Here is a 70,307-nt window from a genome sequence, read left to right on the forward strand (position 1 = left end):
AAACAAAAGGAAAAAGATATAACTAACCACCAGAAAAGAGAATTCATCTTATCCAAAACACTTACTCATCCTCACTACTTTTCTAGTCCTCGGTCTCAATTATCACTTCCTACATTCGGGCATGCCACACTTGTTATCTCTCAAGTTCTTCTTGTATTTTTCTCTCAGTTTCCTCTGCCCTCTCAAGTTATGTAAATTTGACTTGAAGCTCTGGATAGCACATAACTTGTTGGGGATGTGAAATGTGTGCAGCCATACAGAGATAGTTGAGTTTAGCTATTGTTTTCAGCTAGTGTCGTTAGGTGTTCAGCTGGAACTATTGGAATTTCTTATAGAATTGTTGCAAGTCAATCACTTGAGCTTGAGATTGACTAGTCCTTGCTTGAAATTCTAGTGCAGGAGGAGGAGGAGACTCTGGTGCGTGAGGAGAAGGAGGACGAGAATGTTGTTGTGGTTCTTCCATTTGGTCCGCACAGATGTTCCTTCTTGCGTCAATGGATACTCCGGTCGCTTGGCAGAGCCAGTGAATGATGTCCGAAAATCCAAGTTTTATCCTTGATGTCTTGTTTTTCGCGATGACACTTATGTAGTAGAGGATGAGCTCCTCTACCCTCACTTCTTCTCCCCTCATAATGGAAAAGATGAGGACAATCATCTCCACTGTTACTTCTGAATGGTTGAAAGTTAGGGTTATATTATGTTGGATAAACCCAACCATCCTTTAGCAACATGAATGAGTTGAGTTCTTTTGAGTTGGATTGCCTCTCCACTTACTCTAAACTTTCACTACATCTCCGAGACACATATATCTTAGAGAATTTTTCCCAACCTTTTTTTACCAATCATCTTTATCCCACAGTCATAATAGTCATCCCCCAAGTTGTGAAATTAAAGAGGAATGTGGAGGACTCTTCGGACGTTTTTAGAGCCAAAATCAATACTTTTACCTCTTACATAGCACTTGAACGGAGGTTTTTGAGCTACGTCCTCTGTTGTCCTCCATGCATTTCCATAGAACTCTCGTACTAATGTAGCTCCCATTTGTTCTTGAGGGTACGCCAAAATCTTCCACTTTCTCTTTGTTGGTTTGGTTGGAATCTTCGGATATTCTCTGGTTTTCAAATCAAAATTTACTTTTGGATTGATTGACTTGTTTATCAACTATTGATTGTATTTTTCTTAATAAAGTTAAGAACAAAATCGGTGAGTGTCATATGAAAGGGTGGCCGGTTCCTTACCCTTTCTCTTTTTGAACAATAACATCTTTGGAATGATATTTCACACTACACAGAATGCTATCCAACACCAAATTTAAAATTTAAATGCGGGTTGAGAATGAAGTATGAACTAAATGGAAGAAGAGGAGTGTGTAATTTGGTGTGTGGTGTGAGTGATGATTTATGTGTGCATTTATAGTGAAACAAGAAGTGGAGTATGTGGCTATAGATACATGAATTAGTGTGTGGTATGCATGTTTTATAGAGAGAATCAACGAAAAATAAGAGCTATAGGTCAAGGTTCCAATTGTTGAGAGTTGAAATTATGAAGCAAAAGATAGTGTGTTCATGCATGTGAAAATATGACAAGGGCAGAGTTTAGGGAAGATAAATGTGCATGCATGCTAGATATGTAGTTAAAGTGATATGTCGTGAATGCATGGTGCTAACTCTTATTCATGGTGATAACTCTTAAAAGAAATCAGAAGCTTTAAATATGCAAGCAACTATCAAGATCTAAGCATAATTGAAAATAGGGAAAGCGATGCGCCGAGCGTTCAATGATTAGTTTGCTCCCCTGGGAGCTTGCCTTTGCCAAATGCCGGGTTTTCAAGATGGCCGCCGGGTGTGGCTTCTCTTTTAGCACATGGAGACCAGGCTTCCAAGATGGCCGCCGAGCATTCAACACCCCCTTTTCTTGATAAACTAAATAGAAAAAATTAAAAATAAATGCAATAAGAGAAAAAAAGGAATACAATTGTGGAATGCTTATAAGAAAAAGACAAAAATACTAACCGTGGTTGGGTTGTCTCCTAGCAAGTGCTCTTTTAACTTCATTAGCTTGATGTTTGAGTCTTCTAGGTTGGGAATCGAATTGTCTCACAACACTTTTGAGTGTTGTCCTCCATTAAGTATGCATCATTCATCTCCTCGTTGATTCAGTTTTTTAGAGTGATAGCCTCGCCTTCCCTCCTAAGATTATTAGTTGTCACTACTATCACTGCCAATGCCTCTTCAGATGTCCTTTTTTGTAATGAACCTCCAATCGATGAATCAATCGTCGTTCTTGAGACTTGGGAGACTCCATTATAAAAGAATTGGATTAGAAGCCACTCGGGTAGATCATGGTGTGGACACCCTCCGAAAATTTTTTTGTATCTCTCCCATGTTTCATGGAATGATTCACTCTCTTTTTGGGAAAAGGAAGCGATGTCTTTCCTTAATCGGACTAAACTTTTATTATCTTCTGTCGTTATTTCTTTCTCTTCTCCTTGCATGCACAAACACATAAAGAGATCAAACGTACCTTATGGAATAAAAGAATAAAGAAAGAAGGAAGAATTGAGCATAATATAGAAAAAGAAAAACTAAAAGAAAACAAAATAAAATAAAACAACATCTAATTTAATGATTTAATGGACATATGTTGTCAATCCCAATTATTCTCCGGCAACGGCACAAAAAACTTGATAAGAAAAAACTAATGCTCATGGATACTGGCAAGTGCACCAAATCGTTCAAGTAATATCGTGGTGAGTGGATATCATTCCCATGAGGATTAACGGATTGAAGCAAGCAATGTCTAATTAAATCTCTAAGAAAGAAAAGAACGGTGAAGAAGAGAATGGGAGAATGCTTTGAAGTTGGAAGAAAATCAATAGATGAGAATGTTGAAGGCCTCGAAGGTGGTTGATTCTTGGAAGAATAATGCTTATGCTTTCTTATTTATTTCATGCAAAAATCTTTTCACAGCAAATGATTTATAATCAAATCACAATCCTTTAGTAATTTAATTTCTCTAAACCTAATTAATCGCCAATTCCTTGGTCAAATAATCAAGAGAAGAGGTAAAAAACGGTTTCTATTTTAAGCCACATAATCTTCAAAAACTATCATTAGCTAAATTATGTCACTTATTCAAGACTAGCTCTAGATAATTGAAGATTATGATATGAGTTTCAAGCTAATTTCAAAATTAATTTTTCCATATGTAATACTAGAATCTAAGACAAAATTAGAATATTTCCTAATAGTTCTAACCATTAGTGATGAAGGACGAAATTCATTCTTGAAAAAATAAAGAAGTATGAATTAAATAAAGAAAACACTTACATTATCAATCCGTAAAGCAAAAAGAGCTCCTAACCTTCAACAGTGAAGGTTTAGTGGCTCATGATAAAAAAGAAACTAATCCTAAATGATGAGAAATGGTGTATGATCTAATGCTCTCTTCTGTGAACCTTGTTCACTTATTTATATTCTAAGTTCTATCTAGAATTCAAATTCAAAAACTCAATCTAATTTTATCTTTTGAAGGATAAGATAAATAATAACCTACTCAAATTCAAATCAAATCATAATAACAATTCAAATCTAATCTAGAAATAAATTCTAACAATTAAATCTTTATCTTTCTAGAAAGAATTAAAGATAACTAATCTCTTGAATCTTAAATTTTCGGATGAGATTAAAGTTTCTCATGATTTATATTTTTAAAATTGGGCCTTAACAAGTGTTGCATACTGGGAGTTGAGGCTTAGAAACGCCAGCCGTGCTCCTTCAAATTTGGGTGTTGGCCCAATTGGCAGTTTAAGGAATTCTTTTTTCCAGGCTTGGGGAACTGGCCGCCGGACGTGTGTGCCATTTAAGAAGTTTACCATTTTTGTGTTTTCTTTAAAAATGCTTTAATCATTGATTACTTTGAGAACAAAAACTTCTAAAAACACAATAATACTAATACAACTCTAAATACTTGATTAATTTTAAAATTCCACTAGAAAACATAAGAAATTTGATTTAAAATCTAAGAAAACAAATGAAAAAGAAACCTAAAACTACTAAAGATGCCTAGGCATTAAAACCCTTAAATAGATTTCAGATCTGCACTAGATTAATCTTTGACTTGCAACAAAAAGATATTCATCAAGTTCTGCAAATGACATCTCATCTTATATTTCTATGCTCTTATTTCTAACATTCTATATTATTACAAAAATATTATTTTTATACTAAAATTAGCCATCAATATATTTATATATAGATATGTGTGGTTAATTTATTTTCAATGTGTATTTATATTTCAACATATATTTTATACTAGTGACTGATTTTAATATACATACAGCATGATTGATATTATTATACCTCTTAAACAATTGTTGACGTAAGCGTTGAAATATCTTTTACAAGTACACTCTCAACTATTCTCAATTCTGCTCCGACCAAAACCATTGAACAGCTCCCGACGAAGAACTCTTTAACCGAATTATAGCTCGGGGTCACTACTTTGCTTCGACTACATGCTTTAAGAGAAAATATTCAAACAAACTACATCTTCGACTAGTTATACATTAGGAAAAATATTACCAACATTGGAAGAGTACTTAAAATAAATTTTGTCCTTTAACATAAATGTGATTACACATGCTTGATGCATGGTAATATATAACATGTTAAAAAGTAATGCAATTTTTTGAACCATGTAGCTTAATTGCGTACTGTGTTTGATCTTTTACCATCTTAATCATTATTCATTTGTTGTTTAACTTAAGAATGATTCTGATATTTTACCTTTTATGATTCTCTATTTGTTTTTCTAAAACAAAGGAGGATCGATTTGTATGATAAATTCGGGGGTAGAATTGGAAAAAGGCAAAAACGGTTCAATGGTTTAGAAAGTTGTAGTGTTGAAACCACTACGTAACATAATTTACGTGGGCATTCATCTTTTAACTATGTAAAGTAATCTTCCAAAGAGAATTAGTTCTACTTTAATTAAAGCTCTTCAACTAACTTCTAATTTTTGTTATGCATTCTCTCACGTTTTGAACAATTAAATACATGAATACTAAATATGAGCCTAGATTTATAACCAAATCGTAATGGACTGAAATCAGTTTCAGTATATGCAGAAATTAACATACTTGTTTTCTTGTTTCTTATAATATCAATGATAAAAGAGAAAATATAATCTGCTATCACCAACTATCATTGATTCCTACTCTTAAGTCTTATTAATTATTGTGATGTTGCATGGCGGCAAGATTGGCATGCTTCCTATCCCTTTGAGTGAAAATTTGGGAACTTGTAATAGAAAAGGGAGAGGAAAAGCTGAAGTAATAGAAGTGCAAAATATAAAAAATTTGGGTAAGTTAGTTATAATCAAAGATGTTTTAACTTTTATATGTACCATATGTCTAAGATTGTGGCATAGAAAATTAATGCTCTTCGAAGGAGAATTTATTCATTTATTTATTTATCTATTTATTTATTTATTTGGGTCATGAGGAGAATTTATTTATTTATTTTGGGTATAAAATAATTGATGAGCGAAAACTAATGATCACGTATGCTGGTAAGTATACCAAATCGTTCAAGTAATATCACGGTGAGTAAATATCATTCCTACGATAATTAAAGGATTGAGTATGTAAATATATGATTAAATTACTAATTAGATTGATTAAACCTGATTGATGAGGGTTGAAACTATGTCTTGCTTGAAACTTTAAATGCTTAAAAGCTTAAGGAGGCAGTGATGAACATGAGAGTAATTGAGAGAAAATAGTGATTGAGAATGTCAAGAATTTCGGAAATGTTTATTTTTCAAGAAAATTAAATCTTACGTTATCTATTTTGATGCATTCAAAGATCTTTTCACAACAAATAATAATAATTACATTCCAATTCTTTAACAATTCAATTTATCTTTAATTAATCAATCGCCAATCCTTTAGTCAATCGATTAATAAAAGAGGTTTAGCATTGATTTAATTTTAAATAATATTCAAAAGTGGTTCTAGATCGAATTATATGTCACGTATTTAAACTAGTCCTAAACAATTGAGAATTAAGAGAAAGACAACGTTGCACACTCTTTAAACAATTATTTCTAGTCAAATAAAAAAGTCATGATAAAAGTTTCAAGCTGTAATTTTAATATTAAATTTTTTAAAATAATAAACAGAATTCAAAATAGAGTTAGAATATTTTTTAATGCTTCTAAACTTTTAAAGAATGAAGAAGGAAAACTCAATTTTAAAAATAGATCAATGCATAACCTTAAAATAAAATAAAACTTAGATTAATAATCCATGAAAACATAATCAGAACTCCTAACTTTTTAACAAAGGAATTAGTAATTCATAGAGAAAGATGAAAAATAAAGATAAAAGAACAGAAGAAGAAGGTGTGGTATCGGATCCAAAGATCCTCTCCTCTTTTCCTGTGAACTACGTTCACTTATTTATATCCTAGGTTTACCTAAAATTCAAATTCAAAAACTAAATCTTTATCTTATCTTTTAGGAAGAATAAGATAACTAATAACAATAATTCATATCCTAATTAAAATCAAATCAAATAAAATTCTATCTTAACAGAATCTTCCATAACTTTAACTGAAATAAAGTTGGATTTTGATTGGTATTGTACTTGAGCTTGTGATGTGGTACGTCAATTTATTGAGGGCTTCAAGTGTTGCATGCCTAGACTTGGCGTGGCACGCCAACTCTTGGCTTCATTGGGTGTTACATGCCCTTGGAATTGCGTTACGTACCAACTTATTAGGTTTCGAAGGCATTGCATGCCCTTGGTGGCGTTGCACGCCACTTGGTTCTTCCTCGAGAGCGTTACATGCCCTTTGCTGGTGTGGCACGCCAATTTCTTAGTTTCTGGAGCATTACATGACAACTTTCTTCTTTTTTTGGGTGCTGTTTTTGCGAGTTTAAAGATGATAGTTGTGCATGGTTCAAACTAAATATCCATTATAGACATATGCATATCATTTTGAAATTCTAGATGTTGGCTTTTCAATGCCACTTAAATTATCTCATTTGGACCTCTATAGCTCAAGTTATGATCACTCGAATGTGAAGAGGTTAGGATTAACAGTATTTGTAAATTAATTACTTTTTAGTTGAAAATATAACCTGAATCCACAATAATTCCAAAAAATTCCAAATTTATAATTAGTAATGAAAACTTCATTTAAAATATAAAAACATATAAAAACTTTAATTTAAATAATAATACCAAACTTAAAATTTTATTTGTTCTCAAGCAAAAGAAAAAAAAAGGTTAAACTTAATGAAGAAGAATTGAATCTCTTTGTATGTTAATGTCCAACTCAATAGTGGAATTTTTTCAATAATTTCTTTGATCATAAACCGTCTTCTCTTATCGTAATAAATCTTGAAATCTTGAGAATCAAGAACTTTCACGACTCAAATTCGGATAGTATTATATTATGAGGTTTCTCTTAAACTTATTTGATCTTTAAAATCATTTACTTTATATTTTTAATTGGAAGAGATGTCCAAAGTGTTAACTCTAAGTGTTTTGTCTTAAGGCAGTTCTTGATGTGGGGTTTCAATTGATAATTCTGGAGTAGTTGGTCTAAGTTACTGGATAATAAAACACTCTTCGGATTTATTAATTACCCAAATTTTTTTTTGACACAATTGCTCCACAAGCACATAACTAGATTTTTCTTTTCCCAGACATCGATATCCAAAGTCTCTTTGAATTTCTAAATATTTTGTTTCAAAGTAACTCGTTATCACGGGCTTTCAATCAATAATCTCGAGCCAATTAACTTAAATTACCGGGTAATTAAGCACTTCTCAAATTTAATCACCCAACTCTTTTCTTAAAACAACAAGCACCACAGACATATATACAAAAATTACTAAAGATGTTAAGGTATCAATAACACCATTCCACCATATATGAGCCAGAGATAATGTAGTGAGAGGAAACATAATAACAGACTTAGCAATAATTATGATTTTATTTTGAGTAATTATCGAAAATTTTAATTTATTTTTTAATTATTTTTTAATATTTAAAAGAGTAAAAAATTTTAAATATATATGTTAATTATTAAAAGTATAAAAAAGATAAAAATAAATAAAAAATATTAAAAGTTAAAAAGATAATTAAAAAATAAATTAGAACTCGTAATTTTCATGAATTTTTATAAATAAAATGTTATTTTAATAATTAAAAGTAGTTTAACAACTAATAACTGAAGATAAATCATCTTAATTGTCTTCTTAAGTTTTGTTAGTATTTAACAACTAAAGGACAATTTAAATAATTTTATCTCTGGATTGTTGATTATATTATCAAATTATTTTTGGTTGTTGAAGTTATAGTTTTTTTAATTAGAATATTGCTTTTCCATATAGTTGATTAAGGATTATGGAGTAATTTAATTTATGATATTATTTTATACATACCTAAAATGTGTAAAATAAAAAAAAATCATAAATTCATGTTAATATTATCTTAATTTATTAACTTTATATTATAATGAATTAAAATATATATGTCAATAATTTAAAATTAAAGTCAAACAAATAAAATCTAAAAAAAATCTCTATAAAATTTGCTATCGATTCTATTATTGATAAATATAGATATTTTAAAGAATATTATATGCTATTTTTTAATCTTTTCTATAAATATACGATACACATTTTAATGTTTATTTATGATAAATTTAAAATTAGATCTTTTAAACGAGGAGTTTAATAAAAGTAATAAGGTGAAGTATTAATTATTATTGAATTTGTAATAACTTTTATCATATGTGAGTTTTATTATCTTAATTTAAGAGTGATTGATATTTTACTTTATCATTTTACTAATTCTCTCATTTTAGATGACTTTGATCTATTTTATTAGTATTAATATTTAGTTTTATAAAAAATTTTTAAATATTCTATGATGTCTATGTTTTTTCTTTCTTTCTCTTACTTTTTCTGTCTCTTTGTTAAAGGTAAAAATTGTATTTATTTTGATAAAATGAGTATATAAAATCTTTAGAATAAATGTCCATTTGTATCCATGATAAATAAAAATCCTGACATTTGTACGCATGATAACCTGAAACTAAAGTTATACCCATAATAGATGCCCTTCGTGGGACAAAAATGCCCTAACTTGGATCTGAACTTGGTTCGTGAGAATCTGATCCTAGGTGACACTCCCTTCCTTATCTTCAATCCCTCTCTCTTTCATTCACACACACACTCTCTCTCTCTCTCTCTCTCTCTCTCTCTTCACTCTCCAATACCCACTATGACCCCTTCTTCCTCAACACTCTGCTCCCTCCCGGAGGTGACATTGCCGTCACAGGCGTGAGGGCGCTTCCTCGACGAGGATCTGTTGCTGTTCCACTTATGATTCTTCATCATTGTTGCTGTTTCCTCCCTGATGCTTCTTTTGCTGGTTACTTCTTCTTCTCTCTTCTCCGTAACTGTGGTAGTGGTGGAGAAGCTTCTGTTCATGCTGCATGGTTCTTCTGAGAGTTGAGACACTATCTCTGAGACTTCACCTTCTTTTTTGTTGATGATAATGGGGTTGAAAATGGGATGTGGGTTCTTTGATTCAATTTTGTCATCAGGATTTTGAAGAGGAGGCAGAAGGGTGTCCGATTGTGGCTTAAAAATTGGAACTTGATTTCGTTTGGCAATGGGTGTTTCTGATAGGACCTCTTTCACAGATTCTTCCTCTAACACTGGTGGTGGTTGCTGCTATGGTATTTGTTGGTTAAGGTTTGAGTTGGGGAGAGAGGGTGTAAGGTATTGTTGGGAAGTTTGATTATTTTGGTGATATGAATTTTGATTTTGGGTCTGGAATTTGCTGATGCAGCAACCCATATGAAGATTTGAAAAAACAATGCGAGAAGATAATCAAGAAGGAGGAAGAGGAAGAATAGGCAGCAATACATATGTAGGAAGAAAAAGAAACACACCCCATACTTGGTTAGAGACTTGATCTTCGTGCTCTCAAGCTCTCAAGAATAGGTAACTCTTGTTCGTAACCCAATTATCGAATTCATCATCACGCAATTGGGAATCGAAAAAACCGCTCCTTTTCCTATCCCTGTCCCTTTCCCTCCTCTCAAAACCGTTACCAATCATTGATTTCTTCGCGACGGCCCAATTATCAATCTCGTCGGCACGGGAAGGAGCCAATTCGCGGTTCGAATCTCTAAACCCACCATTCCGCCTCGACTCGTCAGAAACCCTAGAGGAACCCCACCTCAAATTGGAGGAATCATCACCACCACCGGAGCTTCTATTGGCGCGGTCACCACCGTAGTTTTTGAAGCCACCGCCAAGACGGTTGCGGTCATGGTCGAGCTCCTCGGCGGTGCGCTGGCGCGGACCGGTGGGGAGCACGATGGGATCTTGGTAGTCGATTTTGGCGGCAGTGAACTCAGCAAGGAAAAAGGTCTGGCCTTTCTTCTTCTTGGGTATTGGGGAGTGAAGAGAAAGAGATTGTGTGTGAGTGAGAGAGAGAGAGAGAGAGGGGTTGAAGATAAGGGAGGGAGTGCCACCTAAGATTGGATTCCCACGAACCAAACTCAGATCCAAGTCAGGGCACTTTTGTCACACGGAGGGCATCTATCATGGGTATAACTTTAGTTTCAGGCTATCATGGGTACAAATGTCAGCGTTTTCATTTATCATGGGTGCAAATGGTCATTTATTCAAAATCTTTATCAAGACAAGCAAAGGATAAAGTGGAAATTGATCCAAAACATATCAAGAAGAGAGATTTCACTTTGGTCTTTTCACGAAACTCTTTATTTATGGCGTCTGCATATTTCCAAATTTTTTATAATGTTGTTTTATTTCCTTCAAAGATTCACTTATTTTTTGAAATCCATATTTTTTAGATAAGTGTTACAATAAGACTTATCTTTTTTTTTTGTTGATTCTATCTTCAGACTTCTTTATACATTTTCAGCCACCATGTCCGAAAAGCTTCAACCTCTTTTTTAATGCTATGGATTTAAAATCTAACAGTTTGCCAAATGAATTTCGAGTGTAGACATGATAAGAAGCAATATTTAATCGATTCCACAACTCCATTGCAACATGCGCAGACAGGTGTTAGGGATAGCAGTAATCTTCGCGTTTAGCTTCTTCCTCACCAGAAGTCCTCGCGATTCATTTTCCAAAGCAAGATCTGTAGTTTTGTTGGACAATCCAACTCCCAAATAGAAGTTTAAAACTCTCTATTCTTGAAATGGTCAGCTAGAAACTTAATTGGGGGATGAAAGATCTGAAAATTCACTTTATATTCTGTACAAACAAAATAAACCCCTTTCTTCTCTTTGCACCACATTAATGTATCTCTTTGTTGTTGTATATGGATTTGCATGATGGGTTGAGCTATCTTTGGAGTAAAAGTGTTATTGCTTAATTACACATTCCATTCACCCGTTCAGTTATCAGTTGAAATATCCACACAAAATTTGGATTGTAATTCTGACACTGTCTCGCCATCAATGTTTTTTGTCTCCCGACTTAGCAATCCTCCAAAATCCTCACATTAGAATTCCTCCTTAGTCCCTACTCTTCACAAAATACCCTTCTCGATGATTTACTTTCCTTCAAGAAGACTTCTCCTAACCCATGAAAGATTAGTATCTATATTAGCTTTTAGAAAATCAAAGTGCCTGAAGTATTTACTTCTAAACACTTTTGTCACCAGGGGGTTTGATTTAATAATCAGTCTCCAACTTTGCTTTCCTAATATAGCCAAATTAAACGCCTTGAGGTCTTTAAATTCCAAACCTCCTTGTGTCTTTAGTCTACATAGAATATCCCAGCTAATCTATTGTATTTTTCTTTTTTCCTATTTTTGTCCCCACCAGATCAGAATTACATGAGTAATCTCTAAATTTCTTTAATAAATGTTTTAAGAAATTTAAAGCATCCGAAGGTGTAGATAAGAATTGTAGCTCCAACTATTTTAATCATCTCACAACCATTAACTAAGAGTAAGGATTTTTTTTCATTGTTGCAATTTATTTGCCACTTTTTCTTTGACATAGCTAAATATATTTTTCTTGGATTTTTGTATAGTTGTAGGCAAGTCTAAGTATCTATTTTGAATTCCAACATTTGGCACTTGCAACAAATCTACCAACTCTTCTCTATCTTAATTTGGAGTGTTTTTGTTAAAGAATATAGTCGACTTATTCAAGTCTACTGTCCACTAATCTCTCCATATATTCTGTAAAATCTGCATAATATGTTGGCATACACTAGAATTTGCTTTGCTGAAAATAATAGAATCATCGGCAAAAAAACAAGTGGATAATTTTAAGACTGTTACTATTAATCTTCAAACTAATTAGGTCATTACTCTGTTCTCCTCTATAGAGCAGGTAGGATAATCTCTCTGTATAAACAATGAAAAGATAGGAAGAAAGAGGATTTTCTTGACAGATTTCTCTTATAGGTTTAAAAAATTTTTTAGGTTGTCCATGCACAGTAACAACATAGGATACAGTAGTAACATATTCCCTCAGCAAATTAATCCGCCAATTATAAAAATCGAATGGTTCAATCACCTTCCAAAACAAATTCTATTCCATTCGATCATAAGCATTACTCATGTCTAATTTCAAAGCCATGTTTCAAACCTCATATCTCTTATTCTTTAGGAAATGCATGCATTCATGTGCAATTAGAACATTGTCATTGGTTAAGATACCTTTTATGAAAGCACTTTGATTATCACACATAATTCTATTCATAATAGGCTACATTTTATGCACTAAGACCTCTGAAATAATCTTAAAAAATATTGAATTAAGACTAATTGGTCGTACCTAAGCCTTAGTTAAAGTATTAGAAATCTTTGGAATTAGGCATATATGAATATAGTTGAAAGATTTTAGCTTTCTACCTCCAGTAAAAAACTTTCTACTGCTTTAATAGTGTCAACTTCAACAATATTCTAGAAAAATTGAAATAATCTTGCCATATACCCATCCTCTCTTGGGAATAAATATGGGTTAATTGAAAAATAGCTCTTTTAATCTCAGCCTTTGTTACTGGTCGTGTGAATACCAGTTGTTCTGACCTGCTACCTTTTTCCTCATAGATGAAATAACTTCCATAGGATCTACAGTGCTAGTCAATTGAAATAGAGTCTCAAAATAAGACTAGGTTATCCTACTTATTCTTTTTGAGTCCGTATGAGTCTCCCCCATTTTATTTTCTAGTTTTTAAATTTTATTGGAATTGTTTTTAATTTGCACCTTTGAATGGAAGAATTTTGTATTTTGATCTCCAGTTTAGTCATTGGACTCTTGCATTTTCCTTCCAATAGCGTTCTTCACACAGATAAGCCTCTGTCGATTCCTCTTCTAGTCCTAGAATTTAAATCTTGTCTACCTGTTCTGTTTTGTTTTTCTCTTTCCCAATTTGCTTTTTTAAATCCTCAATTTGCACCTAGAATTAGATTTATGAAGTTGCTACCATCTATTAGACGATGTTGGCAGCGCTTTAATTTTGTGTGTAGCTGAAACATCGGTGAACCTATTATTTCTTCCCTCCACACATTTTTCACAATATGATTCACCTCATTAACCTCACACTATCATTCTTAAAACTTAAATCTCATTTTAAACTTCTTTTGCTCTACCTCTGAGGATAAAATCAAAAGTCTATGGTTCGAGCCTTGGTCATCAAGATGCCTCACACCTGAGTTGGGATAGTATTCTAGCCAATTTGGAGTTGCTAGAAATTTGTCAAGCCGTTTCCGAATTAAAGCACCCCAAACTACCTATTACACTAATATGGTGTTTGAAAATCCCTTAAAATTCAATTTTTATGGGAACTGAATTCAATTCCAATATTTGAAATAAAAATAATTAAATTAGTTTAGATGGAATTCAATTCAATTCCTTTGTTTTCTCTCAAAATCAATTCCAACCAAAAAAGGTCTGATTTGAAATTTCATTCTATTGAGATTTCACTTAAAACTTAAAATATATAAAATGTCCTTATAATCTAGTTACTTATTCTTAACTTCCTTTACTCACTTTCTCTCAACGTCTCCCACCTTTCAACACACTCTCTCCTCTCTCACCGCCTTTATTCCCTTCCTTTCCCTTTTTTTTCTTCAATTCACTTATTTAATATATATCTATTTTTTTGAAAGGTCTACTATGTAAAAAAATATTCACACGTATAGATTTTATGTGTTTAATTTAGATTAATGACACCAATCATTTGTTAGTCTACTACGTCTGAACATTTTAAGCAAAGTTGTGTCAGTCATGACATCAACAAAAGTGAAATAATTTTGTCTCATTTTAATGACATTAATTAGTTGCTATAATTTGATATTAATAACTAGCTTTTTCTTTACTTGTTATGTCATTAAACCACTCAACAAGTTAGTTCTTAATAGTTCATGTTTGTTTTTTATTTAAAAAATATAATTTTTTATTATTTCATATAATTTAATAAATAAGTATATTTATTATTTAAATATGATGTTAAATTAATAAAGGATAAATGTGTCCATTATAAAATTTGAATTCATTTGATAAATATTCCAAAATACTGAAATTCAATTAAATTCTATAGTTTTACTAATTCATTTCAAACACTAAAATTCAATTCAATTCTATACCATTAAAATTTTCAAACATATTGTAAGTAAATTTACTCCCTTAATTCATATCCTAGATCCACCAAGCTACTAGAATTGATAAATTGATTGAAGCCTTTATTAGATGATATCGTCTTCATTCTTCTCCTTTCCTTTTCGTTGTAGCACTATAGAATTACCCTCCATTTTTCTTAAAAAGTTCAAGATGACATATTGATATCTTAGTCCCTCCTCACTACTCAAATGAACCTCAATCATCTCCCATTTTATCAGTGTATTACGATTCTCTTAGCTCTAATGTATGAAGAAAGAGTCACAATCAGTTATTGAAATCTGCATATTTAGTTTTCATGCCAACACCAAACTATCTACTGTCCCTTATGAATCAACATACTGCACTCTATTACATCCCAATTTGTTGCATTGTGTCGTCACAAATGAAGAATTCTTTTTTCTCTCACAAAGAAATAATACCTTGGAAGAATGAGATTTATTGACCTCTTGTATTTTATGAACTGTTAAGAATTTTTTTCAAACCCTAACAGTTTCATATCATCATCTTCATAACTCCTCAAGTGTCATCTTTGGGTTGGCACCCTCCCCTCTTATATCTGAGTTGTCTTTTGTAGTACATTATTTTTCTTTTTTATTCTTTGTATTGTCAGCTCACTTCTCCTTTTTTCTCCACTAATCCTGTTATCATTCTCTTCTAATCTACTAGCAAGCTGTTTCAATTTAACTGATTTTTGTTTTTTATTTTTCTCTTTAGATTTTTTTTTCAATTTAAAAACTAGATTTGATAATTTTCTCCAGTTCTGCATCGTTACCATCCTTCTTTCGTTATGCTATTATCACTTTCAAATTTGCCTTGCTGCTTACCTCCTCTATCTCTTTTGTATTACTCCACTATAGATTATGTTTTTGTAGTGCAATAGACTCTAACTTATCTCTCCCTTTTTATTCCTCCAATTCTGTCCATAGAATGACATTCTTCCACATTATTTCTTTCACTTATTTTTCTGCATTGACAACCAAAAAAATTCCTTAAGAGGATTCACCAAAATAGGTTTGTGCGAGACCTCCCTCAGTTTCATCTCTATCTTTGGCATATTTAAATTAATATTCTTCTTTTATCCCTCAATTCTCCATCCCACTTGTTCAGCTTTTAACCAACTCTTCCATTATTCTTCCTTCACGTCACCTTTATTCAGCTCCTCCAAATCCAAAAACTACCCCCAACTCATTTTCTCATGGCCAATATGACCATAATAGTAACACAAATTTTCAATGCGCTCATATTTAGCTAACAGTTAAATAACTTGTTTGTTAAGTTTTGCAATCTTCAGTATTTTTTTCGGTGATTTGGTTAAATCCATTTGAATATGAATTTTTATGATTCTGTTCTCCCTCCCCTTCACTGAAAAGAAATCCACATCTAAAACCTCCTTCATACTCCCTCCTATCTTTCTTCGTAACTCCTTTGTCTAATAGTGCTCTGAAAATCTCTAAAACTGTGACCATATTGGCACCAAGAATAATTCATCATTTTTTTTATTGATGTCATTAACCAGTGCTTGAGATTTAATATGAAATTTTTGAACATCTACAGACTTTTCTTTTCAATTCTAAGCAAATTTATTTTTTTAGAGAAAAAAATTGAAAGAGATTGTCCCAACTCCATCATTTTAAAATCCTCCAGCTATGACTAAATTGATCTCATATCACTTTTAATTGTCCTTATACTGAATGAGTAATCTGCTAAAAATTCTTTCAACAAGGCTTTTTAAATAAATCTGTATATTTTTTTCTATCTCCTCTTCTCCAAAATTAATGATCTCTTTTTCCTCTCCCCTATTATGATCCCTCACTTCCGGCCTCGTTGCCCCCTCTACGATCAACCATCACACCCAAAAAGATGCATTCAGATGTAGAAGAATTTGAATTCTGATATAAAAAAATGATTTAAAGAGACTCTCTCGAAAAAACTCTAGCAGGGCACACTTTTAAAAACTAAGCTAATCACTTTTTATTTATATTGAATTGAATTTCAATTAAATTAAATTAAATTATGTTTTCTTTCTTTCTATTTTAATATTAACTGTAGAGAACATAAAAATAAAAAAATATATACTCACCAAAAAAAATAAAAATATTATGCTATATAAATATGTTCTTAAAAAGTTAAAACTTGTTGTAATGAGAATAAATGAGGTGGATGACCATCATTAATATAGGCGGTTGATTTTGTTTTTAATACTTAATGGTTCAACTTTTCATGACAAACATAAGTTAATGAAATTGAAATTGTAAACTTCACACGCCTATAAATAGTAAAGCAATCTGAGAAACTATACACAGCAATAAAATAAATATTTCTCTCTCTCTTTACATTACAATATAAACTCTCTCTCTTTATCTCTCTGTGGTTTTAAGTTACAATAATTACAATATTAGTAAATATAGAGATTACTTCTATTATAGTGAGATAAGAGTATTGGTGAACGATAATACTAGAGTCTTCTATTTATACTTATTTATTTTATATTTTATTATATCTTTCTTATTTATTTATTTTACAACATGTTATCAGCACGAGACTCTGATCAAATTTTAGGAAGACTCAGGTAACAAATTTTCATTATGTCGAAACTCTCTTATCTTAAATTTAATGCTCTTGATATATCTAAAAATAGTTATTTATCATGGATACTGGATGCTGAAATTCATCTTGATTCAATGGATCTTGGAGATACCATTAAAACTGAAAATAATACATCCCAGAAGAATAAAACCATAGCCATGATCTTCCTTCATCGTCATCTTGACGAAAGATTTAAAAATAAATATCTCACATTAAAAGATCCTGCAGATTTGTAGAAAGACCTTGAAGAAAGGTGTAATCATCAAAAGATGGTGATACTTCCTCAAGCCCGATATGAATGGACGCACTTGCGTCTGCAGGAATTTAAATCCATAAATGAATTTAATGCAGCAATGTTTCGAATCACCCCACGAATGAAATTATGTGGGAAAAAGATAACTGATAATGATATGTTAGAGAAAACTTTTTCGACCTTCCATGCCTTGAATGTGCTCCTACAGCAGCAATATCGAGAAAAAGAATTTAAAAAATATTCTGAGTTAATTTCTTGCCTTCTTGTTGTTGAACGCAACAATGAGTTGCTTTTAAAAAATCATGAAGCACGCTCAAATGGCACCGTCCCATTTTCTGAAACAAATGCAGCACATCATTACCCTAGAAGAGGTAAATGGCAAAGTTTTAGTAACAAAAAAATTATGGAAGGAAAAAGAATTATGTTCACAAGAAAGGATCTCACCAAAGGTGGGATAAAGAAAGAAATAATGGGGAAAATAAATCAACAGAGGATAAATGTTTTTGTTGTGGTGAAAAGGGCCATTAGTCGTTACCTGTCGTACCCCAAGGCACCTATTCGATCTTTATCAAGCATCTTTAAAAAAAGACAAAAAAAAAGAAAACAAATTTTGTTTCAAATAATACTGAAAATTACACCACTCATTATAATGTATCTAATTTCTTTTAGGATCCTGAAGGAAATATTGGTCATTTGATCAATGATGAAATAGTTTAATATGTGAGATTGTTAAGTATTCATGTAAATAAATAATTTAAAGAACTTCTTGTTAAGTTTTATTTTCTATGCATCTGAATTTTAAGTCTGATGTATATAAATAATGTTTAATAAAATATTTATGAATTTCAAAATTACTGAAAGTGCCAAGATAATAATAATAAAATTTTTAGTATATATTATACTTCTTAGAAAAATATTTTCAATCAAGGAAATAATTTTACTATGTAAATATTTCTACTCATTTTATTATTATTTGTCTTTGAAGAAAATGGCAAGGGCATATAGTGAAGATGTTTTCTTTGCGGATAATGCAAGTTCGCACACCATTCTCAAACCGGAAGAGCTATAATTTTGTTTCCTGGAGGAACAAAACTCATAATAAATAATGCACTATTGTCTACTAAGTCTCTAAGGAACTTATTGAGTTTCAAAGATATTCGTCGAAATGGATATCATATTGAAACAGTGAATGAGGGAAATCATTAATACTTATGTTTCACAACTCATGATTCAAATAAAAAGGTTATATTAGAAAAGTTACCCTCACTTTCATCTGGGTTATATTATACCAAAATTAGTGCAATTGAATCACATGCCATTATAAACCAGAATTTACTATCCCAAATGAAGTCATAACTTGGCATGATCGATTGGTTCATCTGGGAACAACTATGATGCGGAGAATTATTGAAAACTTCCATGGACATTCACTAAAGAACCAGAAGATTCTTAAATCTAGTAAATTTTGTTGTGCTGCATGTTCTCAAGGAAAATTAATTTTAAGAACATCACCAGTAAAGATTGGATTTGAGTCTCCTGAATTCCTAGAAAGAATTCAAGGCGATATGTGGACATATTCATCCACTTTGTGGATCTTTTAGATATTTTATGGTTCTAATAGACGCATCTTCGAGATGGTCACATGTATGCTTGTTGTCTTCTCGCAACCTGGCGTTTGCGAGATTATTTGCTCAAATTATTCGATTAAAAGCACAATTTTCACAAAATTCAATCAAAGTAATTCGTCTTGATAATGCTGGTGAATTTACTTCCCAAGCTTTTAATGCTTATTGTATGGCTAATGAAATAAGTATTGAACATCCAATAACTCATGTTCACACACAAAATTGGTTAGCATAATCACTTATTAAACCCCTCCAATTAATTGCTGGACCCTTACTTTTGAGAACAAATCTCCCAATCTTGGCTTAGGGGCATGCTATTTTACATCCCGCATCACTTATTCGTTTGAGACCAACAAGTTACCATCAGTTCTCTCCTATATAATTAGCTTTTGGTCAGCAGCCAAAGGTTTCCCATTTAAGAATATTTGGGTGTGCAATATATATTCCCATTGCACCATCTTCTCGCACCAAAATGGGACCCCAAAGAAAATTGGGGATATATGTTGGATATGATTCTCCCTCTGTAGTAAAGTTTTTTGAGATACAAACTGGGGATGTATTTAAAGTCTGATTTACGGATTGTCATTTTGATGAATCAAAATTTTCAACATTAGGGGGAGAGAATAAGCTTCCTAAAAAAGAACTTAATTGGAATGCATCATCCTTGATGCATTTGAATCCTTGATCAGGGCAATATGAACTAGAAGTTCAAAAGATTATACATTTGCAAAGAATAGCAAATGAATTGCCTGATGTATTTTTCGATACAAGGAGGATAACCAAATCTTATATACCAGTGAAAAATGTCCCAATTCGAATTGATGTCCCAGTCAGACAGATAGCCACTGAAATAAATTCACGCTAAAATCGTGGCAGGCATGTCGGTTCCAAAGACAAAAATTCTCGAAAAAGAAAAGAGGTAAATACTATTCCTGTTGAAAAAGACATAGTAAAGAAACCTGCAGTTGTCCAAAATTCTGATATAGTTTTAACGACAGAAGAAGACGTTCAGGTACCTAAAAATTGTGAAAAATGACAAGATCTCGATAAATTATATTTTTACACGAGAAAAATGAGACCAAAATAAGACAATTATCGATGAAATATTTGCATATAATGCGGCATTGAATATCATGCATGAAAGTAAGGATTTTGAGCCAAGAACAGTCGAAGAATGTCGATAAAGAAATAATTGGCCAAAATGGGAAGAAGCCATGAATGCTGAGTTAGACTCACTTGCAAAACGTGAAGTCTTTGGACCTGTAGTTCGTACACCAGAAGATGTAAAACCTCTTGGATACCAATGGATATTTGTGAGAAAACGAAATGAGAAAAATGAAGTTGTACGCTACAGAGCTCGACTTGTGGCACAACGTTTTTCACAAAGGCCCATTATAGATTATGAAGAAACATATTCCCCTATAGTAGATGCAATAACATTAGGTTATTTGGTCAGTTTATCCACATATCATAAACTACATATGCATTTGATGGATGTGGTAACAGCCTACTTATACGGATCATTGGATCGTGATATTTATATGAAAGTTCCTGAAGGACTAAAGATGTCTAAACCATCCAATGAATATTCGCAGGGGTTATACTCAGTTAAATTACAAAGATCTTTATATGGTCTAAAGCAATCTGGACGAATTTGGTATAATCGTCTTATTGAGTATCTGGCTAAAAACAGATTTAAGAAATTTGCATCTAGATTCATTATAATTGCTATGTACGTTGATGATTTAAATATCATTGGAACTCCTGAAGAGGTTCCAACAATTATAAAAGCTCTAAAAGAAGAGTTTGAGATGAAAGATCTTGGAAAGACTAAATTTTATCTCGGCCTGCAAATCGGGCATACAACAAATGGGATCTTTATTCATTAAACAACATATACAAAAAAAATCTTAAAGAGATTTTATATGGATAAGTCACATTTATTAATTACCCCAATAATCGTAAGGTCTTTAGATGTGGAAAATGATTAATTTCGTCCTAATGAAGAAAATGAAGATATCCTTGGTCCTGAAGTACCATATCTTAGTTCTATTGGAGCGCTAATGTATCTTGCTAATAATACACGACCCGATATATTATTTGCTGTGAATTTTTTAGCAAGGTATATTTCCTCTCCAACCAGAAGATATTGGAATAGAATCAAACAAATATTTTGATATCTTCATGGAACGGTTGATATGAGATTGTTTTATCCCTATGGATCCAAGCCACAATTAGTTGGCTGTGCAAATGCTGGATACTTGTCTGATCTACACAAAGGGAGATCTCAAATAAGATACCTGTTCACATATGCTGGTATAGCTATATCATGGAGGTTTACAAAATAGACGATTGCGGCAACATCCTCTAATCATGTTGAAATACTAATGATACATGAAGCTATTCGCGAATGCTTTTGACTCAGAAGTTTGATCCAATATATTCTGTCATCATGTGGACTGATTGATCAAAAGATAGCTCCAACTGTCCTGTTTGAAGATAACACAGCATGCATTGCTAAACTTAAAGGTGAATATATCAAAGGTGATAGAACAAAGTATATTTCTCCCAAATTATTCTTCACTCATGATCTTCAAAATTAAGGGACAATTGATGTCCAACAAATCCGCTTAAGTGACAATCTAGTAGATTTATTTATAAAGTCACTCCCAAAATTCTCCTTTGAAAAATTGGTACATCAGATTGGGATGCACCGATTTCGAGACAAGAAGGGGAGACTGTACTCTTTTTTCCTTTGTTAGGTTTTTTCCCATTGGGTTTTTCTTGACAAAATTTTTAATGAGGCAGTCATCATCACAAAGGATATTGTACTCTTTTTCCTTCACTAAAGTTTTTTCCCATTGAGTTTTTCTTTAGTAAGATTTTAATGAGGCATAATCCTAAATGGTCATTTAAGAGAGAGTGTTGTGATAAGAACAAATGAGGTAGATGACTATTATTAATATGGATGGTTGATTTTATTTTCAATACTGAATGGCTCAATTCTTCATGACAAACATAAGTTAATGAAGTTAAAATTGTAAACTTCACACACATATAAATAGTGAAGCAATCTGAGAAACTATACACAACAATAAAACAAATATTTCTCTCTCTCTCTCTCTTTACATTACAATAGAAACTCTCTTATCTTTCTGAATCTTTATGTGGTTTTAAGTTACAATAATTACAATATTAATAAATATAGAGATTACTTCTATTTATAGTAATAGTAAGATAAGAATATTAGTGAAAGATAATACTAAAATCTTCTATTTATACTTATTTATTTTATATTTTATTATATTTTTCTCATTTATTTATTTTACAACAAAACTTTTCATTTTTATATATATCGTATATATACTCTTCGTATCCGCTCCTGAGATTTGTGAATCTGTCTCTCCTTCAATAGATAGGCATCTTATGAGCATATATTATTATTATTATTATTATTATTATTATTATTATTATTATTATTATATCAGTTTCTATAATTTTATTGAATTTTTAATTAAATTTCTATTGGGTTTTTCTCTCCTTTGTGAGGCTCAAGCCCAACATTTTGGGGGGTGTATTCTTGCACCCTAGTGTCACAACCCTAATTCAGTTTTTTGAGGTTTTTTGAGAGAAAGAGAGTAGCCACAAAAGAGAGAAAGGGAAAAACAGAATTCCTATTTTTGTCCAAAGCAGCAAATTTCAAATAGCAGTTTCTTAGTTGTTCACCGTTGGATCAGCTTGAAATTTAAATTGCATGTTCCTATCATCTTGTTCTTCATTCTGGTTGGTGGAGATGTTGATTGGAGATTTTCAATAGGAGAAATTGGTTGCGCAAGAGAGAAATTAGGTTTCCCATTTTTACACAGAGCAGCAATCTTGGAACGGCAGTTTCTCATTCTTTCACCATTGGATTGATGTGAAATTTGAACTGTAGATTCTTCATATTTTGTTCTTCATTCTGAACGGTGAAGATTTTAATTGGAGGTCTGCAAAGGGAGAAATTGGCTTTGACATCAGCTCTATTTTTTTGGATATATTTCATCTTCTTGCCTATTATTTGTGAGCTTTGGTGCATTGATGTTTTAGCTGGTTATATGCACATTTTTGTGCTTTATTTGAGACTCTCTTGTACCTCATTTGATTATAGTGGAGCTATTTCATTGGTCTGGACGACCCGTGGTCTGGACGACCCGTTGTTTTTACTTCTCACGTTGAGGGGGTTTTCCACGTTAAAATCTCGGTGTGTTCTTGTTATTGCTTTACTTGCTATATTTGCTTGTTATAGTTGCTGCCATATTGTGTTGTGAGTGCTTCCATATTGTTCTTGTGTTGGATATTTGTGTCAATTTCGCTGCTAGGCTCTTTCAAACTGGCATCAGAGCTTGTTGGTATTTTTCTGGGCTTGTGATTTTATGAACAATGGAAGATAATACTAATACTAGTAGGATGATCACTCTTAATGGTTCTAATTATGATTTGTGGAAGTCAAAGATGGAAGATTTGCTTTATGTCAAAAATTTTCATCAACCAGTTTTTGGTACAGAGAAGCCTAATGATAAGTCTGATGATGATTGGACTTTGTTGCATAGACAAGTCTGTGGATATATTATGCAGTGGGTTGACGATAATGTGTTGAACCATATTATTGGAGAGACACATGCTCGGACCCTTTGGATTAAACTTGAACAGTTGTATGCTCGAAAAACTGGGAATAACAAGATGTTTTTGATCAAGCAGTTGTTGGCTTTGAAATATACAGATGGGACATCAATGACAGATCACTTGAATAATTTCCAAGGAATTATAAATCAGTTATCTTCCATGGGTATCAAGTTTGATGAAGAGGTTCAAGGATTGTTACTTCTTGACTCCTTACCAGACTCGTGGGAAATTCTCAGAATGTCATTGTCTAATTCTGCTCCTGATGGTGTAATCTCTATGGATCTTGCCAAGAGCAGTGTTTTGAATGAAGAGATGAGAAGAAAATCACAAGGTACATCAACTACACATTCAGATGTTCTTGTTTCTGAGTCTAGGGGGACAAGCAAAAGTCGAGGTCCTAAAGGTAGAGATCAAAACAGAAGCAAGTCTCGAGAAAAGTATAAGAATATTGAGTGTCATCATTGTGGTCAAAAGAGACATGTGAAGAGATTTTGTTGGCAGCTAAAGAAGGAGAAAGTCAAGGCAAGTAAAGATAAGAGCACAAATAAAGAAGATGGTAGCAAGGAGGACAAGGTTAATGTAACTCATGATGATTTTCTTGTTGTTGAGGAGTTTGAATCTGTTAACCTTGTTGATAATAGTACTAGTTGGGTGATTGATAGCGGTGCTTCTATTCATGTTACATCTAGGAGGGATTTGTTTACGTCCTATACTCCTGGTGATTTTGGTGATGAGAAAATGGCTCATCAAGGTGTTGCAAAATGTGCTGGTGTTGGACAGGTTTGCTTAGAAACCTCCAACGGTACCAAGTTGACTTTAAAGCGTGTGAAACATGTTCCAGATATTCGGTTGAACTTACTTTCTGTTGGTAAGTTGTGTGATGAAGACTTGGATAGCTCATTTTCTCGTGATCGCTGGAAGCTCACCAAGGGTTCCATGGTTGTTGCTAGAGGTACAAGACACTCTACTCTTTATTTAACTCAAGCAAAGATTATGAAAGATGTTGTTAATGCTGCTGAGTTTGTTGATGAAACTGATTTATGGCATAAGAGATTATGTCATATGAGTGAGAAAGGTATGAATATATTATCCAAGAGGAATCTTTTATCTGGTTGTAAGGTTGCTTTGCAAAAGTGCAATCATTGCTTTGCTGGAAAACAAAACAGGGTTTCTTTCAAGAGCCATCTACCTTCAAGGAAGCCAGAGATACTTGATTTGGTGCATTCTGATGAATGTGGGCCGATGAAGACAAGAACACTTGGAGGGTCTATCTATTTTGTAACCTTTATTGATGATCATTCTAGGAAATTATGGGTTTACACTTTGAAGACCAAATATCAAGTTTTGAATGTGTTCAAGCAATTTCAAGCTTCTGTTGAAAGAGAAACTGGGAAGAAGTTGAAATGCATTCGTACTGACAATGGTGGTGAGTACTCAGGTCCATTTGATACTTATTGTAAAGAGCATGGTATAAGACATCAGAAGACTCCTCCAAAGACTCCTCAGTTGAATGGCTTGGCTGAAAGGATGAACAGAACATTGGTTGAAAGAGTTAGGTGCTTGTTGTCACAATCTAGATTGGCAAAATCCTTTTGGGGTGAAGCTTTGAGCACTGTTGTTCATGTCTTGAACCGGACACCATGTATTCCCTTGCAATTTGAAGTGCCAGAGAAGGTATGGTCAGGTAAAGATGTTTCTTATGATCATTTAAAAGTCTTTGGATGTAAAGCTTTTGTTCATATTCCTAAAGATGAGAGATCTAAACTTGATGTAAAGACTAGGCAGTGTATTTTTATTGGCTATGACATGGATGAGTTTGGTTACAGGTTTTATGATCCTGTTAGCAAGAAGGTGATTCGAAGTAGAGATGTTGTCTTTGTTGAAGACCAAACATTGAATGATGTTGATCATGCGGAGAAGTCAATGGTTCAGCCTAGTGATGATTTTTCTGAGATGGATATTACTCCCTCTATGCCTATGGTAGAAGATGGTAGAGTTGAAGCTCAAAATAATGAGCATGATACAGGTGCAGGTGAAGATGGAACAGTTGATCCGATACTTGATGAAGTTGGTGATGATGATCAAGATGAAGAACCAACTTTGGAAATTCCTGCAAATGCACTCAGAAGGTCTACAAGAGAGAGGAAGCCTTCGTCAAGGTATTCTCCACATGAGTTTATTTTGTTGACTGGTGGGGAGAACCTGAATGCTTTGGAGAGGTTGTTGAAGATGAAAGCAAAGCTCAATGGCTTGAAGCTATGCAAGAAGAAATGAAGTCCTTGCTTGAGAATGATACCTATGAGTTGGTGAAGCTATCGAAGGGTATGCGAGTTTTGAAGAACAAATGGGTATTCAGAATCAAGAATGAAGAACACAATTCTAAGCCTCGGTATAAGGCTAGATTGGTTGTTAGAGGCTTTAACCAGAGAAAAGGTGTTGATTATGAGGATATTTTTTCTCCTGTTGTGAGGATGTCATCCATTCGTGCTGTGCTTGGATTAGCAGCATCTCTTGATTTAGAGATTAAGCAAATGGATGTGAAGACAACTTTTCTTCATGGTGATTTAGATAAGGAGATCTACATGGAGCAACCAGAGGGCTTTGTTGTTAAAGGAAAGGAAGATTTTGTGTGCAAGCTTAAGAAGAGCCTTTATGGGTTGAAGCAAGCTCCAAGACAGTGGTACAAGAAGTTTGAATCTGTTATGGGGAAGCATGGTTACCGTAAGACAACTTCAGATCATTGTGTATTTGTGCAAAAATTTTCTGATGATGATTTTATCATTCTTTTGCTTTATGTGGATGATATTTTGATTGTGGGCAAGAATGCTTTGAGGATTAATGAGTTGAAGAAACAGTTGAGCAAGTTCTTTGCTATGAAGGACTTGGGTCCTGCCAAATAGATTTTGGACATGACTATTACTCGTTATAGAGATTCCAAGAAGCTTTATTTGTCACAGGAGAAGTACATAAAGAAGGTGCTTCAAAGGTTTGGCATGAATGATGCCAAATGTGTTGCTAGTTCTTTTGCTCCTCATTTTAAGTTGAGCACCAAGCAGTGTCCAATCACTGATGAGGAGAAACAAACAATGGATGAAATTCCTTATGCCTCAGCTGTTGGAAGCTTGATGTATGCTATGGTGTGTACTAGACCAGACATTGCTCATGCGGTTGGTACTGTGAGTCGTTTTCTCTCTAATCTAGGTAAAGAACATTGGAATGCTGTTAAATGGATTATGAGATATCTCAAAGGTACAACTAACTTGAGTTTGAGTTTTGGTGGTGAGAAACCTTTGCTAGTTGCTTTACTGATGCAGACATGGCAGGAGATATTGATTCTCGAAAGTCTACTTCAGGTTATTTGGTCAAGTTTGCAGGGGGAGCTATTTCATGGCAGTCAAGGTTATAGAAGTGTGTTGCACTTTCTACCACAGAGGCAGAGTTTATTGCAGCAACTGAAGCATGTAAAGAGTTGTTGTGAATGAAGAAGTTTCTTGCAGCACTTGGTTTTAAGCAAGACCGTTATGTCTTGTTGTGTGATAGCCAAAGTGCTATTCATCTTGCCAAGAATTCTACTTTTCATCCAAGATCTAAACATATCGATGTTAGGTATCACTGGATACGGGATGTGTTAGATTCCAAGTTGTTGGAACTTGAGAAAGTTCACACTGATGACAATGGTGCTGATATGATGACAAAAGCATTGTCAAGAGAAAAGTTTGAAACATGTTGTTTGATCGCCGGAATGGCGAGGGCCTCCACCTAGTCGAGAAAGGGGAGATTTGTTGGGTTTTTCTCTCCTTTGTGAGGCTCAAGTCCAACATTTTGGGGGGTGTATTCTTGCACCCTAGTGTCACAACCCTAATTCAGTTTTTTGAGGTTTTTTGAGAGAAAGAGAGTAGCCACAAAAGAGAGAAAGAAAGGGAAAAACAGAATTCCCGTTTTTGTCCAAAGCAGCAAATTTCAAATAGCAGTTTCTCAGTTGTTCACCGTTGGATCGGCTTGGAATTTAAACTGTGTGTTCTTCTTGTTCTTCATTCTGGTCGGTGGAGATGTTGATTGGAGATTTACAGTAGGAGAAATTGGTTGCACAAGAGAGAAATTAGGTTTCCCGTTTTTACACAGAGCAGCAATCTTGGAACGGCTATTTTTCATTTTTTCACCGTTGGATCGACGTGGAATTTGAACTGTAGATTCTTCACATCTTGTTCTTCATTTTGAACAGTAGAGATTTTAATTGGAGGTCTGCAAAGGGATAAATTGGCTTCGACATCAGCTCTATTTTTTTGGGTATATTTCATCTTCTTGCCTATTATTTGTGAGCTTTGGTGCATTGATGTTTTGGCTGGTTATATGCACGTTTTTGTGCTTTGTTTGAGACTCTCTTGTACCTCATTTGATTATAGTGGAGCTATTTCATTGGTCTGGACGACCCGTGGTTTTTACCTCTCACGTTGAGGGGGTTTTCCACGTTAAAATCTCGGTGTGTTCTTGTTATTGCTTTACTTGCTATATTTGCTTGTTATAGTTGCTGCCATATTGTGTTGTGAGTACTTCCATATTGTTCTTGTATTAGACATTTGTGTCGTTTCCGCTGCTAGGCTCTTTCAATTTCTATATTTTTTTTAATTGGATTTCTATACCATATTAAATTTTGTAACTAAATCTCTACTGTGATAAAAATATTGGAATTAACAGAATATTCTGTTAAACTACACAAAATATTCAATTAAATGTTAGATATATTCATTTTGTTTAATGGAATATTTTGCTAATTCTAACAATTTTATCACGACAAAGACTTAATTACAAAATCTGATATAGTATATAGGACTCAATAAAAAAAAATAAATATAGAAATTTAATTAAAAATTTAATAAAATTATAAGGAGCTATGACAGAATAATTAAACCTTATTATTATCTTATATAATAATAAATATTTGTGATTAGTTAAAGAATGAATGGAACTTTTCAACCTAATTAAGAATGAACATGCTAGATGATTATATAAAATAAAGAATATAATTAAATAATAATATAAAATAATTTACATCGTTAATATATTCATCATAGAAAAATTATACATTTTTTGGTCCAAAGAAAATGATATTTGAACATTAAATAAATGTCATTCATCTTGTGTTAGGTGGGTCAAATGTTTTTAATTTTTCTTTTTGCGTTTTTCTTTCATTATTTTTTTCCTCTTTTTATTATGGATAGATGTACCAAGATTTGAATTTAGGGAAAAGAGGTGTGAGTACTTAGGACTTAAAATATCTAAGAATAGAATTAAAAAGAGAGCATCGATCAATGATCATAGATTCATAGAGTAGGATGATCAAAATATTAAAAAAAATTAATTTGAGAAGCTTAACTTTGGTAACCTTCAAGTATAAAATATATCTAATGATAGATTATTAACACTACTAGAAAATTAGTTATTACAGACGGATATTTCTGACAGATTTTATTCTACGGAAATATAGAGGGAATTTTAGAGAGATTTTTTGTCGAAAAACAAAAAAATGGATTAGCATAAATTACAGACGGAAAAGAGAATCCGTCGATAATTCTGTCAGAAAAAATAATTTTTTTCGTAAAAAATGGTTACAGATGGAAAATTCATCTGTAACTAAATAGACAAAATGCTGCGTTTTATTAAATTATTACAGACAAAAAATCCGTCTGTAATTTAAATTTTCCGTCGGAAATATTAAATTAACCCTAATTTAACCTTAAGTGTCTCGAGCTTCATTCACACTCCACACAAGCTTCTTCCTCTCACTGTCACACGAACAGCTTCTTCTCTCCGTCGCACGAACAACTTCTTTTCTCCGTTGCACGAGTTTTTTCCGCCGTTGCCGCCGTTCGCGTCGCACGAGCTTCCTCCGCTGCCGCTCTCGTCGCATCTGCTCCCTTCATCGCCGTTGTCACAGAGCTCTCTCTTGTCGCGTTTGCTCCCTTAGTGAATTTCAGGTATACTCTGATTTTGTGATTCTGGTACTTAGGGTTCAATTTTTCTGTGTCAATTTTAGGTTTATCAAATTTTCTTAGCAGTTTTTATCTTGTTATTGCTGTTAATGCTGATTGAGCTTGTTGTAGGTTTATCAATTATTTTATTATCAGCGAAGAAAGAGATTTTTTGTCGGTCATTTTTGTAGCGATTTGTGAAACTCGGTGGTTGTTGTTAACTCCGTTGGTAACTTCTTCTCCGGAAAAGACCAGCTTCCCTAGTGTGACCCTGACATCATCGCTGTAAGCCTTTTCTTTTTCTTGATTTCATTTTCTTCATTCAGAATTGATATCAACTTGTGATTTCTTGTTATCTATTGGTCGTAATTTCAGTCTTGATGTTTAGGTCAAAATCAAGTTAGCGCTTGCAATAGGTTTAGGGTTTAGATATAAATCAATCACATATCTTTTGTTACTTTAGTTAAGGAGGAAGAATTGCAGCTTCTATGAAACAATTCCCTGTTATGATGGATCATTGTGTAATTAGTTAAAGCTATAGCTTGGAGCATGATATGTTTCATTCACAAAAGAAATTGTTGATAACAATTGAAACCTCCTTGTCTTTTTATTGCTCCTTTGCTGCTTTTTATTACTCGAGTTTTTGTGCAGGAGTGTGAGAGAGAGGTTGCTGAGGCTGGGAAGCAATCCGATAAGTATTAGCAGAATTTTCATTTCACTTATTTGATTATTTGATTTGTGTTTGTGATTTTGTGACTGTGTGTGTCCCATAAATGGTGAATTTGTTCCCCTTTGGCCAAAGTATTTTTGTTCCCCAGATGCTGGTAATTTATTGCTTGTAATGTTTTAATATATATTAGAGAGTAAAGAAATAACATAGGTTTGATATATTGATATATTGATATATGTCTTTATGCAGGTTCAATATCCAAGTAGTAGTGATCTGACACACGTCAAAGATTCAAGGTTTGACTCGTTCATTATTTTGTTTTAAATGATTATATAGACTGTTTCTTCATTTTTTCTATTTACAATTTTATCCTGTCAGACAATATATCTCAATGTGATCATCTTGTACATGCACTAACTCAAACTAAAAAATACAATGGACAAAAAAATGTAATCCTTGACAAAAAAAGAAAGATAATCACTTGCAACTAGTTAAGTAAATTAATTAGAAATATATTGTAAAAAATCACTTGGAACTAGCTTTGATTTTGAAAAGTGTGGCATTCTTCCAAATTAGGAAATTAAAGTGTGTCATCATAGGTGAGTTGAGGATTTAGTTTCAATTTCTGAATGTAAATGATTCAGGAGTTGTTAATGCATTATAGAGCAGTGACTTTTTGCTTGTTTTAAAATCCAGTGATCTAGTGATCCACTTGTTTGATCATGGCTTCTTTGAGTATGCCTTCTGTTTTAGAACAGAACAAAGATGATAACAACAACAAGAACAATAGTATAAACAACAAGTTTTTGCTTCCAAGAAAGCCTATAAGTTTATGCATTATTTGCATTCCCTCAAAGTTGAATAATTGAACTTATTATATATAGCATCAAGAACTTTAGCACTAAATGTTTTCTGATTAGGTAAGGTAGCAATAGTTGACTTTTTCAATGGTAGCGAGAATTTCAGGCAAACAAATTGAGGCAAAACACTGCTTGACAACCAAATCCAATGATTCTGAGGATTCTTTAACTGATGGGAGCAGAAGTAACCTTTTGGAAGTTAACGGTTAGTGTTTTTTGGTGCTCTCTATAATTCTTAAGTCTTTTGGGGCTTCCATGTTATTCCACTCAAGCATTTACCAGTGGTGTCACTATTTTCACTATTTTCAAGTTTCAGAAGTAGATCACCATGAAAGACAAGGAGAAGAAGCTCAGCAGAAAGGATTGTCCCTCACTGATGGAGATAAGGTATAATTTTTTATATTAAATATAATTTTAAAGAGTCTAATAACTAACTAGAGAAACAGTTTCTGATAGTCAATTTCAATCAATTTCACTTTACTATTTCTTTTGGATTGCTTACTTGAAAAATTGAGGCCACATGCTTTTAATTATTTTTTCTTTATTTGTTTGTTTGGATCTTTAATTTCGAGTAGCTGTGCTATGATTTATGATCTATTCCACTCTCGGTTTCTTTTGATGCTGTTTTTCTTTCTCCAAGTTTTTTAATTGTTCATTCTGTGAGTTGTCGAGCTGGGTCAATTCGGTTTTTTTGTGTCTAAGGTTTAGCAACTATGCATTTTAGCTTCCTCTGCATTTCTATTCTTGGATGTGCATAAGAATTTCGTTTCCATTTGATACTTGGTATAAGATTATATTTGGAGCTCAAGACAAAAAGGACTCACAGGTTCATAGTTTTTAAGATTGAGGAGAATAAGAAGCAAGTCATTGTGGAGAAGCTTGGTGAGCCAGCTCAAGGCTACAAAAATTTCGCTGCTTGCCTCCCTCTTAATGAGTGTCGCTATGCTAAATATGATTTTGAGTTCTTGACCGAAGGCAATGTCCCTAAGAGCAGGATTTTCTTCATTGCTTGGTAATTAGATGTTTGCTTGTTTGTTTGTTCATATGCCTGCTGGTTGCTTTTACTATTGATTGATATTAATTTGATTTTTGTGTGTCTGTGTCTTTGTGATATTAATTTGATTTTCTAGTTATAAATTAATCTCTAAACAGTTGCATTACTTGTTCCAATTTTTCTTGCGTACTACTTGAATAGCATGATGAGGTTCAAAATTTTAAATTTCTTAACCCTGTGCTTTTCTTCTTTTTCACAGTTTTGTACATGAATATGATCCCTAGTAACTTTACGATGAGATTAAATACGAATCAGCAACTTTCACCGGAGTTGGATCTCTTCATGAAACAGAGGCTCCAAAATTATGAGTTAAGACGAAAGAAACTTGGCACTCAAATTGGACAGACTAAGTTCCCCTTATGTAATACTCCAAAGTTAGGTCATCTTCTTCTTGCACTAAAACTATTCGATGAATTGCCTTACTCACCTGTCAAACAAAATTTCTGCTAACCTACGTGTTTACTCCCTAACAAGTTGCATATCAAAATAATTAATTAAATTGATGTGTTTATCTGAATTATTTCACATTAAATACCAAACTCATATGACATATATAATAGGCCATGGATTTCTTATATATTGACTTAGAAATTATTTATTTATTGTTTTCACTTTTCAGAAGCACACACTCTTTTTTGGCGCGAAGTCAACAGTAACTGTGCCGTTATAGTAACTCTCTTTCCCCTTATCAGCTTATCTTATCCAAAAATTCGGTATGAAATCTTCCAATCTACTCTCTCCCTTTAATTTCAATAAAAGTTAGGGGAGAAAAGAAAAAAGCACCAATGCTTTATGCTTCCCTTCATTCGTGCATAACTAAGTAACTAATCATAACTTTTATCTCTCACAAAAAAGCTTCAATGGCAGAGAAGAAGAACGTGCTTGTACTTGACACTGTGACCAGGAGACTCGCCTCCATAGTCAACCACCTTGGTGCTTCTTCTCAATCTGATCACCCTTCTCTTCATCCCCACAACCAACTCCAACTTAGCCTCTGTGACTCTTCAAATTCTTGAAATTATAGCTACGAACGTGTTCACGGTGATGTTCCCTCCCACGACATCGTTTGGAGGGTCATCACTTCTGATGTTGACTCCGACAAGGAGTTCACTGACATCATCTACGAGAAGGCTGTTGGGGAAGGCATAGCCAAGGTTTGAGTTTCAGCTTTTAACTTTTTCAAGTTCATTTTTATTTTGAATTTTTGTGATTGGGTGAGTGTGGTTGCAGATTAGTATTAATAGGCCTGAGAGAAGGAATGTCTTTCGACCCAATACAGTTAAAGAACTTATTTGTGCTTTCAATGATGCCAGCCATGATAGTTCTATTGGGGTTGTCATTCTTACTGGTTAGGTATGCCTCCTCCCTACTCCAGTGTTTTTTATAAATTCTGTAAATTGATGCATTGACCTCAAAAATTAAGGTTAATTGAGATGGATTTAGGCCAAATGGTTGGGGTTGATGCCCCTTTTGACTAGAATTTAATTTTGATATACTATTATCCAATCAAATATACTCTTAGAGTCGGATGATCATTCAAGTGATTGGTGTTAAAATGAGTTTAATTGAATGTCAGTGTATTGCATCAAATTAAATCATTCCTTGATTATTTTAAACATGATGCTTCCAGTGAAAAGGACATTTGGCCATGTTGTTGTCACTTTGACATGAATGGAATATTCACATTTTATGTGCAAACTAGTGTGAACTTGATTGATGTTGATTTGCCTATTTATTTTGTAGGGGACCAAGGCATTTTGTAGTGGTGGTGACCAAGCTTTGAGGACAGCAGATGGTTATTTTGATAATGAAGATATTGGTAGCCTTAATGTGTTGGACTTGCAGGTTTATTGATTGTTGGCATCTTTTTATGAGGCAATTATTAGTGTTATTATGCCAATATATAAGATTAGTATGATTCTTGATCCTAGTGTTGTTGAATCTTACGATGAGATTGTATTTCCTGAACCGTCTGAGAGTTTTCTGGCGTGTGTGCAGAATCATCCTGCTGTTGTTGTGCTTAGGCTTCCTGTTGTTTTGAATTTGCCTAATGCAGGTGAGTTCTTTCAAATGTTCTTTTTCATTCCACATTCTGTGAAGAACCCTTTAATTACTTTATTTTTGTTCTGATCTCTGTTTGCTTTTGTTGTTCTCTCTGTTTTTCTATGTTTTGATTCTTTGGCATAGATCGATTTACTCCAATTCTAATTTGGATTTTAATTCTATTTCAGTCAGGAGATGTCAAGATTAACTTTCAATGTGGAGCTTGATGCTGCTAATGTAACTTAGTTATTTATTAATATTTTAGATTATCCTATCTTTAAGTTCTAAGTGTAATTTGTGACATTTATGTAACATTGGGATGGTCATCTTATTTTTTTTGGGTATTTTTTTATTAAGACAATGAGATATTGGCCAATGATGTTGAAAAATAACATCCAATTTTATAGGTATCATGTAATGAATATTATGTTTATTTATGTGATTGTTGGCTTTCTTTTTTCAATTTACAGTGTTTGATGGAGTAAATTTAGAAAACAAATTTAAAGTATTCATTTTGCAATGAAAATATCTAAAAAAATTCTATTTTATCTTACTGACGGATTTACAGACGAATTTTCTGTCTGTAATCAGAACGTGGGATGATTTTTCAAAGTTCAAATTACAAACGAAAAATCCGTCGAAAAATTCGTCTGTAATTACAAACGAAAAATCTGTCGAAAAATCTGTCTGTAATTACAGACAGAAAATCCTCGAAAAGTTCATCGCCTTTGGGAAATTGATAGAAAATTTACAGAGGAAAAATCCGTCGGTAACTGCTAAAAATCCGTCTGTAATTTTCCGACAGAAAAAATTCGTCGGTAAATAATTTTCGACGGGGCTTTTATAGAGGGACAAAATCCGTCGGTAACCAAAAATCCGTTTATAATAAAGACTAAATCCGTCTATAAATCTGTCTGTATTAATCCATTTTTTAGTTGTGTAAGTAACTTTGAGTGATTGGTATTATTAAGGTTATGAGTAATTTAAGCATGAAATCTTAGATAGATTAAGTAACTGAGTGAATGGTATTATTAAGGTTATAACACACAAGTAATTTAAGCTTGAAATTTTTTAGACTAAAATTGATGATAACATGTTATGTTTTATATATAGAAAAATATATGGAACCAACTCCTAATTAGTCAATAATAAAATAACTTAATTAATTACAATTATATTAATAATTAATTTTAAATTTTTTAAAATTAAAATTTAAAAAATTTAAAATTAATTAAGTAAACCTAATTAAAACCTATAAAAACCTTCCTCTTTTCTCTCACATTAACCTACCCACCTCCAATAATTACACACACAAACCCCTCTCTCTCACCGTCAGGCCTTCTCCACCTTTCCACCGTGACCCACTCCTCTTCTAACACCGCTTTGAGTAAGAATTGAAATATCAGATTTCAATCCACAGGCGGATTTCAATTTTAGTTGACAACACCAGAACAATGTGGGAGAGTAGCGTAACAACTGAAACACCCTCCTTCTCAACTCCATAAATATGATCACTCTCACCGCCACCGCCATGTGCGGCATGGCAGCCGCAAGTGGCGCAGTGGGCGGTGCTCTAGTTTTGGCTCTGAAACTATCCTCTGCGCTTCTGTTTTCTACAGCCACGATAATGGTGGTCATCATGAAAAAGATCCAGCTGTCACAATTTGTAGAGGAGCAACGCAATGCCACGAGAACAAAATTGTCTCCAAGAATGCTTCTTTGGTTTTGTTCTCAAGTTCCTTCACCATTTTTGAGATTGCAAACTACACTCTTGATCTTAGTCAATAGGAATAGTGGAACACAAATTGTCTCTGAACAATTACAGAAATATAAAAAAATATTCATTTAATAAGAAAAAAAATTTTCTAATACTTAACAAAAGAAATATCCATTTATATTTTAGCAAAAATAATTAAATATCTATAAAGTTTAAAAAAATATGAAATTCTTAAAGAAATAGAGACATTCATTTACAATACAAAAAAATTCAAAAAATATATAAAAAAAACATCCATTTAGTATGTATGAAAAAGAAACATTCTGATATTTAGTAGAAAAAACATCTATATATATAAACTTATTTTTATTAAGATGAATTTTGAGATCCAACCCATTAAAAAGTTAGCAGAATTGACTGAAACTCCTCTTAATTCCTAGCAGAATTGTTTATATATTGACCATAACATGCTTGAAGAATTAAGAATTTTTTATATATTTAAATATTTTGAAGTTCTCTTTTGTTGGATTATGAGTTCATAACAATTTTGACAAAAACTAAAACACTGCTATAGAAAATAAGAAATTACACTTAATAAAACTGAAAATAAAATATCTTCTGCGCATCAAGTACAACGGAGTGTGTAGAGTATGCGTTTGAACACTTTGATTGTTTTTATTTCTTTTTATATTGCAATAAGCTCCACTATAAGTATTGAGCTCCACTACAATTTCATGCATCTTAATCTTAAATTTATTAACTTTATATTACAATGAATTAAAATAGTTATGTCAATGACTTAAATTTACGTCCAACAAATAAGATCTAAAATATTTTTTTTATGAAATTTGACATCAATTTTATTATCTGATAAATTTAGATGTTTTAAAGAATATTATATGCTATTTTTTATCTTTTCTATAAAAATATAATAAATATTTCAATGTGTATTTGATGATATAATTTTATTAGTAAAAAATAATATGCTATATATAATTTTTTTCCAAAAAAAAAAAGGATAAAACTTTTCAATTATACATACTTAATTATTGCCGTTTTGTGGATTTGTCCTTTCTGTATAGGCGATCTTAGCTTATAAACATTTTTTTTTATTTTGTTTGCTGAAACTTTCATAACTGATAGTAAATAGCTAGTAATAGTAATAAAAACTATCTTAGATTTGTTAAAGAATAAACAGAAAATTAAATTCATAGAAAAATTATATATTGTGTTGGTCCAAAAGAAAATGAAATTTGAACCTTAAATAAATAATATCCTTCATCTTATATTAGGTGGGTCAAACACTCGAACGTTTTGGCTTCAATTTTTTCAATATTTCTTTCATTTTTTATTATGGATATATCTGATTTGAATTCAATTTAATTAGTTCAGGCCATCCTAATCTTCTTTATGTACACGAGTACATCTGAAAATTGGGCGAACCTATAATCAAAGTCAAAACTCACGTCCAAATTGCTCTAATTCAAAGTTCAAACCATTTAAGTTTTAAGATATTTCTCTGTATATAGTAACCTCTCAACCAACAACACGGTATGCTTTATATCCTTTAACTATAAGCCTCCCCATCACTTCAACTTAAATGTAAGATCTCATCAGATTCTTACATTCAATCACATTGCCTTCAGGATTGCAACGGTTCCCTGTTCCCGTAATACGCAACGATAACTAATCTTAATTCTAACTTTCTACTTGCAAAACGTTATGAAGATTAAAATAACTCACCAATGCCGTATATTAAATATTAATATTAATTCAATTAATTATTCATATAAAATATATATTTAATATATAAAATGGTATATAAATATAAAATAATGGTAAAAACTGAGGTGCAATCGACTTTATGTAAAGTTGATAATCGAAAACTGTTAAATGAAAATTTAATCAAATCAATCAAATTATGTAACGACTCTCAATTATCAACTTCACGTGAATTTAATTGTATTTAAGGTTCTACCTAAAATAATTACATACCTCAAAAAAAAAAAAAATCGTCTCTAGCCCGCTATATCATCGCCTATAATAACGTTCATAAGTCTAACTCGTTAACATCATGACCAATACTTGTTGTGTTGTCTTTTTGTTATTTTTTTCTCCTTCTCCCTCAAAATTTAAAATAAAAAAGGACTAGAATAAAGTAGAGTGAAAAAAAATAAATTTAAGTGTAATTAATAATTAAAAATTATTAAATGATAATTTAGTTAAACGTATAAAGTTATTTAACAGACTCTCAATTATTAATATCACATAAAATTTATTCCACTTGAGTTTTTATCCTAAAACAAATGCTTTTAAGTTTTAATTTTTTTAAAATAAAAAATAATTATCTTTTTTATTTATGAAAATTTATAATATTAAAAAATTATTATGTTAAAAAAATTATTATATAAATTTATTAATATTCTAAACTTCTATATTTTAGTAAAAAGCAAAAAATAGTGTCCAAATGATAATGATGACATGACACGCGCCATGTTGGCGAATGGAGGAGAATACCAAACTTAACTATAAATAACGTTATCTCCTCATTTGAAATTCCCACACCTTTCTATTTCTCACACTTGCTTCTAACTTCACTTCCACTTCCTCTCCGTTCTGATGCTCCACCACTCTCGTTGCATCTCTCTTACGCCACTCGCCGCCGCCACGACACCATGTCAACACAACACGATTCTCGCTCTATAAACTGGCACTACACTGAGCTAGATGACAAAGACCTTGAAATCCGTGGCAAAACACTCTTCTTCGTCATCGTTCTCTTCTCCATTATACTCCTCACCACTGTCTTCTTCCTCTACACGCGCTGGGTCTGCCGCTACAACCACCACCACCGCTCCTCCGCCGCCCACGCGCGCCACGCGCCGCAGTCATCACTTCCTTCCCAGGGTCTTGACCAGGCGTCCATAAAGAAACTTCCGATCATCCTCCATCAGGCGCCAGCGGAGCCCCACGGCGGCGCGTGGGAGGAGACGGAGTGTTGCATCTGCCTGGGCGAGTTCGTCGACGGCGAGAAGCTGAAGGTTCTTCCGGCGTGTGAACACTATTTCCATTGTGAATGCGTTGATAAGTGGCTAATGCAACATTCTAGTTGCCCACTTTGTAGGGCTTCACTCAAACTTGAATCTTCGTTACCAAAGATTTTGATTCAAGAACCTCCCATTAGAATTGACATCCAATTTTAATGGTAATTATTACACTTAGATAATTATTTACTTTGTTTTTAGTAAATAGTCAAATCCGTCCTTAACATCTTATTCATTTTTTAAATTGATCAATGAACTATCTTTTTTAATTAAATTTATTTTTTAAAAATTTTCAAGTATTTTAAATAAGTTGCATTAATCTTTTCATCATTTCTTGATTCTAATTAACAATTAATATGATAAGTTTATAAAATTAGATCAATATCTCAAAATTTTATTAATTTGAGATTAATTTGATCTTTTCAAATTTATCATGTTAGTAGCGACTAAGTATTTGCTATGGTTAATGTAGTGTTACTTAAAGTGTCACATAAACAAATTTTGGATATCGTAATTAATGTAAGTGATTGAAGGATTAATGTCACAAATTTAAAATCTTTCAAAAACAAATTTAAATAAAAAAATCTTTCAAAAATCAATTTAAAACACGAATATTTTTTTAAGGACGAATTTAACTATTTTTTTCTTCTTTACCTTCAAGTTTCTTTCTTGGGGTATTTATTTTACTATTTAATAAATAGGTTAATAAGAAAAAAAATCACAAGTATTTACGTGATTTTTTTTTCTTCTTTCTTTTGGATGGTGTCAAATGTAAATGATTGTAAAAAGTTGTTATAGATGTATAATGGTGAACAATACAGTTTGCTTAGCACATACATTATTTTATTTTATTTTTTCCCTGGTTGTGGTATAAACTATGGAGTATTTTTTCAAATGAATACTTTTTTCAACGCATATTTTTTTTTAACAACAATATACAATTATGAATTATAATATCAGTAAAAAATAATTATTTATACTCACTACTAATCAGTCACATAAAAAATATTTTAATTAGATGATATTGTAAAGTTAATAGGTTGATGCATTACTAAATTTTGAGGACTTTTTATTTCAACACCAAAATGATTTCTTCTAACCATTAAATGATGTTGAGTATCCAATTAGCATGAACTTTCAGATGCTCTTTGATACATCACTCTTTTTGGAAAACGTTGTTTCTGGGCATGCTAGACAATTGCACATGACATTGGCCGCGTCCATGGCAATAATTTTGTTCATAATAATAATTATTATAATTTTGATTTCTTGGTTTTGAGTCTATGTTCCCACGTTGGATGATGCAAGAGCTAGGGTCCAAAAAAGGTCACATGATATCTGGTTTTGGTGCCACTTGTGCCATTAAAGGCTACAAGATGTTGCACTTCTGAGTCAGCTATGGTTTGGTCTACTAGGATACGTGGTCCTGCTTCTATGTTGTTATGTTAGTGGGCATTTTACAAAGATTTTTTTTTCTAGAATTGTAAGATTGGGATTTGGCAACCTTAAAATAGATGTATGAACTCTTTTGTTTTCTTTAATTTGTTGTGTGGAGTCATCGCCAAAGGTAACAGCAACTCCCAACCCAACCAGCTTCTTCCATTTCTTGTTTGGTACAAGGGGTGATATGGAGTTCCATGTCACAAATTGAAAGTTTATAATTTTTAATATGCTCACCTGTTTCATTCATTTGACTATGTTTGAGTTGATAAGTTAATTGATAATATGGAGTGGAATAAAATAGAGTTATAAAAAATACAGGTAATATAATATCAAAAATATTATGCACGTATTAAAAATTAATTATTATGTATTTATTAAATACAAATATTATTTAATTTATTTTTATTAGTATGTATTTTAAAATATTACGTTTCATATTTATTTAATTTTAGTTTTAATTTTATACTAATTTTTTTAGTTAATTATATTTTTTAATTATACATGATTATTCAAATAAATATTAAATATTATTAAACACTACAACAGGAGCGGAGCATAGCGGCGGAAAATTGGGAGCCTTTCATCTTGCCGCTGCAAAACAAGGCTGCAGAAGAAGGATCCCTTCGTGTGCCGCAACATCAACTGCGATTGCATCAAAAAACGCCGTTAGGTGAGGATCTAATCACCCTTCAATTTCTGTTTTACCCCTTTTTATCTTATAACCTTTAATTGATTCTTCCCTAAATTTGCAGAAACTCGTGAAGAGTCCTTAGTAGCGCGAAACACTACCGTCGCTGCTCTACCGTGCCACTGGTGTCGATCCATCGCCATCAATATTTTGCCTCATCCACAGTTCCTGAAACCCATACTCCTTCAGTCAAGGTGTGCGAAATTCCTAACTTCTGCTCTACCTTGCGCCTCTGTTTGGGTTGTCAAGTCGCACGGCTGCCTTCCGTGCTTCTCCCACCGGCGTTAAAATTTTCCATCTCCTTGATCGTGCGTGAAACTGTTACACCATCATCCACCATGCAAAGGCAAAGCTATCACGACCTCTCCCCTATCACTGGTTCGTTCTGACACTTTGATCTTTCCTTCTTGTTTTCATTCTTGGTTCAAAATTTTGAAAAAGAATTTATCTATATCTTCCATTAAATGTGGTTAACTGATGATGTTTAGAGTTAGGGATTTGAAGGTACCACTTTTTTTATTTAATGGGCGCCTTGTATTGAAAGTGATAGTTAGAGTAGATAACTGAAAAAAATGGTCATTATCATTATTAGAGGAATGAATTGTTCATGGATCGTGCTTCCTATTTTTGGAATTGAAATCAGTAAACAAGAGGGACTTAGGTGTGTGTATAGGTAAAAAAAGAAAAAAAAAACGCTAAGGTGTTCATGTTGATCTCTATTATACCCTTGGTATGTTACTAGCAACTATGTTCTGCTTCTGAGCTTGGAATTGCGGAGATTGTTCGGTTTAATAGTTGTTGATCTAATGATGTGTGTTAAGGGAATTACTTACAAATTTTGATGCTGATTGTTGCTATTTTCTAGTCATTGTGCTTATTCTGCTATTGCTTATTTCCTTTTATAATGGTTGACATTCTATGAAACAGATGCTCTATTTTGGTTATTTTATATAAATAACTTTTGAGACCAATTTTTTTATTCATATTTGTGAGTTCTTTTACTGTGATGAAAGTGATACAATTAATCATCATGTTTGGCGTGTTCTTGACATGAGATGGACCCATCAACAAAATGATTGTATTTGCTAATTGGTATCTGTAGGAAAGAATTGAGGAGATTGAGCAACAGGATGAGTCTTCTAGAGTGTTGTCTCAAAATGATTCAATTGCTCAGGTTTTCGAAAAAGAGAAACCGAGTAGAGTATGTGGTGTGGGTTTCGGACCGATTCCTAGTCAACTCTTTAGTCCGAATTCACATGCACCAGACAATGGAGTCCAACTATAAGAGACACAAAGGAAGCTGCTTGAACTATAGGCAGAGCTGGCAGGCGAGAAGTTGAAGAGGAAGGCGATAGAGGATGAGGCAGCAGCAGAGAAGAAAAAGAAGCATGTGATGGAGAGTGCTCTAATTTATCTATTTCAACGGTAGGGTGAGGAGCTGTCACCAGACATCGCTGCAGGGATGAGATCCGTGGAATGATAGAGTGAAAATTAGTATATTAGGATTGGAGATATTTTGGATTGAAGCAAACATTTTTTTTGAATTAGACTATGCAACTCTTTGCACGAGATTTGTTTTCTTCGTATTTTTATGAATATATTATTTTGTTTTGCAGATAATTTTTTTTGTTTTTGATACAAGTTTAGATTCTAAAGTTGAAAATATTAACTCTTAAAATAATAAAAAATTTAAAAGCAAAAAAGATTTGGTTAGTTCTATAATATTTTCAAAAAATTGTACGATCTTTTTAGAGAAACCTAAATTTTCTTTTTTTATATTTTTCTTAAATTAGAGGCGGTTTTAAACCGTCGAAAAGTGTTTCAAAGTTTGAAAAATCTGAACGATATTGCGGCGGTTTGCAACCGCCAGTAACTGTGTCCGAAACCATCTCATCGGTTTGCGACAGTTTTAATACCGTCGCCAAATAAGCATCAATTTGAAAACGTCAGAGTAAATAGTGGCGGTTTTAGAACCGCCAGTAAACATGCTAAAAATCTTGTCACTCGCCGCGAAATAGTGGTTTAGCGGCGGTTATACCAGTGGTTACTGGAAACCGCCGCCAAACCTAATCCCCGCGCCCATAACCATGGCTGTCTAGTGAGTCATCGGCCTTTGATTTTGCGGCGATTTAAAACCGCCGCTAATCGGATAAAACTGCCGGTATTTTACATCTCCTTTGTAGTGAAACATCTATGAATAAAAAAAATAAAAACTAGAAAATCATAACATATCTTCTTTATTTATAACTATATGATATCTAATGATTTAATTATGATCGAAATTTTTTATTTAATCAATCACTTAATAGTTGAATCAATGATTCGTTAATCCAATATTCTAACTGAATTAATTACTGGTATTAAATTTTGATAACTCTGAGATTATGTTTAAAACCTTTAGTTAAAAAATAAAATATTTATTATCTTAATTAATTTCACATAAGTGTTAATTTTGGAAATTAGAAATGAATTATGTTGTATTCAAATTGATGATCATCTGATCTCGTCTTTAGAACATAGAATTTTAAAGCTAGCTTCAAATTAGCAATGTTCCATAAACGTGTTTATCAATAAACTACCACAGAATTAACTATAAAATTCAATAGACAAAAATAACCATAAAGACATTTTTTTTTAAGAAAAGGAAAAAATTTCTAAGACTCAGTGAGTATAGACGATTGATTTATTTGTATATATGTGTTTAAAGATAAAAGACCAAGGAAAGATTAAGTGAAATAAAAATATTCTCTTCATCGTGTAAAATTGTAGAAGCATCTAATGCTTGCGGATGTAATTGTTTTGGTAGGATGATGATGTATCAATGGGTACGTAGGAAAGTAAAAATATGTTTCAATTATGTTGGAATTTTAGATGTTATCTCTTTTTTTTTAATTTAAGTGATTATTGTTAAACCACTCTTCCATCGTAGTTCATGACAACAATAAAGATGTTTCACGACTTACAAATTCAGCCCAACAGAATACACAAATTCAATTATAATTTTAGTCTTTATTATTTTATTTTATCTTATCTTTATCGTTATCTTATCTTTATTTACTTTTATCTTTCATAGGCCAATGATTTATATATACTCAGTTTTACCTTTATTGTTTACAATTTTAATTAATCAACAATCAATAAAATTTCTTCATCTTTTCTTTTCTTTCATTATTCTTTCACAATTTTATTATCTTTGTGTACTCTTTATGTACTCTTCCCGTTCTATTATGGTATCAGAGCTCCTCTTGAACTCTGCTGACATCCATGGATAAACCAACCAATTCAGATCTTAAAACCCCTTCAACCTCCTCTCCTACTATGAATAATCAACCTCCCTACTCTGTCCTAAGTCAAGGAGAAAGGACACACCAACAACTTCATTCAGAGCCTCTTTTGGACCTTTCGTCAGCCCCAACACTTTTTTTCACGGCACTTCCTTCCAATAAAGAAGCTCATCCTTCAAACCAACTTGAGCTTTTGTCAAGTCCAACTACTCATTATCTTTGTTCTTTCAATACTTTTTCTATTGTTAACAATTTTTCAAATTGAGATTCATTCTTGAATGTTTGGATCATTGATTCTGGTGCCACAGATCACATTGCATTAAATTTGTCTTGGTTTATTTCTTACACACAAATTTTTCCTATTATTGTTCATTTACCAAATGATTCTCAAATTACTGTTTCTTATAGAGGCATTGTTCAATTTTCGCCATCCTTGGTTCTTCATGATGTTCTTTATTTACCTTATTTCAACTTTTAATATTATCTCCATCTCAAAAATTACTTCAGCACTCATATGTGAACTCACTTTTTCATCTTCTTCTTACACTCTACAAAGCAACAATTTGTGGACGGTTGATTTGGGCAGAATGAGAGAAGGATTATATGTCTTTGAACCTAATTTTGGTAAAAATCAATCCAGTACACATTCCATAAATTTCATCTAATCCCCACCCATTACACCTTCAAATATATAGCATTTTCATTTAGGACACCTTTCTGGACAAAGACTTAATCATTTACATAAACAATTTTCTTTTATCTCTATGCATCATGATGAGGCTTGTGACATTTGTCATCTTTTCAAGCAAAAGAAACTTTTATTTTCTCAAAGTTTTAACAAAGCCAATGCAAGTTTTGATTTATTACATTTTGATATTTGGGGTCCATTTCGACAAAATTCTATTCATAATCATAAATATTTTTTTACTATTGTTGATAATTTTAGCCGCTTTACATGGGTTATTTTATTAAAATCAAAATGAGAAGTGCAAAATCATGTAAAAATTTTTATTACTTTAGTTGAAACACAATTCAACTCTAAAGTCGAAACTATTCATTCTAATAATGGACCAGAATTTATTTTACATAATTTTTATGCTTCAAAAGGCATTATTCATCAACGTAGTTATGTTGAAACTCCTCAACAAAATAGAATGGTAGAATGCAAGCATCAACATATTTTGAATATATCTCGTGCTCTTATGTTTCAATCTAATTTACCACCATCTTTTTGGTCTTATGCTGTTAAACATGCTGTTTATTTACTTAACAGAGTTCCATCATCCGCAATTACTTTTAAAACACCATTTGAGATTTTATTCAATCATCCACCAAATTATCATGACATTAAAGTTTTTGGATGCTTATGTTTTGTTTCTACCCTAATGGCAGACAAATCAAAATTTGATCCAAAAGGCAAAAAGACTGTGTTTATTGGCTTTCAACATGGTTTTAAAGGATATCTTGTTTATGTTTTAGAAGATAAAAGAATTGAGATTTCTAGAAACGTTCTTTTTTATGAAATGATCTCGCCCTTAGTCACCAAAATCTCCAATTCTGTACACTCAGTCCAACATTGCCAAACACGCCTTCTCAAAAACAAGATTAAGATAGTCTTCTAGTTGAATCCTCACTCATACCCATTGACCCAACTCTGTCTAATTCTTTATTTTTTCCAACAACCTCTCCTTCTTCCTCACTGTCATTTTATAACCAAGTTGAACCCATGACCACTGAATCTCTCTCAAGACATACACCCTTCTCTCCTTCCGCACTAGATACCAGTCCACCATCACCTTCTCATCCCCCGTTACCTTCTTCACCACCTGAATATCCCCATCCTCGTCATTCCAATCGGCCTCACCGACCTCCAGCATATCTCTTTGATTACTTGTGTAATTCCTCTCTCATCTCTACAAATCAATCTCCTTCAAAGTGCAAATATCCTTTATCTTTAGTCATGTCTTTTTCTTCTATGAAAGATGAGTTGGATGTTCTTGAGTTGAACAAAACTTGGCATCTTATTGATTGCCCTGTAGGGGTTAAGGTGGTTGGCGGTGTTGATTTCTTGGAAACTTTCTCCCTTGGAAATTTCTATCCTTATAGTCTATGTTAACGACATTGTTTTCATTGGAAATTCCATTGTCCGCTTTGGCACACAAGGCTTCACGATTTTGTCTTTGACGATATGGATGATAGCCGAAGCCTTCACACTCACTCGTCAAAACGCGTCTTATTAAGGAGAGATATCCACACCCTTATAAGCCATGTTTCGTTCCCTCTTCAACCGATGTGGGCCTTATACATAATACACAAATTCAATTATAATTTTAGTCTTTATTATTTTATCTTATCTTATCTTTATCTTATTTTTATCCTTATCTTATCTTTATTTGCTTTTATTTTTTATAAGCCAATGCTTTATATATACTCAATTTTACCTTCATAGTTTATAATATTCAATTAATCAATAATTAATAAAATTTTTTCATTTTTTTCATTATTTTTTCACAATTTTATTATCTCTGCATATTCTTTATGTACTCTTTTTATTTTATTAATTATTTTTCATGAATACTTTTATTTTTTTCAAAAAATAAATAATAATTCTATTCTTTGAAGCTTCATTTGGTCTCTTATTCAGCATGAGTCCAAGCATATGGGAAGTGTATGTGGCAGCTACTAAAACAAACCAATCATCAAACACCCAAAATAAATAAAATAAATAAATAACAAATATTAAGGTTTTGTTGTTGTTGCCCATCATATTCTCTATCCTCATAGATTAAGAACTAATTTATTGCGAATTTAAATTTTATTAAGAATTTGTGTTGATCAATAAATTATTATATATATAAGATGTGATTTGAAATTCCTAATATTTACTTAAATGAACAAATTTACGGCTCATCCTTAAACGCTCCTTATCTCTAAAAAATATTTGTTCTCTAAATTAGTTTTCGAAATATATTTTTAATCAAATTTGTCATTCAAAAATTTTAAATTAGTCATATTAGTCTTTTCATCGTTTTCATTGCTGATGGCGTCAAAATTTACTTAAATGACACCGCGCTAGCTACATCATACACTTAACCGTCTTAATTAGGTGCTAACATGATAAGTTTATCTAATCTAATTAGGACAATCATCTATCTCTGAGAATTGAAGATTATATATGAAATTGGTCCATGTTGTTGGGAAGAAATGACAAGAGTCTACAAGAAATGATATGAAGTTCTTCAAGAGAAACAATTGGAAAGCACATGGGAAATGATTCCATTCTTCCTCCCCATATTCTCAAATAGCGCAATTTAATAGCTCTGTAAAGTCAATCAGATAAATCTTTCAACTTGAATGATCCATATTAATCTCAATTCTCAAGTACTTGAAAACTTTTAGATAGTTGAATTTGTCAGAGGCCAATTACTCCTTCATTGTTAATTTGCAAGTTCATGTACATGATCATGCATTTTGAGTCTTTTAAATGTCATTGAATTTTTCAAATTCAAGGAGTAAGAAGAACCGAAGAAGCATCAATTTGAAGCAAAGAAGCGAAACCAGCTTATTAATATACAACTCTCCAATGTCTTCTAGTTAACAACAAAAATATTATTTAATTTATACACTAAAATTAATCATTATGTATTTTTGTATAGGTATATATATAGTTTAATTTATTTTTAATGTGTATTCTTGCTATTTTGTATAAAAAAGTTAATAAAGGAAAGAAGTATTTTTTTTTTACCAATTTTTAGGTGAATATAAAGAAATTATGTCATTTGAGCTATAATTCGTTGGCAAAAAAAGAAATACTCTTAATTATATATTAAATAGAATAATTATTTATTAGGCTCATTTTTATACAAATAAAAATTTTTCTTAGTTTTATATCTGTAATATTTTATACCAATTAACTTTAAAATTTAATTATTTTTTGAATAAATTAATAAAAAAATAATACAAATAATTGTTTAAATATAATTATATTTTTATTTTTTATTTTATTATGTACAATTTGAGGATAATTTGAAATAAAAGATAATGAACTTTATTGTAACTGCCATCTATTTTGTGCTTTGACTATGTCGTCATCTGATGGAGCCTTCATAGAAACCGTGATTCTTCTACATAATCGATTTTGTGTTTGGAGTTAGCCAACCAGCAGCAGCGACAGACATGCGTCTTTGAAGGTCATTTATGATAGATGTGGAATGTGGTGGATTCAAAAGCTTTAAAATCTGTGATTAGTCAGAACGATAATGGAAGCATCTGCCAACAAATAAAACAGTGAAAATGCTTGAAGACATCATCACATTCGACAATAATAGAGTAATAGAGGAATTCAATCAAATTTTCTTGAGTATTTTTTGGTGCAAAGGTCGTCCGTGTGTTAAATGAGGGAATTAGTATTTTTGTTAGTGTCGGTTTGTGTGTTCAGCCTATGACAAAAAAAAATAATAACAATAATAAATAAATTAAATTTACCTGATAACTTTTAATAGTAGGTTAATTTTTAAAAAGTGTTGCACTCTCTACTTTCCCTGGAGTGCACTAGCTTTCGCCTATCTATTCGATTGATTTATTAAGTTACAAGGCTCGTGCATCATGTGGTAGTTCCGTGAAGCAATTCACTTCATGTCTTGTCTTTAAAAAATTCCGAATCAAAAGTTAAAAGTAAATCATGAAAGAAAAATTGGCATGGCCCATTGTGCTTGCTAATTCACTATGATTCTATATGAACCGAAAGTAACGCATTTTGTATCTGAGGATTGCTAAATTATTAATAAATTAATGATATATCTTATATGTTACATTATAAGGATTTACAAGGTGAAAAATGAAAATGACTTGCGTTTCTATCATTAAGTTGTGGACAACTATCTATTATTTAGTTTTTAAGATAGGATTTGATTAGAAACATTGAGAAGACTGAAATTTAGTATTGTATTTAGTGATTAAAGATTAAAATTAAAATTTAAGTTTTTATCTTTAAAATTTTAGTCTCTCTAAATTTCAATTCTTCCAAAAAATAAAAAAATTTTATATAAAAAAATCTTTTTTAATAAATATACATAAATTTTAGTTTTAAAAAAAATATTTTTTTAATGTTTTTATTATTAGAATTTAAAAATTTATCAAATATGCTAAAAAAATATATAAAAAATTTTTTTCGACCAACGTATTAACTTCCAAGTTCCAAACAAATAGAAGGAAAAATCCGTACGGCAACCTAGGGGCTTCATAAATTCCTTGGCACCACCCATATGAAGTGACGGATCTCAGTTCGAAAGAAATCTTTTGGGAGCAAGAATTTTAACATCTAAATTTAACGATGGAAAAGTCTAGAGCAGTAATTTTGTTAAATTTTAACCAATATGTAACTATTAAAACCATTCAAACCATTAAAATTAATTATTAATGATTATTTAATGACTATAAATTACAAAAATTATTGACCTTTAACATTTTTCTTTAATGATATATGAAATTATAAGTTTATAACTAACTAGACGATAAATATAATATTTTTAAAGAAAATCATTAATATGTGAAGAAAATAGAAATATAAAGATCTATAATATATTTGTATAATCTACAAAAAATTAAAATAGTTATAGTTAGAAAATATTAAAAATTAATAAATTATAATACACATTGAATTTTTTATTCAATGAAATATTTCAAAAAATATAATAAAAAACATCAGTACCAAATTAGGAAGAGAGGATGACAAAATTTTTAGTTACAGATGCAATTTGGGATGTGCTTGCTTGTCTTTGCTTAATTTTTTTTAAGTTTGACATAAGCACATATAGTGAGATAATATATAAACAATATATTTATATTTATTTAGAGATAATGCCTAAAATAGTTTTTAAAATTTTTAATTCGTTTTTAGATTAGTCATTCACTTTTTAAAATAATTAAATAAATCTTTTACTCTTAAAATCATGAATTCTTGTTAGTTCAAAAGTAACAAGACGTTTTAACGTCGTTGATGTGTACAGTTAAGTAACAAGTTCGTATTTAATTATACGCTAATATGAACACATGACGAGTTCGACTTAGATTGGTGTCTGAAATTTGATTAAAACATCCAAACTGATCCATTTACACTTATAAAATTCTAACCCCAAATGTTCTTCGTCTCCACTCCTCCTTGCTACTATTGTTCATAGTATATGCTCTTGTAAAACTCTGAAAAATCATTCTTTTGAATGAGGCATGATGCCCGACGGTGATAGAAATAAAAAATTACCTTGTCGTCATGCCATCGCAGCTATTGCATGTTTGAACGACCAGTCTGAGAACTATATTCGTGCATGGTTGACAATAGGATCTTACAATATGACATATTAGTTTTATATCAACCCAGTCAAAGGAGGAGATGTGGGACAAATCTGAATATTCTCACTACTTAATTCCGGCAAGACCGAAACTCCGTAGAAGACTAAAGCTCTACAAGAAATAAGGATGCACATGAAGCTCCCTATTGGAGGCCGCAAGAGAGAAAGTCTATAAACTTAAAGAGACAATAAGTTTATTTGTAGAGCATGTGGCGATGTTGGTCACACTACAAGAGGGTGCGAAGTTGCAAAAAAATTAAGGACAGAAGAGCCAATAATAGCAGCTACAAAACAAGCTGATGATGAAGCTGGTGAAGAAGCCCCACAAACTAATCAAGTTTATGAATAAGTTGGTAATGAAACTAATGTCTAACAAGGTGGACATGTTGCTACTCAAGCTATAAATGTTGCCAAAGCCCAAGTTGCTGCTGCTCAAGGTATTGTTGTAGAATGTGCAGCTGTTGTTTAAGGTACTGTTATTTAAGGTGTTGTTGCTCAAAGTACTGCTAAGGTAATTTATGTTACTAATATTATTTAGAAGCCATGATTTTTCAGAATTTTACAAGAGGATACTATGAACAACAGCAACGAAAAAGAGTGGAGACGAAGATTATATGACAAAGATGAATATTTGGGAGTTAGAGTTTTATAAGTGTGAATAGACCAATTTGAGTATTTTAACTAAATTTTGGACACCAATCTTAGCCGAACTCATTGTGTGTCCACATCAGCATGCAGTTAAGTGTCAACTTGGTACTTAACTATACACATCAACGATGTTAAAATGTCTGGTTACTTTTAGACTAATGAAGATTCACAATTTTAAGAGTGAGAGACTTATTTGATCATTTTAAAAGTGGGACACTAATCTGAAGCGAGTTGAGAATTTCAGAAACAATTTTGTGTATTACCTCTTATTTATTTATAAGGATAATTACCCAAATCGATTCTTGAGATTTTTAAATTTGGACACTTTAGTCTCTCAAGTATTTAAAATGTACAAAATAATCTTCAACATTTATTTTGTTAGACAATATAGTCTCCTCCGTAAGTCACTAATGGTAACTCACACATGTGGCCATTAAGTGTCCATAAATGCGAGTTGGACAAATCAGTTCCCAAAATGAAGTATAAAACAGTCATCGAAGAATTTAAAAAAATCTCAAAATAGTCCTTAAAAAGTTTTAAAAATTTAAAATCAATCCCTTCAAATATTTTTAATCTTTTACAAAAATTAGTGTCTTATAATTTTTTTATTAATTAAAATAATAAAATATTATTAAAAATTACATAATAAATAAAGAATACAAAAAATAACAAAATACATACTAAAAAGTAATTATATTAATAGTAAAATATTATAAGAAATAACAATATTTAATCATTAACATATGATATTTATATCGAAATAATATAAAAATTATAATAATAATTAAAGGTAAGAGGTCATTGACCTAGACTCCTAAAAAATTGACACCAAATTAATTTAAAAAATATTCCTAAACAAAAAATATATATTTTCTTGGCATAATTACTAACTTTGATAGCATAAACTGCTCTACTTGTAAGGCATTTCTTCTTCAAGTGTTACAAATATATTTTAGGAGTTTTACATTAGAATTTTGCAAAAGTATTGCCTTCACAAGTATTTGCACAAATATTTTTAATTATTTATATAAAAAATTTTATGTTAAATGAAAGTTCTCTTACCTCTTTAAACAATACTAACTTATTATCTTTTTCATCATTAAAGAATGATCATAGAATATGATACCTATGAATTGAATTAAATTAAATTAAATTAATATCTTGCATGGTTAAAACTAAATATAGATTTATTTATTTTATTTTTTGAATAATAATGCTTTTCAAAATTAATTTATAATTTATTTTAAAATTGCATAAAAAAATTTGTATACACATAATCAAATTTGAAATAAATAGGCTAAAAATTTTAGAGATTAAAATTTATTAATTTAAAAATAATTAATATAAATAATTCGAAAAATACTATTTTAAATGTTTTAAAATTTTTTAGGGACTGTTTTGAAATTTTTTAAATTTTTTGAGAATTGTTTTGTACTTCACCTTAGAGACTGATTTGTCCAGATTGCATATGTAGACATTTAATAGTTACGTGTGCGAGTTAATGTTCCATGTGAATTAGTGACTAATGGAAGGGGACTATATTGTCTAACGAAAGTAAATATTGGGGACTATTTTATGTATTTTAAAACTTGAAAGACTAAAATGTCCAATTTTAAAAATCTTATGAACTAATTTGAATAATTACTCTATTTCTAAAATATAGAATATTAACAAGTGTTTTTTTATACACACATGAAGGTTGTGGTAGGCTTAGAGAAGGGGGTTGAATCTATGCCTTCTTTTTAAGTTGCTGTTATGACATTTTAAATCAAACTTTCAATTCTGATTCTGTTTGTACTCAGCAGCGGAAATTTATGAGACAATTTATTTTTGTCTCATGAATATCAGAAAACAGAACATAACAGAAAAGAGAAAAACTAACACCAGCATATATCCTAGTTCGGTAGCCTTGAGCTATGCAACCTACGTCCAGTCTCCTCCACAACAATGGAGGAATTTCCACTATAGTTAAAAGTATTACATACACTAATTTCACACTCAAGTTCTAACCTAACTTATCATTGGCTATGTTAACACCTAACTATTCACTCTTTGTGCTAACCCAACTAAAAAAAGGATACCTAACAGGTACAAGATACAAGACACATAACCAACCTAAAGAAATCAGAAAATAACTCTAGGCTTTTCACTCAAGTGTATCACTCAGCCTTTTTTCACTCATGACTTTTACTTGAGTTTTCTCACAATGCCTTTTCTCACAAGAAATTACAGAAAGATAAACATAGAAAAGTATATCACAATCTGTAAAAACATGAAGGAGATTGACTTCATCAACAGCCTCTTAGCTATGTGCATAACCAGATTCGCAAACCTTAGATTGAGTTCTTCAGTATTGGCCGAATGCTTCTTTGAAAGAAAGCATTATCCAAGTAGAGAAACTTTTCTTCAGAACACTACTCACAAACTCTGGTTTTCTCTCCTTGCTTCTGAATGAGCAGAAAATCTTCTTTTATCTCCTTGCATGTTGATGGGTTCATCTTCCTAGGTCAACTCCTTGAGCACTGTGCTTCACCAACCCACAAGCTCACTTTTTCTCCTTAAACATCAAAGTAGGACCTTTGCTTCTGACTTCTCCAACTTGACCGAAAGCCATGAAGGAGTAACCGAAATTGTCTTCCAATGGTCAACCAAATTTGAACCATAGAGATGCAACTTGGTCCCTAAGAATCTCTTGTGACCGTGGATTTGTAGCAGTGAAGAACAGAGATCAACTTTCCTTTGTATCCCATTTCGGACCGAGCAGAGAGTTAGGAAGAAGAGAAGAAACTTTGATGCATGCAAGAGGAAATGTGTTACCTTTAACGTTTTCTTAAGCCAAATTTGGTTTGAACTTGTTGATATGACATCTACCTTTCAAGCTTAATTTCTCTTTCTTCCTTCTTTGGTGATTTTCTTAGGGAAGAAGCTCTCTCTCTTTCTCTTTCTTACTTTTCTGAAGCTCTGATTTGACTAAGACAAAAGAGAGAAGAACGTTGCTTTGGTAAGAGAAAGATAGAGGGAATTGAACTCAACTCGGGCTTGGATCGGATATGGTTCATGTAACCTGTTTGTCCCATCTGACTTCTTTCTTTGTTTTTCATTAGGCTTCATTTGATTTACTAACCCACCATCTTTGTTTTATTTTCCATTCCTTTTGGGTTGTAATTCAAATTTTGGCCTGTAATATTTTATAAATAATTAGTAATATGCAATTATAATTAATCAACACTAATTATTTATTTGCCCAAAAATAATGTTTGTCATCACTAATTGATTTAGTTAATTTCTTAACTCAACAATTTCTCCCTTGATGACAAACATAATTTAAGCAATAAGAAAAAGGAATGAGTTTGAGTAAGGTTTAGAAACTCCCTTTGATTTTTGTCATTTGCTTTTATGTTGCTCCCCCTTTCCTTTTCAAAATTAGCTCCCCCTGGATTTATGCTCTTCTCTTCTTTTCTTTTTACATATGCTTATATGGAACCAAACAGATGCTATATACTAACCAAAAGTGCAGCAAACAGTGATAGTTTTAATGGCCAAAATAGAGCCTTAACACTTCAGGGTCAAGGTCAAGATAGCAACAAATCATGAAGCAAGTTTCCAACCTCATTCACAACAGTTCACAATATTTGCAAACATTTGCAGATCAAGATTATTAAAATCTGTAGCAGTCAAAATAAATCCACAAAAAATAGTAATCAAAAGCAACTTTAGTCAATTTAGCATTCCAGCTATTGCACCTATTACTCCCCCTTTTGTCATCAAGGGTAGATAATAAGCAAGGTCAACAAAAACATCATTATAAATCCTGCAAGAAAAGGTTAGATCACAGTTCAAAGTTCTAACTAAAATAACAAAAGTGCAGCAGTATTTAGAGTTATTATAGTCATCCAAGATAAAAACAGTTTAATAGTAGCAAAAGAAATAGATTTCATGAGACAAAAAGAGAGCAGCAGCAGCAGTTTTTTATGAGACAAATCCTAGGCATTAGAACCATTCCCCTCTGAGTCAGCTTCCTCTTCAACATCAATGGCAGGGTCTTCATTCTTTTAAAGGTTATCAATAAAAGTCATGAACACAGCCACTCTATCCCTTGATTTCTTTAGGAAAATCTCATGCTTGCTGGCTAGCTTCCTTTGTTCCTTGCTCATGGCAATCATATGATTGGATTGGGAGACAAACTTCTGAACAACATCTTTGACTACATTCAGTAGAGCTGATTTCTTCCCAGTAGATATGGATGTGCCCTCAGTGGAGAGAGAAGAAGATTCCTTAGGAACAAAGTCATCATCTTCATCACCTAAGACCACCCGTTCAGATTGAGTAGGTCCTTTGGGCTGTTTCACTGAACCACCCTCTTTTAGGTATGAATGTCTATTTTGATATTCCTCATTGGTCAAGTCAACACCAAAATACTCAAACATGCCATAAGGAAGTGCTTTGTCCTTTTCACTTCTAACAGAATCAAACATATATCTAACCATCAAGTATGCAAATGAAATTTTAGTTTTGGTGAGAAGGGCATATAAAACAAGAGAATCAGTGTAGGAAACCTATTTGATATGAACCACTTTGAGGAAGAATGATGTGGTTGATAATACGGTGCAACTGAGCACGTTCATATTATAGGGCTTTGTGAGTGGATGTAATGCCATCAATTAAAGAAACATGTTCACAAATGTGAGCCAATGCATCATGGTAAGAAATTCCAACACCTTCATCCCACTTAACCGAAGCGTAAGCACAAGGCCCAATGTCAGTATACTTCAAAGCATCACTGATAGTTTCATTGTTTAAAACTATGTCTCGACCCTTTACATATAAGTGTGCAGTGCCTTCATGATAAGTCATGTTGGCATAAAATTCTTTGACCAATAAGGGATAAACAGGCTTTTTGATGTCAAAAAGATGATTCCAGTCCAGAAAATTAAGTTATCAACAAATGGAAACCTTTTCTTTTCAAAGATTGCAAATCAGCTAGAAAAGATAGACACATGGTACGATACTTGATAACCCCATCATAGAAGTCATGATTCATGGCAAATTTGAATCTATAGGGATTATAATTCGAATGAGAGGTCAAAAAATGAGCTTTGTGATCAAAAGGTCCAATGTCTGATTCTTTAACAGTTTTGAGAGGGACTCGAGTTTTACCTCGTTGAGAGCGCACAGGAACCGACCTGGATTTGGGTTGGTTGGTTCAGAAACTAGTTCCTCAACCGCCGGATGTTTGCCTTTGGAGGAGCTTGGCTTTGAAGAACTAGGTTTTGAGGAGCCTGGTTTGGAAGGCGTCGTTTTTGGTGGTGGCGTCGGCTTGGCAGGGGCTGGGAATCGTGGCGTGGTCTTGGTCTGCACCATGGGAGCAGTGTGAGGAGGAGAGGTAGGAGGTGAAGGTGAGGGAGTTAAAGTAGGGTCTTGAAAGCGAGTTGATGGTCTAGGATATCCTAGAAGCTTGTGGATCTTTTTACGCGGTGCTTTTTTAGCAATAAGTTTCTTCCCCATTTGGTTAGATTTAGGCTTTTGAGGGAAGAGAAGCAGTAGCGTGAGTGGGAAGAAACCGAAAGGTTTGAGGAGAAGTTATGGAGGGAAGAGAGGGAGTGTTGGTAACTGTTCCGAGGGTTATCTGAAACTGTAGGTCGATCTCAGACGAGATCTTCTGTACTAGTCAGAGCTGTTGTGTCCAACTTGATGGTGGCGGCCGTGTTCGACTTGTTGGACTTAGTGATGGTGCTGATCCTTCGTCACCGGAGGGTGGTAGTACCTGCAAGGGACTCCGATGCTTAAGTTAGCAAGGGTATTAAGCAGGTTTTTAGTAGAATCAGATTATGAGTTATACCTGGGTGCTCCAGCATATTTATAATGTTTGTAGAGTGACCTTTCTGGAGATAAGATAGTTATCTTATCTTATTTTTGAGTGAAGTCATCTTATCTTTAAGGGGAACCACCTTATCTTTCTTTAGGCTTTGCCGCCTTTAGATTTGGGCTGTGTCCATTCGTTTGGGCCTGCTTGGGCCTCTTATGGTAATTTGGCCGACCTCTTTGAGAAGAGGTCGGACATGGGCCAACCTTCTAAGAGGTCGGCCAACCCGGTCCTTTATAGCTCAAACCGATGTATGAACAGTGTCCCTGCTTGAGTTCGGACCTTTCCATGAGATCGTGCTTTCAGAGCTTCGATCTCTTTGGAGAAGTCGTGCTCAAGCATCTATCTGGCTTGTTTCTTCATTACTTTGCGATCTTTGTAGATTTTCCATAGGTTTGGTACTTCCTAGTCCGACCTCCTTTGAGTGGTAGTGTGGGTTTTCTACCTTGCCTTCTAGATCACGCCTTGCTTTAAGTTTTTGTTGACAACCCTCTGCTTTGGCAAAGTTTATCCTTGCGACTTGATATTCGGGCTTTTAGTGACTTGTCCAATGACTTTTTAGTGTTCTTTATATAGAACCTTTTTTAGTCTCGGATGACGTTCGTAGCCCTGTTTGAGATTGTGCCTTCTTTGAGCGGAGTTGTATCCCTTTTAGCTAAGCACATTTGGGCCTTAAGTTATTTTCCAACCTTTTGGCTTGTTCATTTTTGAGATCGTACTTGCGCCTCTTCTTAACTGACGTCGACCTGTACGACTTTGCCCCTGCTTGAGTTCGGACCTTTCCCCGAGATCGTGCTTTCAGAGCTTCGATCTCTTTGGGGGAAGTCGTGCTCAAGCATCCTGACTTCGGTTGATCTTGAGTAGTTTCTCCTTGTGCGAGTCTGGTATTTGCCCCTTTTTTTAGTTTGTTGAGGGGATTTTTCAGCCTTCTTTCGACTCGTTTGTCTTCACTGCTCGGGCTTTTTAGTCATAATCCAACAACTTTTTTAGGTAGTGTTCCGATGGGGAACCTTTTTATAGTTTGTTTGGATGACTTTTTAGCGCCGTTTTGATTTGTGCTTTTGCCTTTTAAGTAGTGTCTTTTTTCAAGACTTCGTACCTTTCAGTGAAGCACTTCTGGCTTTGGCCTTTTGACCTTTTCTTGGCCTTTGTGAGATGTTTATAGAGTGTCGGTACTTTGCTGTCCGACCTCTTTTTGATCAGATCTTGTTTTGTCTATCTCCTGTTTGTGCGAGATGACCTATGGGCTAACTTGTCCGACAACTTTTTAGTGTTCTCGTGGAACCCTTTTTAGTTAGTCTGAACAATTTCGATAGTCTTGTCGTGGAGCCGTGGCTTTTTGGGCAAAGCTATGTCCCTTTTAGCGCATGTTTTTTGTTGGTCCGACTTCTCTTATCGATCCTTCTTTAGCTTTCGTTGGTCCGACTTCTCTTGTTGGTCTAAGCTGTAGCTTTTGTTGGTCCGACTTCTTCTTGTCGGTCCAAGTTGTAGCCTTCGTTGGTCCGACTTCTTCTCGTCGGTCCAATCTGTAGCTTTAATTGGCTCGGGCCGACTTCTTCATGTTGGCCTCTTCTAAGTTATTTCTTAGTAATCCATTTTATTTTGACCTTTGTCAGATCTCTTTTATGGATTACTTTTTATAACTTTTTGTCGGGAGGCCGACTTCATTATGTCGGTACTTTATAAGTTATTTTTAGTAATCCTCTTTCTTGGACCTTTGTCAGGTCTCTTTCAGGGATTACTTTTTATAACTTTTCGGTTTTGGGGCCGACTTCTTTACGTCGGTCTCTTATAAGTTATTTTTAGTAATCCTCTTTTTTAGGGCTGGCCATGCCTCTTTCCAGGGATTGACTTTTTATAACTTGTTATTGTGGCGACTGGTCCGACTTCTTTATGTCGGCCTGTCTTTTAAGTTATTTCTTAGCAATCCATGTTTTGTTTCAGACCTCGTCAAGCGTCTATACATGGATTTACTTTCTTATAACTTCTTGCATTAATCTGTTTTTACCGTTTCTTCATCTTTGCCGATTTTGTAGAAATCGGGCGGTGAGTTTGGTTCTCACTTGGCCGCCCTTGTTGAAGTCGGGTGGTGAATTTAGTTTTCACCTTGCCGACCTTTGTCGAAATTTGGACGATGAATTCAATTTTCATCGTGGTCGGACGGTGAATTTGTTTTCACCTTTGCCGACCTATAGCTTCGTCGTGATCGGGCACTGAATTTGGTTTTCACCTTACCGACCTTTAGCTTTGTAATCGAACGATGAATTTTTGCGCTCAGATTAATGCGTCTTGGTTGGAAAATTTTTAAGGGATCTGCAAACTTTTAAACAATAAAATGAAGATATGAATAAAAGTGTGTACATGTTAGTGCTTACCCTTCTAGGTCGGGCAATCTTTAAGATCTTCGGCCTGACGCCTTTCTTAAATTGCAGGCATGCCATGACCTTGGTAGCTCTCGGCCCTCGAGGTTTGGGCATTTTGTGGTGACCTTTCCTCAGTACTTTTGAACAACTTGGTATGGTCCTTTGGCTGCTAGCTTTCCTTCTCCTGATCGACCTGCTCCAATGTCATTTCGGATTAGGATGAGATCATTATTGGCGAAGCTTTGCCGGACTACTTTCTGATTGTATCTTGAGGCTATTTGCTGCTTTAACGTTTCCTCTCTAATTGAAGCTCTTTCTCGGACTTTTGGAAATAAGTCGAGCTCCTCCCTTTAAGTTTGGGAGTTGGTATCTTCGTTATAGAGGATCACTCTAGGGGATCCCTCTTCTACCTCCACAGGAATCATTGCCTCCATTAAGCAAGTCAAAAATGGTGATTCTCCGGTGGTTGAGTGTGGTGTTGTCCGATATGCCCATAGAACTTATGGGAGCTCTTCTGGTGGGGCTATAGGGAAGTTGGCATGCTTTTGATGTAAAGCTTTTGTATTTGAGTTTTTGCTCTGAGGAACTTTGGTTCTTTCTGCAAAAAGTTTGCGTCTTTGATCGTTTGTTGTAACTTTTCTTTTGTCGTTCACCTTTGAGAAGAATCTGTGCTTTGCTTAGGGTTTGGTTGCTTAGCTTTTGTTTTGACCTTTTTGTTTGAGAGGTGTTCGGATTGTTTGGATATAGATTGTTAACTTCTCTTCTCTGTATTCTTTCCCTTTTGTTGCCTCCAAAGGGTGCCCCTGGACATTCGTGTGAGTCTTGGGGTTTCCCTTTTAATGTTGTATCTGACACTTGATATTTTGCTGTTATTGTCCGAGTTGTTTCCTTATTTGCCTGAGTTGTTTGGTAGTAACCCTATTTTTCTTTTTCTTACTGTAGGAATTGTTGACCTATGTCTTTTCGAAAAATATTGTTGAGATGTCTACTAAGATCCCTGATGGCATGTCTAAGTGGCTGGATTCCATAGTTTTGATGCGTGTTACTGTAGCTGACCCTGAGCACTGTGTATGACTTAGGAGGTTCAGTAGAATTTGTAGGGATAGGGATGAGGAGAAGAATTATGAGTTGGTGTCACCGGACTCTGAGGAGAGAGTTTGTTTTCCTTCCTTGACTCCGGGGGAACTGACCCTTTTTCTATGCTTATGACATGTTTTTCAGTCAGTTGAATATTACCATCCCTTATACCGCTTTCGAGATCGACTTGTTGTGGTCTTGTAATGTAGCTTGGATGAGGCTTCTGTTATTGCCCCCTGGTTTGGTGCTTGGCTAGTTTTGAAAGTGCATCAGCTCGGGCATTCTGCTCTCGAGGTAAAGTGCATCAGCTCGGGCATTCTGCTATTTTCTGGTTTTGTCCAGGGTCCCCCGAATTGTCTGAGCTGTTCTCTGGTTTTGTCCAGGGTCCCCCAAATTATATGAGGCATTTTTTTATGGTGGGATCCTTAGCTTGGTAGCTCCCTTCTATTTGTGAGGTAACTACTTGTGAATCACTGGACACGATAAGCTCCTACTTTCTTAGCCATCCTTAAACCAGCCAGTAGTGCCTCGTATTCAGCTTGGTTATTTGGCTCGATTTGGGTTCCCTGATCGCTTTCTATAATTTACACCTGTACCATTCCCGGTTTTATTTGAAGAATCGTCCACGTAAAGATTCTATTTTGTGGGAGTTCCTGGGGTGTCAGTGTACTCTGTAATAAAATTGGCAAGATACTGTAATTTGATGGCTGTTCGAGCTTCATATCAAAGATCGAATTCAGATAACTCGACTGCCCACTGTAGGATTCTTCCAGCTAAGTCTGTTTTCTGTAGGATGCCTTTTATTGGCTGGTTGGTCCGAACTCTGATAGTGTGAGTCGTCAAGAAGTGAGTATGAGGACGTAGGTGAACTTTTCTACCTTTTGATAGTTTAGTTCGGCCCCTTATAGAGCCTTGCTGATGAAGTAGACGAGTTGTTGCCCACTTTCGTCTTCTCTGACTAGTGTTGTGGCTATTGCCCGACTTCCCACTGCGAGGTATAATATGGGTTCTTCAATTTTCCGTGGTCTGGTAAGAATGGGTGGTTGTCCCAAGAATTTTTAAAATCTCGGAAGGCTTGTTCGCACTCCGTTGTCCTTTTCAAACCTCTCTTTCTTCCTTAATATACCTTTTTGAGGTATTTTTTGCGAGATGATTTAGAGATCCCTCCGCCTGCGAATCCTCCATGAACATGTCTCTCAGGGGTGTGAGGTGGACATTCAAATCGTCCAACCTCTTTGGTGTGTGACGCTCAACTCGTCCGACCTTTTCGATGCGAGGTGGACGTTCAACTCGTCTGACCTCTTCGGTGTGAGGTGGACCTTCAACTCACCCGACCTCTTCAGTGTGAGGTGAACCTTCAACTCGTCCAACCTCTTCAGTGTGAGGTGGACCTTCAACTCGTCCGACCTCTTTGGTGTGAGGTGGACTTTCAACTCGTTCGACCTCTTCGGTGTGAGGTGGACCTTCAACTCATCCGACCTCTTTGGTGTGAGGTGGACCTTCAACTCGTCCGACCTCTTTGGTTTTGGATTGGGCGAGGTAGTGGGATCTTCTCAGTGTTGCATATTTCTCGGTAGACATCCACAAGAGACACCCGAAGGGGTGTAATTGTGGTATTTTCTAGGCTTTTCTCCATGTTGATCTTCTTTTTTCTTGGACTCTTTATCCTTATCGCGGGAGGAGTAGGAATGTTCCGTTTTTGAGATCTCTCCTAGTTGAGAGTTTTCCTCCATGTTGATGTACTTCTCTGCTCGTTCTTGCACCTCGTTCAGAGATGTGGGATATTTCTTTGATATGGAGTGACTAAAAGGTCCCTTTCGTAGGCCATTGATGGGACCCATAATGGCTGCTTCAGTTGGCAGACTGTGTATGTCCAAATATGCTTTGTTGAATCTTTCCATGTAGTTGCGAAGACTTTCCTGATCTCCTTGCTTGATCCCTAATAGACTTGGGGCGTGCTTGGTTTTGTCCTTCTGGATGGAGAATCTGGCAAGAAACTTTCCAGCTAATTCGTCAAAGCTTGAGATAGACCTTGGGGACAGGCTGTCGAACCACTTAATTGCCATCTTTGTTAAGGTAGTTGGGAAGGCTTTGCATCGAATTGCATCTAAAGCATCGGCGAGATACATTCTGCTTCTGAAATTGCTGAGGTGATAGCTTGGATCCGATGTGCCGTCGTACGGGGTCATGTCGGGAGCCTTGAAGTCCTTTGGGACTTTGGCTTTCCTAATGTTCTTGGTGAATGGGTCTTGATCTCTGTGGGGGTTGTCTTCATGACTGGATCGAGTAGTCTTGGCTTTTAGATCTGTTTCAAGCTTTAAGAGTTTGTTTTCCAACTCTTTACGTCGCCTAGTTTCCATTCTGAGGTCCTTCTCAGCTTCTTGTTGCTGTTGGGCTTCTTTCTCAAGTTGTTTTAAACGATCTTGAAGCATCTCAAGGGCTCTCGGGTTTGGTGAATTCTTATCTCCGTTAGGTTGTGGGATATCTTTTGGTGTGGTGTCTGCGTTTTTGTGCGACGTTCTATCTTCTAGATCCAAATCGTGGTCGTTGTCATGGTCATCCGCCATGGTGGTGGGATGACTTTTAGGTTCCCCGACAATGGCGCTAATGTTCCGAGGGTTACCTGAAACTGTAGGTCGATCTCAGCCGAGATCTTCTGTACTGGTCGGAGTTGTTGTGTCCGACTTGATGGTGGCGGCCAGAGCCGCCGTGTCCGACTTGTTGGACTTGGTGATGGTGCTGATCCTTCGTCACCGGAAGGTGGTGGTACCTGCAAGGGACTCTGATGCTTAACTTAGCAAGGGTATTAACCAGGTTTTTAGTAGAATCAGAGTATGAGTTATACCCAGGTGCTCCAACGTATTTATAATGTTTGTAGGGTGACCTTTCTAGAGATAAGATAGTTATCTTATCTTATCTTTGAGTGAAGTCATCTTATCTTTAAGGGGAACCGCCTTATCTTTCTTTAGGCTTTGCCGCCTTTAGATTTGGGCTGTGTCCCTTCGTTTGGGCCTGCTTGGGCCTCTTATGGTGATTTGGCCGACCTCTTTGAGAAGAGGTCAGACATGGGCCAACCTTCTAAGAGGTCGGCCAACCCGGTCTTTTATAGCTCGAACCGATGTATGAATAGTAACCGTACCCAAAAGAAAATTTCTCACACCATGCAACTGCATCACCACTGATTTGACTTTGAAAAGACATGACCTCATTAAAGAAAGATTTTATTTGATTTAAAAATAAAACAGGAAATTAATTTTAAATTTTGAAAAACTTAAAAATTGAATCAAACTGAAAATCTTTTTGGACCAGAAAAAAACATAGAATGAAAATCCTTTAAAAAAAATTAAACACACAGCCCAACAAAAGTTAACAACCAAACAAAAATGTAACATTTATATTTGGGCCCAGATCTGGTTGGCTTTAAGGAAACACATTGGACCACTCTAAATCTGATTTTTGAGGTTGGCCCAAATCATATTTCACTTGAAATAAGCCCAGATCACGCTGATTAAGGGAAACGTTCTTCTTCTGCCCAGAATTGTTTCATACCTGTTTATGAGACAAAAGCTCCAGCAAATACATAAGCAATTATCAAACAAAGAGTCATAACTCAAAATTCCTATACTAGTCCTAAGCATGCATAATCTGTCCTCAGCTAATGGTTTTGTGAAAATATTTGCTAATTGCTCCTCTGATTTAACAAATTGAATGCTAATATCCCCCTTTTGGACATGTTCTCTTATGGAGTGAAATTTCACTTCAATATGCTTAGTCCTAGAGTGAAAAACTGAATTTTTAGAAATATTAATGGCACTCATATTATCACACATCAAGGGAATATTTTCAGCATTTAATTTGTAATCGGCAAGCTGTGTTTTTAACCATAAAAGCTGAGAACAACAAGAAGAATCAGCTATATACTTAGCCTTTGCAGTGGATAAGGCCACTGTTGGTTGCTTCTTACTTGACCAAACATTTAAAGACTTTCTAAGGAAGCAACATAAGCCTGAAGTGCTCCTTCTATCAACTTTATCACCAGCAAAATCTGCATCACAATAACCAACTGCAGAAAAATCATCAATCTTAGGATACCAAAGACCAAAATTGGATATGCCATGAACATATCTAATGATCCTTTTAACTGCTGAAAGGTGTGACTCTTTAGGTTTGGATTGGAACCTTGAACACAATCCAACACTTTGCACAATGTCGGGTCTAGAGGAAGTTAAGTACATAAGAGAACCAATCATTCCTCTATACCTAGTCTCATCTACATCTTTCTCAGTTTCTCCCTTATCTAATTTAGAGTTAAGATGCATGGGTGTTCCCATGGGTTTGGCATTTTGCATACCAAATTTCTTAACTAATTCTTTGGCATACTTCTCTTGATGAATGAAAATACCATTTTCAGTTTGTTTAATTTGCAGCCCAAGGAAAAAATTAAGTTCACCCATCATACTCATGTCAAATTCACTTGTCATGAGTTTTCCAAATTCAGAACAAAGGGATTCATTTGCTGATCCAAAAATATTGTCATCAACATATATTTGGACTAGAATAAAAGAATCATTAGAATTCTTAATAAATAGAGTCGTGTCTGTGGTGCCTCTTTGAAAATCATTTTTCAAAAGAAAATAGCTAAGTCTCTCATAGCAAGCTCTAAGAGCTTGTCTTAAACCATAGAGAGCTTTAGATAATTTGAAAACATTATCAGAATGCTCTTTATTTTCAAAACCAAGTGGCTGCTCCACATACACTTTTCTATCTATCACACCATTCAAAAATGCACATTTCACATCTATTTGATATAATTTAAAACCACAAAATGCAGCATAGGCTAATAGAAGTCTTATGCCTTCCATTCGGGCAACAGGGGTAAAGGATTCATCAAATTCTACTCGTTCTTCTTGGTCATATCCTTGTGCCACAAGCCTTGCCTTATTTCTTGCAATGCTGCCATCTTCTCCTAACTTGTTCCGAAATATCCACTTGGTGTCGGTCACTTTCTTTCCACTTGGCCTTGGAACCAAAGTCCACACTTGGTTCTTCTCAAACTCAAGAAGCTCATCCTCCATTGCTTTAACCCAAGAAGGGTCACTAAGGGCTTCTTTGATATTTTGAGGCTCTTTTTTTGAGAGAAGGACAATGTTTGATCCTTCATTTGCCTTTCTAGTGGAAGACCGAGTTCTAACCCCTTGAGAGATGTCCCCAATGACAAATTCCTCAGGATAATTCTTCAAGAATCTCCATTCACGAGGTCTGGTGGACTTGGAGGCAGATTCAGGTACCAATGAATTTTGGGTACTGCTGGCCTCATGGTCTCCCTCAGATTCATGAGACAAAATGGAATTGTCTCTCAAATTTTTAGCAACTGCAGTTTTTGGGTCAGGTTGAGCAGAATTTCCATTTTCTTGATTTTGCCCAGTTTCAACGTCCTTTTGAGCTTAATTTTCTGCATCACAATCTTCCAAAATACATTGCACCAAGTTAGTATCACAAAATGTAACATGTATGGACTCCTCAATAATCCTAACATCTTGATGATAAACTCTATATGCTTTACTAGTTGTGGAATATCCTACAAACAAAAACTCATACGCCTTTGGATCAAATTTACCCAAATTATCCTTGTTATTTAAGACAAAGCATTTGCATCCAAAGATGTGCAAGTAGTCTAAGTTTGGTGGGTAACCTTTCCAAAGTTCATAAGGGATTTTCTTCAAAAATTTTCTTATGATTGTTCTATTCAAAATGTGGCAAGCCGTGTTAACCACTTCAGCCCAAAGGAATTTTAGAACATTACTCTCATAAAGCATAGCTCTTGTCATCTCTTGTATGCTTTTATTTCTTCTTTCTACTACACCATTTTGTTGTGGTGTCCTTGGACAAGAGAAATTTTGGGATATTCCAAATTCCTCACAAAAGGATTCAAATAAATTATTTTCAAATTCAGTTCTATGATCACTTCTTATAGAAGAGATTTTCAAATCTATTTCATTTTGAATTTTCTTGCAAAAAGGTTCAAAGGCCAAAAAGGCTTCATTTTTGTGTGCAAGAAATAAAACCCAACCAAACCTAGTATAGTCATCCACAATTACTAAACCATAATGTTTACCACCTAGGCTTTGAGTTCTTGTTGGACCAAATAAATCAATGTGTAGCAACTCAAGTGGTCTTTTAGTAGAGATGTCTTCCTTTGGTTTAAAAGAACTTTTTGTTTGTTTTCCCATTTGGCAAGCATCACAAGTGATGTCTTTGTCAACCTTTATCAAAGGAAGACCTCTTACTAATTCTTTCTTTACAAGTTTGTTTATTTGAAACATACTTGCATGGCCCAATCTCTTGTGCCATAACCACTTTTCAGATTCTTTAGAGTGAAGACACGCTACATTTTGATCCTTTAGTTCATCAAGAGTAAGTCTATACATATTATTAAAACGCTTGGCAACAAACATCACTTTATTTGTCTTTTTATTAACAACACAGCATTCAAGTCTTTTGAAAGTCACTAAATATCCTAAATCACACGGCTGACTTATACTCAAAAGATTGTGCTTCAAACCACATACCAAAAGTATATCATCAATGAAAGTAGATTGCTCATTACCTACTTTTCCAACAGCAACAAATTTACCTTTACCATCATCTCCAAAGGTCACAAAACCTCCATCATACTTATTTAGTTTGATGAAGTAAGTTGACCTTCCAGTCATGTGCCTTGAACATTCACTATCCATGTACCACATGTCCTTTTTGTTCTTGGATGCTAGGCAAATCTGCATGAAGAGTTTCAAGTAGCCTTAGGTATCCAAACTAATTTGGATCCTTTGAAGTTAATCCATCTTGGTTGCCCAAGTGCATTGAAATCACAAACAACATTGTAAACTTTGTTTCCTACAACTCTTTTTTTCAATGAAACATTGTGCATATGAGTGACCAAATTTCTTGCAATTAACACAATGATTTTCTGATGTGTGTCGCTGAAATTAAGGTGAGTTATATTGCTTGAGATGATTAAAGTGTTGAAATTTTCTGGTTTTTGGAGGAGATATATTTTTTTCTGAAAAACTGATTTTTATTAAAATTATTCCTCTTTGCAAAAGCATTTTCACCAGAATTTCTTTGAACATTTGGACTTTTCGAATATGAGGTTTTGTTGTAAAATTGTGGTGTCTTGAAAACAACCTCATTTTTTGAAATGTATCCCAAACCTGGCCTGTTTGAACTCGGTTCAGTTTTTGGTGAAGGCTCAGTTTCATTTGTGTATACTTCATCAAATTTTTCTTCAAATGTTGGAACATAACCAATACCAGATTTGTTTGGTATGGATTTGGTATTTGATAAAGAAGCCACAAACTTTATAGAAGAAATATTGGAAGCTGCATCTTCCTTGGCTATGTAACCTAAACCAAATTTTTCAAATAATGGTCTTTGACTTGCAAGTAGTTTATCCAAGTTACTAGAACTTTGAGCAAATTTTGCTAAGTCACCATTTAGCCTTTTGATCATATTATTTAATCTTTTATTTTTAGCAATTAACTTATGAGAAGGATCCACAATGTGCTTTCCTTTTAATTTTTCAAGTTCAGATTTTAGAAATCTGTTTTCTTCAATAATGTCCAAAGCACATTCAGTTTCCTTCACTTTTTCTTTTAAAAAATCATTTTCAGCTCTTAACACATCTCTTTCAGATCTGCATTCCTTGTACTTGTCAAGCAGTTTTGAGGTATTTAAAGTGAGATCATCAATAATAGCATGTAAATCATCAATGGTCAAATCATAATAATTTACCTCATTAAGATTGTTGTTTCCAGCCATGAAGCAGTCTTTATCATCTCCTTCAGATTATTCTTCTTCATTTGAGTTGTTCTCAAGATCCTCTCAAGCTGCCATGAGCACTCGCTTCCTTTCCTTCTTTCCTTTGTCCTCCTTTTTGAGCTTTGGACAGTTTAGCTTGAAGTGTCCTGCCTCCTTGCAGTGATGGCACGTCACCTTGCTCAAGTCGATCTTGTGCTCCTTTGAACTTGAACCCTTGTATTTGCCCTTGTTTTTCATCATCCTTTTAAATATCCTAGCAAAAAACAAAAGCTCATCATCTGAAATACCATCACTAGACTCACTCTCTTTTGGTTCTATTTGTGACTTGAGGGCTATTCCCTTTTTCTTTGAGTCTGTGTTTGTGTGTGTGGCTTCATAGACAAGGATTTTTCCTCTCAACTCATCATAAGTTATGGGACTTAGGTTGTTGCTCTCGGTTAGGATAGTGGCAGTGGTTTCCCATTCTTTTGTGAGGCTTCTAAGAAGTTTTCTCACCAAGGTTTGTTCTGCATAGTTTGTACCCATAGCATCAAGGTTGTTGATTATGATTGAGAATCTCTCAAACGCTTCATCAATGCTTTCTCCATCCTTCATGTTAAACATTTCGTACTCTTTTCGCAGCATATCAATCCTTGTTTCTTTGACTCGTTTAGTGCCTTCGTGTGTAACCTGGAGTTTTTTCCAGATTTCTTTGGCAGTCTTGCATCTAGACACCTTCTGATACGCTTCAAAGCTGATAGCACAGTGAAGAAGGTTGATTGCTTTAGCATTCAGCTCTATCTTCTTCTTATCATCTTCATTCCATCCAGCTTCTTCTTTTGGAGTCACCACTCCATCAGTACTTATTTTTGTTGGGATCTTGGGACCGCTCACAACGATCTTCCATATGTTGTAGTCAATGGACTGGATGAATATTCTTATCCTTTCTTTCCAGTAGGCATAGTTCTTCCCGTTGAAGAAAGGTGGCCGATTATTTGACTGGCCTTCAGTGAGGGTGTAGGCAACTGTGGTTGTGCCCAAGTTGTTCGCCATTGGATCTTTGCTCCAAGCGGTTAAGCTCAATTCTTGATACCTTAGTTCTTGATACGAATTGAAGGTTGTGATAGGCTTAGAGAAGGGTGGTTGAATCTATACCTTCCTTTTAAGTTGTTGTTATGACCTTTTAAATCAAACTTTCAATTCTGATTCTATTTGTACTTGGTGGACGAAATTGTGATCAATACTTTCTGGCGTTAAACGCCCAGAATGGTGCCAGACTGGGCGTTAAACGCCCATCTGCTAGCCTTACTGGCGTTTAAACGCCAGCATGTTCTTCCTCCAGGGTGTGCTATTTTTCTTTCTGTTTTTCATTCTGTTTTTGCTTTTTCAATTGATTTTGTGACTTCTCATGATCATCAACCTACAGAAAACATAAAATAACAAAGGAAAATAGATAAGATATAACATTGGGTTGCCTCCCAACAAGCGCTTCTTTAATGTCAGTAACTTGACAGAGGGCTCTCATGGAGCCTCACAGATGCTCAGAGCAATGTTGGAACCTCCCAACACCAAACTTAGAGTTTGAATGTGGGGGTTCAACACCAAACTTAGA

The 70,307-nt window shown here is 33.7% G+C and overlaps 1 protein-coding gene, 1 non-coding gene and 1 pseudogene across 3 annotated transcripts; all 3 read left to right on the plus strand.

The window, feature by feature from the left end:
* Positions 1-2,336: 2,336 nt before the first annotated feature.
* Positions 2,337-2,443, plus strand: LOC127743346 (small nucleolar RNA R71). Its single transcript, XR_008004738.1, has one exon. It is a non-coding gene; the product is annotated as a small nucleolar RNA R71 (small nucleolar RNA).
* A 30,798-nt stretch (positions 2,444-33,241) lies between these two features.
* LOC107469418 (1,4-dihydroxy-2-naphthoyl-CoA synthase, peroxisomal-like) lies at positions 33,242-34,670 on the plus strand (annotated as a pseudogene).
* Positions 34,671-38,715: 4,045 nt separating this feature from the next.
* On the plus strand, positions 38,716-42,925 carry LOC107469429 (RING-H2 finger protein ATL66). 2 transcript variants are annotated; one of them, XR_008003780.1, is made up of 4 exons: positions 38,716-39,346; positions 41,175-41,298; positions 41,381-41,694; positions 42,419-42,925. XR_008003780.1 is itself a non-coding variant. In XM_052255121.1 (1 exon), the coding sequence occupies exon 1, from the start codon at positions 38,817-38,819 to the stop codon at positions 39,342-39,344; it is 528 nt and encodes a 175-aa protein (XP_052111081.1). In that variant the 5' UTR covers positions 38,716-38,816; the 3' UTR covers positions 39,345-40,019. The 2 variants fall into 2 exon arrangements, 1 of the variants encoding a protein (XP_052111081.1); XM_052255121.1 differs by lacking the exons at positions 41,175-41,298; positions 41,381-41,694; positions 42,419-42,925 and having other exon boundaries at positions 38,716-40,019.
* Positions 42,926-70,307: the final 27,382 nt, after the last annotated feature.

Source organism: Arachis duranensis, chromosome 10 (genome assembly GCF_000817695.3).
Source record: "Arachis duranensis cultivar V14167 chromosome 10, aradu.V14167.gnm2.J7QH, whole genome shotgun sequence".
Taxonomy (NCBI): domain Eukaryota; kingdom Viridiplantae; phylum Streptophyta; class Magnoliopsida; order Fabales; family Fabaceae; genus Arachis; species Arachis duranensis.

Coding starts and splice junctions, on each gene's coding strand:
- LOC107469429 (XM_052255121.1), top strand. CDS start 38,817: ATGTCAACACAACACGATTCTCGCTCTATAAACTGGCACTACACTGAG.